The 72,089-nt window shown below is 43.9% G+C and overlaps 1 protein-coding gene across 13 annotated transcripts; it reads left to right on the plus strand.

Annotated features, from left to right (window-relative positions):
• The first annotated feature begins 18,711 nt into the window (after positions 1-18,711).
• SEMA6D (semaphorin 6D) lies at positions 18,712-46,635 on the plus strand. 13 transcript variants are annotated; one of them, XM_065733891.1, is made up of 19 exons: positions 18,712-18,889; positions 34,069-34,231; positions 34,609-34,720; positions 35,305-35,365; positions 35,486-35,548; positions 35,630-35,731; positions 35,948-36,038; positions 36,338-36,457; positions 36,924-37,012; positions 37,570-37,787; positions 37,896-38,027; positions 38,244-38,399; positions 38,488-38,661; positions 39,368-39,508; positions 39,614-39,691; positions 40,515-40,606; positions 40,958-41,014; positions 42,813-42,980; positions 45,115-46,635. In XM_065733891.1, exons 2-19 carry the CDS (start codon positions 34,123-34,125, stop codon positions 46,416-46,418), a joined length of 3,267 nt encoding a protein of 1,088 aa, XP_065589963.1. In that variant the 5' UTR covers positions 18,712-18,889; positions 34,069-34,122; the 3' UTR covers positions 46,419-46,635. The 13 variants fall into 13 exon arrangements, with proteins under 13 accessions (XP_065589963.1, XP_065589962.1, XP_065589954.1 ...); XM_065733882.1 differs by having other exon boundaries at positions 18,824-18,889; positions 40,545-40,606; XM_065733890.1 differs by having other exon boundaries at positions 39,368-39,691.
• Positions 46,636-72,089: the final 25,454 nt, after the last annotated feature.

Raw genomic sequence — 72,089 nt, forward strand, 5'->3', positions numbered from 1 at the left:
TCTTTTGCCCTTATTCCTTGACGAGAGCTACGAAGATGATAAAGAGCATGGAACACCTGTCTTATGAGGAAAGGCTGAGAGACCTGGGTCTGTCCAGCCTTGAAAAGAGAAGACTCAGAGGGGAACTGATCCACATCCATAAATATCTAAGGAGCAGGAGGCAAAGGGACAAGGCTGGACTCTTCTCTGCAGTGTGCGCTGATAGGATGAGGGAAATGGCCACAAAGTGAAGCATAGGAATTTTCACACAAATGTGCGTAAGAACTTCATCACAGTGCAGTGACGGAGCACCGGCACAGGCTGCACAGAGAGGTGGAGTCTCTTTTTCTGGAGATGTTCGAGGCCCACCTGGACACCTACCTGTGCAACCTGGGCTAGGGAGCTGCTTTGGCAGGGGGGTTGGACTTGATGATCTCTAGAGGTCCCTTCCAACCCCTACAGTTCTGTGACTCTGTGGCTCATTTTGTCTACTTGTAGCAATTCTATTCATATTTCATCTGCTATCACTGTTTAAGAAAAAAGTAGTTGGGGATTAAAACATGGAAAGAAGATGCAGAAGTAGACAACAGTGCTGCAAAGGATACACAAACTAAACTTAGTCTGCCTCCTCTTTAGAGACTATGGAAAGAGGGCCAAAAGGAGTCCCAGAAGAGCAAGGAGCCTTTAGCGTATTCTTCAGATTTCTCCCACAGATAATTTGGAAGAAATACAGTGTACTTTTGTATGCCCCGAAAGTAAAATTACAACCAGCTGATGGAACAATCTCAGCAGCAGCAATGAGAGTCAACTCAGAAAGGCAGGGTTTGTTGCCAAATAACACAGATTGTTTATAATGAATATAAACAATTACACTGCTGACCAGATTCCCACTACACTTCCATCTGCAGAATATACAAAATACTGCTCTGGCACTGATCTCCCAAATATTTGCCGTGTATTGAGCATTTTCACTAAATGAAATACAGGGCAAATGCAATGAAGAGAACCCACACCACATTGTTCCAATTCCCCAGCAGTTTTAATTCTGCACCTTTATTTTTTATCTTTCATACTATAACCTTACATAAGTAAAATGGTTCTTGATCCATCACGATCTCTCCCTAATTCTCTGATTCTATATTTTTGTTGTTTTCTCATATAATAATTTTAACACTGAGGATGGACAGGAAGACAAGGGGAGATATTGGGAGGTGATAATCACTTTGCAGTTTCCTTTCCCATACCAGTGCAGTGTTTTTTCTTACTTCTTTCTCTGTCACATACATTTTGATGACCTGTCTTCCCAGAACTGAGATCATATGCAGTTGAAGGTAGTTTAAACAAAGGTGTTTTTTGTTCTTGTTTTTTTTTAAAGCAGCATCTACCCAAGTTGACTGACCCAAGCAGAAACTTAAGAGGTTTCTGGCATACTGCACAATTAAAACCCTCCTTCAGGACAGTACTGACAAAACAGAAATATTCACAACAGACTAGAGAAGAATCTTGCAAAAGATCCTTCCAGTGGTCTAGTGATAGAAATATATTATATACAATGTTAACACAAAAAAATTGCAAGAAAATGTCCACAAATTATCATTTCAATGGGCTCTGAACTTCAAACTGTGCATTCAGCTCAGCAATTTCATTAGAGCAGAATAACTTTGCTTCCATACGAAGAGCAGTCACAGTGCTAATTCTGAAGTAACAAATTGTTCTTTTATTTCAAAATGTATTAGTACTAGAGGAAAAAAAATAAGTAACTGAAACAAGAAAAGATGGCCTTTCCAAATGTTGTCCATAGAGGAGAAGGTGAAGACGATGGCCCATGCACTGCAGCTTTCTGTTGCCATCAAAGGAATGTGTTTTGTTGGCAGGAGATAAGTTGCTTTAGTTAATACTGTTATTAGTAGTTTGTTATTACTGGAGCCAAAGTCAAACTCTGCACATCCCAGTCTGGAGCACAGCTTCCATCAGCTGCTGTGGATTTCAGTACCGCGATTCCTGAATCCTGTGACCCTGTCAGTAGGTGCCATTCCACACAATATCAACTAGTTATTACTTATGTTTAAATTGAGTTTATTGTATTTCAAATTGTGATTACTGCCTCTTGTCCTTGGGCACCAGTAAAAGAGCCTGGTTCTGTTTTCTTTACATCCCTCCATCAGGCAATTTATACACACTGCTAAGAACCCCCTGAGTCTTCTCAAGACTGAACAGTCCCAGCTCTCTCCTTGCCTGACAGATGCTCCGAGACCTTAATCATCTTCCTGCCCCACTGACAGACTCAGTCTAATACATCTACGTTTTCCTTGCACTGGAAAGCACAACACTGGACACAGCACTGATGTCTTGGCAGCAAAATGCGACAGCAAACTGCTGTGTCCTTATTCTGAATGCCCACACAGGTCCACAGATCTTGCTTTTTTTCTTTAGCAAGCTGCTCTTATCTCCAGCATGTTTTTCTCACAAGATACAAGAATTGCTGTAGTACAGTTATGCAAAAGATCAGCTTTTTCCCATGGTCTCCTCATACAACTCTTGTCAAATTTACCACAAGCATTAGGAAGGTATCTGATTGTTGAGTTCTGGATAAAAACTCTGTCTGTCTTTCTGGAAAGTTATATTTCTGATGAAGCCCCATCATCTCACAGTTACTCTCTCCCTACCCACTCGCACCAACCATCCTACTATGGCTGGCTACAGCCAATGACGGGCCTGAAGTTCTCACTTTTAATATTAATGAGGTTTCCCAGCTTTCAGTTTTATTGTTGTGCACCTACGAAAGCAGATGATGTTGACTTCAGCTTAATCCAAAACAGGACTGGGCATGCGATACTATGATTAAAGTTTCAGGGGAAGACTCTTGAAACAATGAACTGTCATACAGTACTGAGTGCCAGACAGTCCATCAGGTTGTTTTCTTGGGTTCCCTGTAAAAGTCTTGGTGGCCTTGGGCAGAGCAAACATGAAACCTGATGATAAAGTACAATGGTTTTGAGTTTGGCCTTGAAAATCTGCAGCTACTACAGCTGTGGGTGCCTTACACTTATTACATCCTGTTTATAAAAAGCCACCACAGAAATGTCACTTTTCTGATTTGGAGCCATTTGCATTAGCCAGATATGTATTTCACAATAACAAAAATGTCTCAGCCAGTTAGAATTCATTTGTCCCCCACCCCAATAAACACTAACCAGCTCACCCATTACTGCCAGTGGTTCAGTCTGCATGTGCTGCTGCCTCCCTCCTGCTATGAATATGCAGATCTCTCCATCCCTGTTAGTTTCTGAAGTACCTCTGCTTTCTGTAGCTGACATTTCTGAGCTGTTTGGGTAACAATACCAGAGCTTATCACTCTCTACTGAGGACAAAGATAACTTTAAAATGTATACAAAAGGAAAAAAAAAATACACAGCAAGTAAAGCTGACTGATGAATTTTGTGCCTCAGCAATGGATTTTTGAAGCCCAGAAAAAGCAGTAAGACACTTACAGATGGGGTGCTGTTGTTTGTAAGCATCGGATCCAGCACTGAGATTGTCCCATGCCAGCCAGCCTGGCAGTGTATCTGTGAGGCTGCAGTTGAGTAGGGCACATTCACAGAAATGAAGTTTCTGGACACAGACTCGTGTTCTCAATGCAGAGGTCGCCTTCGCAGTGTCAGCTGGTGCTGTGCTTTTTGCATTGTTACGTTTTATTTTTAATGGATAGTTTAGGAGGCTGCATTAGATTCCGAAGCTTATGGTCCAAAAAATATGTTTGTGTTACTAAGAAAAACCTGGATCAACAGCTCTTTGTAGGCACATAGGAAGGCTGCATGAGCAGGTTTGTGAAGGGTGTGTACGTGCTGATCTTGCAGAGATTTACATCGAAGTGTAACCTCCCTCTCTCTCAGTAGTACCAGAGAAGTGGCTGTGAGCCCACGACGTTAACAAACCATTACAGCGGTCTGAGATCTATCTGCTCTGCTTTCCCCAGTCACCAGTCCAGTGGCAGAAATTTCCCTGCATATTTCTGCGTCGGAGTGGCCTCCAAGACACCTCCCTGATTTTCCTCTAGGCTGTCATGGATCCAAATCTGCAGTAGGTTTAAATAACTTAAGCAGGTGGCTGCCTGATTTTGCCCACAGGGCACAGGGAAGAAGCACATGATCCCCTCTCCGGTAGAGTTACAGGGCAGGAACGGTTGGCAGAGGGGCAGTAAAAAGCAGCTGGGCCTGGTAATGAGCGTCAGCACACACAGGAGGGGATGTGTGTTCACGCTGACACCTGGTCCCACGCAGCACAGGGCTGGCAGCCTCTGCCCAACCACTACCTCAATGGCTGCCCAGGACAGGTTTGGAAGTGCTGTGGTGTATCTCATCGCAGGACTGGAAGCTCTGGTTTCGGTCAGGAAAACTGCTCAGACCAGTAGTGTTTCCAGTCTACTTCACTGGGCCTTGAGTGTATGTTTGAGGCTTAGCCATCTGCAAATGAGAGGGAGTGTGTCCAGAGAATTTAGCTAAGCCACAGGACTGCAATGAAGCAGCTACCAAAGTGTCACATGGTCTGCTCCATCCAATCCTTGGTGGGACACAGCGTCTGACAAACAGGTGGTAACAAACAGCTTGAGGAAATTGCTGCATCTGCTTTGCTAAATGAGCATGTGTCTGAGCCCTGAATCCATCTTTCAATCAAGCCTTTAGTAGGAAAACATAATTCTGAAAATGGTATTTCTGAATGGGACCCAATAAGGAATAGATGAAAACATAGGTATGGTTTGAGTGGAATCAAAACAAAAAATCAGAATGCTGTAAAAAAAAAAGCCACACAGTACTGAAGGCAATCATAATTGCAACAGTCAATTATGAAACTGTAAAGGGAAGTTTGTAATTGGCCTATCTCCTGTCTAGTTTCACTTGTGAGGTTGAGTCTGTCTTGAACTAGCTACAAAATTGACAGTAAACCAAAGTCAAATCATGGGGAGCCATGGACCCAGTATTTATTTTGCCATCCCTTTCACTGGGCTATGACAAGAAAAATACAATCTTATCTCGTTATTTCCCCCTCAAAATTGATGAGTAATAAAAACTATTATTTAAAACTTGTCAAATGCATTATTTGACAAATATATTCATAAATAGTGTATCTAATTACAAACTGAGTGAGCTCAGAAACTACCTCATCATCTGAGAAGAACTTGAAAATCTCATTTCATCCATTGATGAGTCACTGCCGCCCATTAGCATTAAACTGGCACAAGCAAGACAGAGATGTTTTTATCCCTCACATCATAGTAAGTGCATTTCAGGACTGATGTGGGACATTTACACTTTGTTGGATTTGAGCAAAGACAAAAAAAGGACGTGTGTTTTCAGACAGTGGCTGGTCTGGGGAGATTCTCTACATCTGTGTAAGCTCCCATTCTGGTTTCTCTGCAAGGACTATTCTTTGCACGGGAAGCTGTGGGGGGCCACGGACACAAAGAAAGCTGAATTCCTCCTTTCAGCAATTCCCAGCCAATCTGTAACTACTGAGTTGGGAAAGACCTGCTTAGTACTTTAGGCACCAGAAAAAGAAATTATCATAAGTGAGACCTTACGCAACACCAGCTTTAGTCTTAAGTGGTCAGGTAGCTCCATGCAGACATCCATGCAAAGAGCCTCCAGTAACCCAAAGTGCTTTGCTCAGCAGAGCGCCCTTCCTCCACCCATGAGGACTGCACTGACTGGCACTGAGAAGCTCACTGCACCCTCATCACTCCCTTACCATAGGCCCTGAAACAGCTGAATTCGTTAAAAGAGGGAACAACTTTAAAATCTGTGTTTATTTAACTGTTTTGCTAATAAGCAAAAGCATTAGTTCTGTTACCTGATGGTGTCTTTCAGGTATGGTAGATTCCATCTGGCAAGTGTTACTTCCCTTATGTAGTGTTTGCAACCATGCATTATCCATGCTGAAACTAAATAAACAGATCCAGTCCAGTTCTCCAAGGCTGTAGACCCATATGACTCATAGGCTGTGCATCAGGCTGTAGGAACGGGTCACCCTGCACTGACAGAGGATGTAAACTGTCTATTTGATTTGGTACCATGTACACAGACTCAGACTAGCACATGCTCCTCAGGGAGTCCCCAAGCTGTGGCCAAATTCAGCCTCACCGGGTGCTTCTCCAAAAGAAAAGTTGATCTTTCAGTTCTTTGCTGTCTAAAGTACATTCACTCATGATACACCTTGAATTGCAATCCTCCAATGGTGCTTCTATTATCCATTATCAGTAACAAGGTTATACTTTTATGCTTTTTTGCCATATACTCAGTGATATTTGCGGAGAAGCTGGAAGTATGCTGTACTGGGGAAGCAGAAACTGCTCCAAACTGCACTGCTTTTTCACAGAAATTTCAGCTGAACAATACTTGGCTCTAGGACAAAGGGAAAACAAGGCAGAAAAATGAGATATCTGAAAGAATTGCTTTGGTTGCAGGGTTGAGTGGGAGCACACTACTAAGCCTTGGAAGTTGCTGCACAATGAACATATTGCGTGCTGGATCATTTTCTCCATTTCACAGACTAAGAATACCAGGTCTCAGCTGAAAAAGGAACCTAAGGCTCCCCATTTTGAAGTCAAGGTACATATTCTTTCTTGCTTTCTCCTGAGCATTATTCTGGCTCATCTCTTAATTCACAAGAAGCCATACTATATATTAATAGACAAGTTCGCCTGGGAATTTATTTTGCAGGAGATTTTGTTATTGCCTCATAAACATAGAGCTCCCTTAAATTGTCGTCAAAATACATCACCATAAAATTACTGAAGCAATAAAAGAAAAAACCTAGAACATTGCTATACCAAGTTCTGCTCTAAGTGTTAACGCTATTCTTCCGTTAGATTTGTGGTAGTTGCATCTGGTAGCACTTTTTGCTGATATGTGTAGCCCAAAAGGAGCAATCACACTTTTAGTAAAAGATGATTTAATTTGCATAGGGCTGTGGGCTCCAGTCTAGTAAGGACTGTCTTTACTCTTCTCAGATGCAGCCAGCACTAGCTGCTGATCTTCACCATTTTGCACCTTTGAAAGGCATTTATGTCTAACTAAAGTTGCCATCATTTATGTCTGGGTTAACCAGGGCTCTTGGTCTGGAATTGCTTTCTATGAACATTGATGACAAGCCTGAGCCAACAGCAAACCCAGCTCAGAAGGTGCAGTTAGTCCCCTTCAGGGAGCGGGGGGACATAAATGAGACATCAATGGCTGTGATCTGTGTGGGGTGGATGTGTATGGCTGCATGCTGCTCTGTCTTTGCTGAGGAGCTGTGCTTGGGTTCCCCTGCCTGCCCCACACAGTGCAAGTGGGAGCCCAGTGCTTCTGTGGGACGTGGGGAACCTCGCAGATATGAAACACAAACGGTGTTATGACACAAACACTGCACTTGTCAGTAAACAAGGAGTTGGAAAATGGCAGTACCAAATTAAATGGCAATAAAGCTTTTGTTGTTTCAGTTTTATGTGGATTTTAAGAGAGAATCTGTGATGAAGTGCATTGTGCATGTTCGCGCCCAAATAAGGAGGGAAGCATGGCATATAAATAAGTTTAGCAGTAGACCGCTATCTCTTTTGAATTCTGGCTCACCAGAAGAGTTTTACAGAAATTTGATTACAATTTTACTGCATGGATGATGCTTTTGCTTCTGTTTCGCAGATATCCACCTTTTAAATTTTATTTAATTTGTATTGATTTTTTTCTGCAGTTTCATAAGCAGACATCACACATCTGAGCACACACAGAAATGATTACTTAAGTGACGATTTAAAAATAATGGATGTACATTAGCACATGAATGATTAATTCCTCTTTGTGAGTACAAGCATCCAGGCTATGGCTGAGTAAAATATTGATGGTACGAAGGAAATGAGCTGTTTCTTAATTTGGTTTTGTTCTGGTAATGTGTAACTAATGTTGTTTCCTTCTAGCAGTATGCATTTAGTGACCCTTTTAAATTTTAATACCTAGTGATAGCTAAACTAATAGCTTCATGGGACGTACAAGAGGGGATTTTGAAAAGATGCAGATATGGTTTATGTGCATTAATTTGAGACTCTCTGTAATACATTTAATACGAACAGGTACTACAGAAGAACCTAGCCTCTCTCTATCCAGGAGCTGGCATTTCACTGGAAAGCCAAGGCTTCTTTTTGTACATGACACTGAGGATTTCATTGTCGTATTGGTCTCAGGGGGCTACGGCACAGGAATCCCAGTTCATCAGGGCCTGATGCTCTCATGACGCATCTGAGAGCGTGGGAGTTTGTGACTGTTGTAGGAAATGAGAGTGTGACTGCTCTTAACACCTGATACTTGGGCATGTGTTTACACTAAAGGTAGCGGGACCTGAGCACTAGGATTAACTCTGTGCTGGACTCCTACAGCCTAAGTTAGAGATACCCACACTGTATTTTCTAGCTGCTACCACAGCTGTGGAAGTGCTTCTGGAGTTTTTTGCCAGGATTACATGTTGAAGTGCTTTCCCACACATCTGCTGGGAAATGCCACAGTGAGGAGAAAAGCACAACTCTGGCAGTGCTGCCCACCCTTTCTCTGCAGAGCATGATGGGCCAGGCTCACCCCTCCAAAATGTGAAGCTAGTACCCAGCTGAGCAGAGTAGTATGGGCTCAACTTCAAATAGAAATGTCTAAAATGCTCTGTAGGTATAGCTGGGCAGCAACACGTGTAAGGACATAGGTTATGGTAGAGTGCAGCTACAGGTTTTGACGTTCTCCGGTGGGAATACAACCTTGTTAGTGACATACAGACTGAGTCACTGGCAGTGCCAAGCCATTGTCCATCTGTTGGGATGGCACCTTGCCCACCGACACGGGGACATGCCAGGTTTCAGTTGAAGTAGGTACCTTCTAACAATGGGTTTAGAAAAGCAGCCTGTTAAAGACGGCAACTGACACTGCTTTCTTCAATAGACTATTTTTGGAGGGGGAACACTTGCTGGCAGCAAGTGCAAAGGGCCAAAATCGGCTTCTGTAAGTCAGCTGCAAAAAAAAAATCACATTTGCTACAGTAACAGAAGGTTTGGGCTAAAAAGTAAAGCTATTGCTTCCATTTGGACTTGCTGGCCTCACATGGGTCCATTTATTGTGGCCACTTAATCCCGCTGTACCATAATGCACAGTAGTTTGCAGGTAGCAAAGGAAGAGGAAGAAGAAGAACAGTATATTGCTTTTGAGATGAGAAAGAGTGCTTTTTGTTTAATTTTAAACTGTGATCCTTTGATATTTTCCACTGCTGCGGTGGATATTACATGGTAATCCTGACATAATGTTTTTGTATGTGAGGAAGAGTTTGAGTGTTGGCTCCCCAGAATGACATTTGAAGAATGTCAGGTGACAGCTGAGAGAAAAAAGGGATCTTAAGGCAGTCCCAACAAAAATCATCAGGCTCTCCATCATCAGGTCTTTTTCGAAGTGGTGTGAAGATCCTAGAGAAGACACAGACTTGGCTGTCAGAACTCCCGGAAGGGATGTAGACCAGAAAGCAAGGTAACATGTGCACTTCTCCCTTGTGGCTTTTTGGATACAGGACACCTGGCACGTGGGCAGGATGTAAAACCACACAGCGTTAAGAGCAGCCCAGATGGCCAGCAAACCCAGGAACACATGTACACATAATATCCTGATCCTTCTAGGAAGGATTTTCAATCTAAATTGTCAGCCTGACATCAGCCCCATGACATTAGTGATCCACAGTAGTGATATACGATCCACCTTGCAGACAGCTACTTGTTTAGGACTGTGGTAAGGAGTAATATGGCTTAACATGCCTCTTCTGACATGTCCTGTGCTCATCTGAGCTTCATTCCTGGCAGTGTGATGTGATCATAGAATTATAGAATGGCTTCAATTGGAAGGGACCTTAAGGATCACGTAGTTCAACTCTCCTGCAGTGGGCTGCTTGCCACCACCAGATCAGGCTGCCCAGAGCCCCATCCAGGGCCTGGAATGCTTGCAAATGATGGGTGCATGGCCCATCCTGTCACCTGGCTGAGCACCAGGACAGTGCTTTCTCTCCCCACCATCTTTCCATAACTCCACTCTCTTTGTGGCAAAGCTGTCCTCCCTTTTGGTGCTCTCAGTCCTCAGGCAGTGCAGCAGACTTGTGCCAACAAAACCTCTTTGTGCAGCTGGATCCCCTGTCTGACATATGGAGAATGGTTTTGGATGGTCTGGTTACATGGCGAAGTGAAGACCTCTCCCTCCTTCTCTGGTTCAGATCTGAGCTCTTGGCCTGATGCATGTATGTGGCTAATGATGACAACGAAAGGACCAGCTAGGCATTTTCTGCCAGCATGCAGAGTATATATGAGCAAAACAGTCAGTCATTGAGATTCCTGTGAGCACAGGAAACTATTCAAGCAGCATTTGAAGTCTCAGATAAAATATCCATCTCTTAAATCAGCTTTTGATAGGAAAGCTGAGAATAACCTGTAGTTATCTTTGGCTACTGGACGGTAAAAACATTATTAGCAAATGATTTGTTTTCTATAACATGGCTGCTAAAATCCTGGCGCCTCATTATACAACTAATTAAAAAGAGTCAAAGCTATAAAATGAGCTGGAAAACTGGCTGGAGCCACAAATGCTATTTCTTCCATTGCTTCCCAGATGGAGAATCACTGTTCATGCCCTCCTCTTATCCACAGAGATACAGATGAGAGGAGTTCTGTAGCTAATAGCCACAGCATCTATGACAGCCTCACTGCAGGCAACAGAGGCAATAGAGCGGTGTCTGTGCTTTGCTGAGAACGGAGATGTCATGGCTTACTTTTCTCTTTTGAGCCATATTGTGTAACAGTGCTGGCATTTCGGCATTTCTTCCTGAGCCTATTTTTCCAAGTCAAGGACTGTCCAGAGGATTCAGTAATAACCTGATGATCTGTGGCTGCTTCTTTGTTGTATACTTTTGCTATGTTAATTCTTCAAATATGGGCTGAAAATAGGAGATTTTGTAATATATGTTGGGTGCCATTGTTACATTACATCACCTCAGAGCTGAAGTGCTTTCTGCACTTCTGACCCCACACACACCTCTCTTCTCCTAGACCAAGCCTCCTCCCTGACAGCTCCTTTGCATGACTGTTTGCTGCATGACTTGTCACAGACAATGGTGTTTCCCCAGACTCCGTGGAGCTTTGCATCATTCAAGATTAGTGGGCTGACATGCACAGTCGTGCAAGCAGCTGGCAGACTGTGGTCACTGAAACAACATGGAGATGAAATGGGCATCTATCTCCTTGTCACTTACGGTCACCTCAAAGGTGAAAACTCTCTCATCTTGCGCTTCACAAAGAAAAGTAGTGAGATGTGCCTGAGGTTCAGTAATAGGAGTGGCTCTAGGACATGGTGCACCATCTTAAATGTTGGTGAGGGAGAAGGAGCAGCAGTGACTTGAAATGATCAGAGCCACTTGCACTCACGTCTGCCTCTTAGCTTTCATGATGTGTTATATAGAGACTAACAAGGGCTTTGTCTTGTTTGTACTCACTCACCTTCCGTAAGCGATTGTTTTCTTCTGCAATAACCTGCAAAGCACAGAACAGAGAGGAGTAAATCTTCCATGGATGGCTCTGCTACAACCACTCAGGAGAAAGGACCTCACAGCCCACAGCCAACACCCAAGTGGGAACACCAGGGCTCACCAAAGCTAGAAGTCACTCTTCAAACAAACTGTCATGTTAGTTAAGTCTAAAAGTGTTGGAGAAAAAAAAATTGTAGCGGTACCCACCTATATCCCAAGAACAAAATATTCTAGGTTTGTCAGCTAGCAAGATGTCAGGGGGCAGACACTGAACAGAAACTCAAGTTAGCATGCCAAAGGCAACAGCTTCTGTCATCACTGATGGTGTGTGGGCTGTAGACTTTCTGTATGTGTGACAGAGGTACAAGTAAATAGTTTGATCATCTTTTTTCAAACCTAGGGTGAGAGTCTATGCTCTTTCTGTATAGGAATGCGTCAGAGAAATGTGGCAAGGTTTTATTTCAGAGTTCAAACAGATACAAATTTACAAGCAGTTTGTTTATCTTTCTATCTTTAGTGATTACTGGCGTTAGCTATTTTCTAAGCAACTCCCTACATCAAACATGGAAAATGTCTGTCTGATCCTTTACAACTGTTTTACAGTCACCCAAATGAGGCAGGTTTTTGGCTCCTGAGTCAGGGTTATGCTGGACAGCTGCTTGCTCTGGCAGCCCAAGGAGCCACCTCAGGCTTGCCCAAGGGAGATTCAGGCTGTACTGGATTACATTCTTAGGGTCATATTTAAGGCTTTAATCCGTGGAGTTATATTTGGTGGGACGGCGAAGGAGCAAGGTTTGTGTGCGTCTGCGGACGTGTCTGTGTGAGTCTATACATGCACGCATGCCTAATTGCTTATTTTCTGCAATACTGAAACTTTCATGGCCATCATCAGCTGATACCTGTGGACTCACCTTTGTGTAGGATGTGATTGTTGATGTACGGAGCCAAACTGGTTCATGTTGGGTTTTATGGACTCTGGCATGAGTAATGTGATACTAATCTATAGATAAACGAATCTGCTGGTATTTATAACCAGTAAGCAATTGCCTCACCCACTAACTGCAAGTCTGGGGACGTGACAGTTACAGTAGATAGTACTTTACTGTAGTTCTGAGCTGCTTGAGAACCTGTAGGATTGCCTAAATTTCTAAGGGAATATTTGATTTACCTTAAAGAAAACATCAGCCTTGCCTCTGGTCATTCTTACTGGCAGGGAGCAATGTGTCTTCTGAGCCAGGACATAAAACACTTAAAGCCTGAGCCCAGTGAGTTAAATAAAACAATAAAATTATAATCTGTTCCTATCCTACATTATCTGGTAATTTACACATAAATAACCGTGAAATCATAGCACGTTTTGGGGCCTGTTTCTGTTCTGAAGGTCACTGGGTCTCCATAGGACAAGGGGGATTCATCACACAGAATCAATTACAGGATTAGGTAATCCCCTAAAATGGGATTGAAAAGTGATTTTGTGTAGCAGAAATTGCTATATATAATTATATATGGATAATATTAAGTGTCTTGTCATCTTGTGATTACATACTGTGGGCATAGATTTGTTGCTATTATGTTTTTTCAACCGTCTGTGCCTGGAAAAGGCAGTGCAGAAAAGTGTAGGTAAACACTGCAGATGGTGAATCTGTACTGACTGAGTAGCTGTGTGACAAATGAAATTTTGGAAATTAAAATTGTAGGCTGTGAGGAAGATCACCTATTAATCTTGGAAGCATGCCATTAAATCTAATTACAGTATTTTGTTGATATTACCTTAGATGTTTTAAATGAATTCCCCATCAAACGATCGGTGATGAAATACACCTATCTGAAAAGCTAATCATTGGAAGAAAAGGGAGCTCTCTTGCTCTCAGTGATTGCTGGAGACATTGCAGGGGCTGGGGACCTTGTAGCACTCACCCAGCCAGGACCACGGCAGTGCCCTCACCTGGGCTCCTCCATTCCCAGCTCCCTGCCTGGTACAGCCCAACCCACTCTGGGATGTTTTTTAACAAGGTTATTGTTTTGCAAAGACCAGGAATTAGTCATGTTTTACCACTGCAGGAAAGTGACATGGCCAGAATTGTTGGCCTGAAAGAGTTTGCTTTTCAAAGTGAAGGCTGATGGAGAGCCTACAGGCAGGAAAGACCAGTTTTACAGCATGACTCTGCCCAGGTTTGTTCCCTGCTCGAATCCCTTTTATTATCTTTGACATTCAGTCATCCAGATTTCACTATAAACACATTTCAAGTAATAAAATATGCAAGATATTTCATTACAAGCATTGTGCCTGTGCCTTGCACTTGCTGACACAGGGCTCTCTCTGGCAGCCCCACAGCTGCAGCAGGGCAGGAGCTCCCTGCCTTCACCACCCTGCATCTGTCAGGGCAGAGTTTGCATGAGCCCTGCAGGCTGACCCACAGAGCACCGCCAAAGCAGAAAAAGTTATTCATTTTCCAATTCTCGTATCACTTACTGGCATATCTACTCTGCCTCCCAATGGATATGGTGGAACTGGAGAGAATTTCAGGTGGGCTTTTGCCTAAGTAAGAACTGAGAGCAGCTATTAGATGTATCATGCAGTACTCAGTACCAGGATAGTGCTCGGCATGCTTCATGAGGCAAACTGATGATCGCGGGTGGGCACGGAACTGCAGCGTGCACCAATTTCTTCCACCAGCCAAAAAGATAAATGACAAGAGCAGAAGCATATGCAGATGCTGATGTAGTGCAAAGCCAGGATAAAGTTGCCAAGTTGGGGTGCGCAGCCCATCAGTGCTAGCAGAACATCATCGCTACGCCTCCAAGCTGACAGGCGTTCCACCTGAGGTTTCTACACATCCCCCTAAATGAGGAGGCAGGGTAGAAAGACAGAGAACAGAGAGAACAATGATGTAAAAATTGAGGTTTTGACAATCAGAAATACTTTAAAAACAACTTTAAAAACAACAGTGTGCAAAGAGATGCTGAAAGAAAGTGATAAAATGGTTCTGTGTCTACCTATATTTTACCAAATGCTAATCGCTTCAAAGCACCTCCTATAATTTCCTGAGAGCTGACAAGGGTGGAAGAGGAGGTTTCATGTCATTTGGAAAATATGAGAAAATTATTTTCTTTTCTTTAAGCGTTTGCAGAAATATGCTTGTGTGCTACCTGAACTGGGTACTATTTATGGAGATAAAATTATGACATCTTTTTTCACACTTACCACTTTTACAGAGCCCTTGACTTATAACCAGTTATTTGCCTGTATCAACACAGTGCAGGCCTGTTACATTGGCAATTTGCTGGTTTTAGCCAATTGGTGTAAATCATGAGTGACAGCGTTCTGAAATGTCTCACTTCTGACTTGTGTTGATACTGCTGCAAGCTCAGGACTTGGGCAAGGAAAATGGCTGGCTCCGTTTTCACCTGTATTTCCAATTCAGCCGGGGCTAGGGTGACTAAACAGAGTAGGATCTAAATGCTGTCCAGGCAGATAAAATATCCATCTTCTTGGAATCTAAACCATGGGAGATGGAGGTGAATAAGTGGCCACAAACAGGGCAATAGCTACAGTAAGTGCTTGTGGAGATGGCTGCTAGAGCAGTAGGCATCTGTCTAATGGATGCGAGCGTTACTCCCGTGTAATTCTGCATTGTGCAGGTTAATAGCGGAAGACCAGAACAAGCTACCAGCTTCAGCTGGTGTGGCTTCAGCCTCTTTCTGGTGTGAATATTACTGCTCAAGCTTCATATTTTCCATATTTATGTTCTGAAGTATTCAAAGGATTCTTTAGCAAGCAGCAGAGACAAAAAGCCGGCTTCTTTGGAAATTGTTCCGCATTTATTCACACTACACAGGCCTGCCCTGCCATGTGCAATGGCTCCCCTGATAGTGAGAAGCCACTAAGGCACCAGAGCTGTATGAACACAACGTTTTTGGCTAGTTAATAGAAACCAACATTATCAGGCAGACCGATATTTACCCCTGCAATGGGAGCATTATTCATTGAATAGCATCTTAAACTGTCCAACCAACTTTATACACTCACAATAAATAAATTCTGTTCTCTTTTATTATCAAAATTAATTACAGTCAAGGTAAGTCGTAACACGCTCACTTTGCAGCTTAGATTTAAGGTCAGTGAATATAAAAACTGTGCATATCTGATTCATCAGAAATGAAGTGCCTAATCCATAGTAAATTACCCTGTCCACTGCCATGTGGGGGCAGATGTCTGCGCACAGCGTGCTGCCTTTTGGAGGGAAGGAACAGGAGAGAGGAGGAAAATAGTTAGCTAAAATGTAATGACTCTTACAATATAGCATCATCGCATCCTGCCACTACTGTGATGTGACCATTCTTCTGTAACTGACATTTGCTGTTTTTATTGGAAATGACATAGCTTAAATGAATAGGTCCTCAAAATATAAGTTTCAATTTCATTCAGGAGCCATCGTGCCCGCACTAGTGTGCTGAGTCACCGACTGAGCCACGGCGTGGGCCAAGGGAACCGGGCTGTGCCATCCCGCGTGGTTCACCCTAGGGATGTGCCACATGAGCAGGCTTTCCCAAGCTGCTGCCCTGCACCCTGCACCCTACACTGCCTGGTGACAGGGGATGCTATCAAACGGCTGTGCTTCCCGAGCCCAGCTCAGCCTTGGCTGTGAACCCAATAGAGGAATTCAAGTGGAATGAAATGTCTTCTTTAAGCACACGTTAGTTTTATATTATCTGTGTTTTAATGAAGCGAAATCTCAATTTGTTGTTCTAACAGATGGTGGTTCTTCTATCTATATGTAAATTTTGAATATTCTGCTTACATTTTCAGATTTGCGAACATGAATGTTGCTTAAATCTGTAAAACACTGAGAGGGTGAAAAATCCCTTAGGCAATAGGAATAATCCATAAGATGCACCTCTGAGATGGGGTCGGTGAGCGCCCTCTTTGTTGTTGGGTACCCAGGGACGGTCCGGAGCCGGGGCGGTGCTCAGGCACTGCTGGCTCGGGGCTGGGCTCAGTCCATCCCGTGGTGACTGTGCTGTTAGACTCCACTGATGTGCTTCTTTTACAAATCAATCATTGTAGAGGTAATTAACATTTAAAAGCCAGGTTTCTTTTAATTCCATTAATATATTTGTGACAAGAAATGTGTTGGCAGAATCCAAAGGTTAAGAGTTACAATGAAGAACAAGTTTTAGAATAAATGAAAGTTAAGGCCTAAAATAGGCTGACAATACCCCATTAATCTGCACACTATTGACACAATAGTGCGCTGTTGTGTCAGTGAGGGTTTAAGAAGCTTTGCGGCACATGTAACTGATGGTTTATCATATCAATAGGAGCCTGCATGTATTGGTGCTTAAAAACGTGTGGCTGTACAATTCCCTGCCTGCACCCGCTGTAAGTGCACGTGCTTTAGATCCCCACAGAACGTGGCTGTATCCATGCTGCAAGTTTTGAAACTGGAATAAACCACCATCTTTAATATTTCAGCGTAGATCTGTCTACGCTCAACTATCCCAAAGCGCTGTTCTTCAAACCAAAATCCTTTGTCATACAGCAGTGTGATCCGATTCTCAGCATCACATCACCTGCCTGACTGAAGCAGAGGGGGATTTAAGATGCACTCATCTCACCCCGATGTATGAACACCCCCTGACAGTCCGTGTCTGAGATAGGCAATGGGAGGGACATCCTGCAGGTGAGCTGGTGGGCAGACAGCAGCTCAGCTCCCAGCCTGGGGTGACTGCCCGTGGGCAGGCACAGAGCAGCCCTAGGAGCCAAGCGCTTCTTTTTGGGGTGGTCACATTCATGCTCTGAGCCTTTTTGTCCTCACGTTACAGTCCGATTCCCAACACAGTGAATAGCCTCTGATAGAGGCATTTCACGTGCCATGCAAACGTTCATTCTCATACACGAGGGCTGCATCTGAGGAGAAAATCAAGTCCTTGCACCTTTAACCAGGCAGCAGCTCTTGGGGTGCAACATAGCAGCGCTGTGTTTGCTGCGAGGAAGCCCATAATGATCTCGCCTTTAGCCTGTCACCACTAGAAAACATCAGAGAGAGACAGCCAAGGGACAGACTTGCCAAAAACGTCCTATTCCCATGGCTGTGAGAGATTTTGTTGGCACCATCTCTAAAGAGAATTTACTATGGGCCGCATCCTGGCGCCCTCGCCCAGAGGAGCCGGTTCCCGAGAGGCAGCGCTCCCCCTGCGAGGAGCACACAGACCCGCAGGGTCCGCTGCTGCCCGGTGCCCCGCAGCCCACCGGCCCACAGGGCAGGGGCACGGGGTCAGCCTGTGAGGGACCGGCACGCCTCCTGTTTCTGTTACTTTTACTCCAAATTCTTCTGTTTTCCCATTTAAAGAAAAAAAAAAAAGCGTAGATGATAGAGTTGGGTGAGTAATCCTTTTTCTTTTCTTCTGGGGGCATCCAAAATATTTCGTGGCACTTTAAGCCTTCATTAATTAGCGTTTCACGTTAAAAAAAAAAAAAGAAATAATGAGTGTGTGACAGCTGTTCCCCGGACTTCACGTCTGGGATCCAGCTCTTTGTTTCTGGAAATGATATGGCCATTTCGGACGGGCACTTCAGGATGTCATTTCAAGGACGTTCCCCCCCCACCACCACCACCCGCGAAGTACTCATCTGCAAAACCGAGTCTCATTAGGCTGCAAAATTGCACTGTGAGCGAAGGCTGTAGAAGTAGGAAAGCACAGTCTGGGTCGAGACGCGGAGGTGACCGCGCTCCGGCCGCCCCTCCGCTGCCGGCAACGCCGCTCCCCCGGGGCTGCCCGAGCCGCGGGGTCGGGCGGACGGTGCGCGCCCACGGCGCGGAGCTCCGCGGGGCCGCCCGGGGGCAGCGGTGCGAGCGGGGCGCGTCCGGAGCTGCCCGAGACGGGGGCGGGCGGAGGCGGGGGCCGGGGCGGTGCCGGGGCCGGTACCGGGGTAGGGCCGCCCCCGCCCCCGTACGGCGCTGCTCTGCGCGGGGCTCGGCCGGGGGCCGCCGGGCCGCTCCCCGGGGCGGTGAGGGCTGCGCGGGACGGGGCGACGGGGAGTCGGCTACGGGGCGCGGGCATTGCGCGGAGGCGGAGCCGGGCTGGGCGCGGCGAGGGGCGTGTGAAAACAAACACATTAAAGGGAGGGGAAAAGGGAAGGAAAAAAAAAGAAAGAAGCGGGGAAAAAAAAATAATAATAATAAGGCAGGAGGAGGGCGGGATAGGGGTGGGCTCTGCGCGGCGCGCCGCCTCCGCGTTAGCTGTGCTGCGAGCGGAGCGTCGGGATGGGGCGGCTGGCGGGGGGCAGCGGGTGCGGGAGGCAGCCCCGCCGGCGGGCGGCGGCCCCGGGCAGCGGCAGCGGCAGGTACGGGCACGGGGCGGGGGCACGGCTCTGCTCCCGGCAGGGCGCTGCGGGAGCTCGGCGGGGAGCGGTGATTTACGGGCTCCCGGCAGCTGCCGGGCACTGGGAGGCAGAGGGAGCTGTGCTCCGAGCTCCGCTCTGTTCCGGAGGGAGACAAACCCGAGAGTCGGCTCTGAATTGTCCCCGCTCGAGGCTGGGGGCTGCGCTCCGTCCTCGGCTCCTGGGGAAGCGGCGCTCAGGTGCGGAGCGGGGAAACTTTGTGCGGGAGCGGGCGGTGCTCCGCGGGCTGCGGCCGTGCGGCGGCGGGCGGGCTCCGCGGGAACGCCTGCTTTGTTGTTTGTAAGCGCTGGCTGCAAATTAAAGGTCGCGGCCGTATTTTCAGGTGGATGTTTTACCTGCGCTTTAAGGGTCTTTTTTTGGGGTGTTTTCTTGGTGGCTGCTTTCTTTCTGGTTGTTTTTTGTTTCTTTTTTGGGTGATTTCCATTGCGTTTTGTCTCGTACGCTGGAAAATGCAATTAAGTGTGCTTTAGGCTGACATGTTGAAAATCCTGTCGTTCCGGCGGGTATCCCACTTGTTAGCATGAATGCAGCACCGTGCTGGTCTGCAATTAGTGGCTCTTCCCGTCGTGGAGTTGTTTCTCACTTCAGGTCGGGGTGATGATGGCTGTGGCACAGCATTTCCCCGCGAGGAGCTGAGCAGAGCTCGGCCCGCGCTGTGCAGAGCCATTTGTATTTGGATGTGTGTGCGTGGCTCGGAATACATTGGCTGTTGAACGTAGCAGCGGCTCTGATGGTTCATCATGCTCACATATGTGGTGCGTGCTGTACAGATGGTATTGTGGCTTCTCCGCGTACACACGCACACATTTCTCACGTAACGTGCAGGAATTACAGCAAACTTCCTCTCCAGCGCTGCTCGGGGCTCAGTAAATGAGTGGCATTCTTCCCGTGGTTATTTCCTTTGAGGAAAACGCACCTCTTTCTGGGGGTACCTTCGTCGTGCCCCAAGCTGGTTGTCTTTCTCTCCCAACATTTGTAAATTCACTTAAATATACTTGAGGGAACAGCTTCCCGCTGTCGCTCAGTGCTGCTGTATGGCTCTCACAGACAGATACGGTCACAGAGAGCGTTCCGAGGTTCTCTCCTTCCAAGTCCAACAGGAAGTTCATTGTAAATCCCTGCGATCACTTTTGTGGCAGAAGAGAATAGACTTTTTTTTTTCTCGCTTTATTCACGGCACAAAATTCTTTGCACCTCTAAAGTCTGCTTAAGTCACTATTCAGTAAATTAAGCCGAATGTAATCACGTTTAATGTAGTAAGTGATGGGCACGTTGTGTTGTGTTGGCAGATAACTGTACAAACATTTACTCTGGCTTAGATAAATACAAATTGCCAGTGGAGTGCTCCGGCTTCTTTTCTGTATAACCATGAACTTTAACATTTTGTATATTAAGCAATATAAAGCTCGGTTGTTTTGAAAACAGGAAGAGAAAGTTTGCAGTTGGAATTTATTACTATTCTGAATTATGTAGCTCAGCCTCCAGAAGGGCAGCCAAAAAGCATAACCCGGAGGTCTGAGTTGGTTTGCTTAGCAGGCTGCTCGCTTCCATCTGCATCTTCAGTTATCCTCCCTGCATCCTGTGCTCTGTTGGTACCTGCTCTCATTTATGGTCGAGATGGAATAAAGATAACATCATCTAACTGTGCTTTGTGTGGTGCGGGAGTGTGTGCCAGGAATACAGCCGTGGCCGTGTCACAGCCAGCTGTGTGCCTGCAGCCACGTCTCACACCCTTTTGCTGGGCCACCTGAAGGGCTCTGCTGCTGCAGCCAGGACTTGGATGGAGAATTGTGAGGAGCGCACGCTTAGCTAGGATGCTTAATTACACACGCAATTAATTCTGACTAAATGGGTCTTCGATCTGATCGGTCCTGTTGTGGGAGATATGTGGAGGTGAAGTCGTAGAAGCTCCCATCAGTGCATGTGGTAGGCATTGTAATAACTCATCAGACAGTCCGTCACACGCCAGCTGCAGCTCTTGGTTGTTATGTTTATCTTTTTATTGTTTTAGAAACATTATTGCACTTAGCACAGGATTCAGTGTCCCTTGAAGTGGGGTGAAGACCAGTTAGCCGGGCAGAGCTTCCATAGAAATGTTGAAGGGCTTTGGCTGTGCTTCCTTCTGAAAAGCAGAAATGTGAAGTCAAGTGGAGATCCTGGCTGAATGCGGCTGGTTTTCATCAGGTGTCATATGAGTGACATGACAGGGACCCCTCTTGTTATGGTCTGTCCTTCTAAGACAAAGGAAATGGTTATACGAGCAGCTTCTGAGCTTATGTTGGGCTTAATTATGTTGCACTCTGGTATTTTTCACAGAACACTCTGTGTGTATGCGTTGCTTACTGAATAGAGATGGTGGTTGATGACATATTTGTGTGTTAAACCTACCTATAATTCCAGTTAAGAAAAAACAGATCTCTTTCCATTGGAAAAGGTAGTAATTTGTTCCATAAGTAATTAAGAAAAGATGGAAGGTATATTATTTGCATTGGGTAGTGTAAGTTATTTTCAGTCTTAGCAGCTCTGTAATTAAAACAGTTCAAATGTTGCTTTTCGTCAAAACTGCTGCTAGAACAGATGATGCTTTTTCTTATGCATCAGATAAGCTACTGCAGTTACCGTTAAAATTTGTCTGAACCATTTTATTAAGTTGTTACTTGTTCTGTGAGTAGCTGCCAGCCTTGAGTTCAAAAGAAAGGTTCTCATTTGCTCCCATGTCACATGGAGGAGATGTGCAGCAAAAAAAAAATCATACTATTGCCCTTCTGCCACTGTTTCCAGGATCTCTGTGTGCTGTACCCACTTTTCCTCACTGTGGTGTGACAGTAATTCCTGTGGGCTCAGCTCCTCCAAGCAGGAATGCTGTTGAATGGTCCCACTCAAAGTCAAATGTTGGTGCAACCTCAGAGCTCAGAGCTGCACCACGCATATATAGCATACGAGTTGTGTTGATTTCCCAAACTCTTCTGTGCCTTTCGGCCTTTGTTAAGTAACCCAGATTAGCATTTTAACAACCCTGAAGTGAACTTCTGCCATTATCCCCACTTGGACAGTGCGTGCAGGCCATCCATCATCCTGTCCTTGGCCACAACAGCCTACTGCCTCCACAGCCATTTGGAGCTGCACAGAAACCACCCAACTGTGAACGGCACAGCTGGCTACAGCAATTTTTCCTTCCACGCCACTGGCAGCATTGTCTGGCTATGGTAACTAAAGTTAACACCCAGAACGGGGAGAAGCCGTTTTGTGCCGGCACCCAGGCTCCGTGGGCACAACTGGGCAAGATGGCTGCTGGGCTGGCGAGAGGAGGTGGCCATGGGCTCCTTCTCTCCCGGGCCTGGCACCCAACCTGTTGTGAGAGGGGATGGTGCTCACTCCGAGGGAGCCTGTTGGCTGCACCCATTCCAGCGTGCTGGGCTGCACTGTGAGAGCCACCAGCTGAGGAAACACAACCTGTGGCTGCAGCTTAGCCACGCAAACAGGCAGAGAGCACGGGTAGAAGTGGAGGATTTCAGCTGTGTGTTTCACACATTCTTGGAGAAGCCTTTTTAGTTCCACGACGGAAACCATGTGATTTCACAGGATCCGTGCCCAGACTCTAAGACTTGCTGCAGATGCGTTCTTTGTGTTGTTTTGCAGATCTACAAATGCATTAGGGAAGAAGTTGTAGGATTTGTTGTTTGATGATGACCGGAGCTCTAAGTAGCACGTAACACCTCCTCGTGGCCCTGTGCTAATCTCATATGTGGCGATTTTTGCATAATTGAAGCAAATTGGCTTTGCGTGACTGCCTGTCGTGTGAGCCACAGCTTGCTTGCTAGGAGGGAGCCTTGCTTCAAGAGCAAAGGAGGTCAGGAGGTACTGCCAAGCAGGAGGGGCTGGTGGACATGGGCTGGAAGAGGAGGAGCTCAAGCAAGCAAGTGACATTTGTTCTGTCCAGAATGGTTACAAACCTTGTAAATGAAATCAGTCCCTGGACAGCTTTGATTTATATTCTCACACAGCAGATTGGCCTTGGTCTGCCTGACCTTGGTAACATTACAGAGGTCGCATTTGCACACAGATACTCCTCTTGCAGAAAGGTTTGTTGTTGTTATTTTTATTACCCATTGTGTCCAAGAGCCAAATCCCAGCCTGGGCTTCTAATTGGATAGGCTTCGGACAAACACAGAGTGAAAAGGAGGGACCCTGTTCCCCACCAGTGATGGCTGCAGAGGTGAGCAGCAGATGGGTGCTGTCAGGCAGGGCTGCGAGGAGCTGTCAGCCTGCATATCCAGCAGCTGGGCTGGTGTTGGTGTGGGGCACACATGCTGGCAGGTGTTGGAGGCAAAGAGAGTTTTGATGAGGGATCGTGCTGCAAGCAAGGATTAACTGGCTGGTGCAAGCCAGGGGGCTCCACAGGTGTGTGGGAGCAGACGGAAAGCCAATAGAGCTACTCATCTGGGAAGAGAACTAGCAAGCTATGGGGTCCAGCAGCGCAGCACTAGCTGTCAGTACTGGGAGCAAACCCTCAGCAGAGATGAGAGGTGATCAGCTGGTCACTCAGCTCAGCTATTACTGGGATAATAGGCTTTTCTTAACATGAGCCACATAGTTCATCGCTCTCGTGCCAAATGGGCCTGACAGCTGGGCCTCAGCTCTCCAAGCAGCAGCGAGGTGCTAGCCCACGCCGCCTGCTGGGAGGTGGCAGGTAGGGCTGTAGGGCCTTCCCCCAGCCTCGCCGTGCCGTGGAACTGCAGTCCCACTGTTGTGCTTCCCAGGCACTTCTTTGGGCACTGATGGGGAATGGTGACAGTAGCAGCTCACGGCACCGACAGAAGGTGTTGTTGCTATTTCTGTGTACGTCTGTCATGACAGATGTGCTTTGGGGTCAGAAGAACGTTGTCCTGCTGGTATTTGCAGCCCCTGTTTATATATCCCTCTCCTTGGGCCCCCCTCCCCGTGCTCTGTGTGAACGGTTGTGCATCCATCGGGCCACAGAACAACCCTGGTTTGGGAAGCTGCAGAGAAAATGTGTATTTAACTTGCAGGAGCCTTGGTGTATACTTAAGGCTGCAAGATTAAAATTTTAGATGGTGTTTGAACATTGTCCAGTGTCAGTAAGGAGGCTGTGGCTCTGCCTGGTAGTGAAATGGTGGCTGAAAACAAGACAGGGTTGTGAACGCTCTTGTGTGTGCCCCGCACAGTGCAGCGCCCAGTGTTAAGTGCCAGGGTGCCTAGTGCCGGGTGGCTTAGGGCCACAGTGTCCTACAGAAGCAACTCAAAGCTACCAGGCAGAAGCAGGAGAGGGCCATTTACTTTCAAATGGTTGACCGAGAGCCAGCATTGGCACCCCTTGCAAATATAGCTATATTTGGTGTATTGCCGCCTGGAGACAAGTGCTGAAGGGAAGGGTAAGGATAAGAAGAAAAGCAGTGGTGTGAAAGCTGTCAACAGTGTGCGAACAATGTCCCCAGGTGTCTCATGAAAGGAGTAATAAGGGGTAAAAAATCGTCTTGCGGAGTTGAATGGGTTCTTTCAATTTACAAAGTTCTGCTCTCCGTGGCAGTTTCTTAAACCCAGCACGTGTTTATCAAAGATTAACACCAAGAAGCCGGTAATTTGGTTTTGCTCAGCAAATCACATATCTTCATGAAGTGAGTGCTATGTGGATATTTTTAGCAATGTATAGATTTTTTTTCTTTTCTTAATGGTAACTTCAAACTAAAATAATCAAACCCCATGTTTTGGGGATTAATCTGATTCCCTGCAAGGGTATAGATAGATTTTTTTTGTCCTTTGTACCACAGTGCAGGTTTTACTGTAAGAGTGGATTATGGCTTTTCCTCCTGCTAAAGCATCAGGTTTTCATCCTTGCCAGAGACATAACAAGCACTGCTCATGATTGAACAGTGGTCTTACACGGTGAGCTATGCCAACACAAACCTCAGTGTGCTTGGTGCAGCTGGAGAGAAAAACAGACCTGCAGACGTGTATTGTGTGTGGTTCAGATATGATCACTAAGTCACATTCTTGCACTGGCCCAGTGCTACCAATGATAACACAAGGATTTCAGGAAACACTGCAACTCTACTGGGGATCCTGGGAGGCCAGCATGGAAGGGAGGAGGGGGCATGCTGCAGTCCTGAGCTCTGAAGCCTCAGGACCTTCCTCCCTGATCTGCTGCAGATTTCCTTATGACCTTGATTCAAGCTCCATGAACAGTATACTAGTAATTTAATTTCTTTAACCTCTAAAGCTCTGATTTGTCGCTTACAAGTCCAAGCATTGGAAGTAGAGTGATGGAAATATGGCAGCATGTGTTGCCTTGGGGTTGTACAGTCCAGGCAGAAGATGGGGATGGAGGGCTGGTGCCAGCACTGTGTCCACCGTTCCCTTGGGCTCATGGGAAGTAGGCGGTTCTGTGGGGCTGGGATTTACCTGGAGTGGTACAGTATGGCACAGGGACGTAGCGCAGTGTGGGGCCCAAAGTGGGACAGCCATGGTTGCGTACTGCAGCCTCCAACCTCAAACTGTCAGAGAGGAGCCAGGGAGCAGCAGCAGGGCGATAAGTGACCTGACTGCTTTCATATCTGTTTAATAACTTCTGCTGAAGGTAAGGCAAGAAGTCAAGCTGGCTCAAACCCTGCAGTAATACCTCTGACTTTAAAGTAAAGAAAAGCAAACCAAACCCTCCCCAGTGCCCTGTTGTGACGCTCCCGATGCTCTCGAGCATTGGTGCACAGACCTTTCTCCAGGAGCACCCTGGGTTCATAGCAGCCCCCATGTTTCCTCTCTCTACCCCCACTGCCCATGTCTGTGCATACACTTACAGATGCTCGCTCACAGACTACAAAAGCAGCAAATATAATAATGTGATCCAACTGTTCAGTGCTAGGCTAGAAAGAAGTGTTTTTCTGCCATTATGTGAAAATTTAGCGTGACTGGAACAGAGTCTGCATTTGATTAGGCAATTTAAGAAATGTAAGAGACTTCATACTGTAGGGCAGTTCTGCAAAACAATTGCTCGGAACATGTTCTAAAATTGGTTTGCCTTCACCAGATTTCCATGTGTTTCTGCACGGCATCTCAAATGAAACTATGGAGAGTCACGTGGCAAGGGGCTACATTTTGATATTGTAGTAAACAGAAGCAGCAGTTTAAACAGTTACTCTAAATTCTGAATTGCTTTTGAGAGAACACAAAACTCTCCCTTTATTTACTTTCCAGCCTGGGAAAGACATTTCATAACAGATCCTTTGACTGGTGTTAGTTAATCTTTAATGCTTAACAAGATAATAGTAATCGTAACTTTGAGCTCAGGCTTCCTGTGGTTTTCCATGCCTGCATTTGTACGCAGAATTGATTGTGGCCAGGAAAGTGGCAAAGCACATGCTCTGCATGTACAAAGAGGGAACTGGGTGGCCGGCTACCAGACTTGTCCATGCAGAAAACCCAAGACTGGCTAAAACACACTGTTCACTGGTCTCTAGAGGCAGTATTCCTGTGAGCAGGGCTGGCTGGCTGCTCCAGCATACTGATAATACCGGCGTGGTGCTTCAGATGCTCTGATGTGTTTCTTGCCAGCTGACAGTCTCCCTCTCCTGTCCCATTTTCCAGCAGCCATTTACTTTATCTTTGAAGTGAGCAGTGCAGCTTTGCCCAGCAGCAGCTTGAGTCAGCAGCCCCGTGCCCAGTGAGGTGCATGGGGAGCACTGATGGGAAAAGGAAATGCTTTCTGGAGTGAGGTTGAAGCCAGGGTTGTCTGGGGCATGACCTATTAGCTGGGTATCTTAGGGCCCAGCACTGGAGCTGCTGGGAATGACAGAAGCTTTATGCTGCTGCAGGGCAGCGCACTGTGGCTCTGGCATTACTGTACTCGTGCGCATCAAGGCCGAGACCTTCGTTGTGCCCTCACCTGCACATACTGGTTCCTACCTGTCCCACACTGCCTCTTCAGGTGCTGCCTTAATGGTGCTGAACGGAGTGGCAGCCTTGCTGTGTAAATCACATCAGTGTATGTGCAGAGTGGGTTTTTGCTTCCCTTTCTGCTCTCACCCATGCTTGTGACAATTTCTTAGAGGATGGAATAGGTGATACTTTGGTCTAGGGTTAGGGTTTTCTTTGAGGCTCAGTGGGGTACTTTGCTCCTAACCTGTGTTCAAGCTCATATGTACTAAAAGTAATGAGATCTTTGCAGTCTCCATTTGAGATGTCTCTAGATTTCAGGATAAAAACTCACAATTAAAGATTTCAGACTCAGAAGCACACAGAAAATGCCTGACACCCCTGGCCCAGCTGTGGGCTGGCAGCATACCCTGCATGCTCAGCCTGCTGGGCTGCAGCCGCCTGCCCCAGTGGGATGGCATTGCATTCTGTGCTTTGGGGTTGGAGCTTGTGTTGCCAGTTCTGCCTGCGGACTGGAATTAATGGGGACAGTACTGAGAGTGCAGCTCAAACCCCACCATCCCTCTCCTCTGCACCCTCCCGTGAACACTTTTGTGAATAAATGCAGCATTTACTCAGGCAGACTCAGCTGGGCATAAGCAGTTTGAATTGATAGAACACGAGGCCTGCTGAAGTGGTGAATCCAGAGCAGGGCATGAGCTGAAGTGCCTGCGCTTTATCGCCTGTGGCTCAACCCCAGCAGACTATCTAGGGAGCGTGTGCTTGCAGGAGTTCTGCACAACAGACAGCGGATCTGACCGTAGATATGAGCTGAAATCAAAGATTGTTTGCAGCTGGAGGACTTTTGTATCACCCTGGTAAAGGAAGGTAGTTAACATTCAACTCTCAAAAATTAACTTAAAATAAACATAATTGAAGCAATCACTTATGGTTTGCTCAGCATTTTATTTCCTTTCCTGCTGAAACTACCTTGCATTCAAGTAAATTTTTAATCGCAAGAGAATTTAGCCCTCAACATGCACCTAATCAGCCACTAAGCATTTGCATCATTAAAAGTCACCCTATCCATTTTGCAAGTGTTGTCAGCTTGTTCAGAGAAGAGGGGTGTGCTTTCTGTAATGTTAAAAGCCTGCAAACAACTGAAGTGTAACCAGAAATGCCATAAGCCAATTAAGATGAAAGCTGTGATGCTCAGTGGTAGGGTTTCATTGCTAAATATTAAACTGTTTTTTTCTTTTTCCTTAGACATAGATCAAGAGGTGTTAATGCAGAAATCCTTAAAAGAAGTCAAGTGTTATCTTAAAATAACAGACTTGCTATTTGCACTTTTGCGCTCAATTAATGTCATGACTCCAAACATCCTAAATTTTTTCTTCAGAGCTGCAGATGTTAAGATTGTTGTTAGGAGCGGTATGGATGGCTGCAGAGCACGGGTTGCAAGCTGAGCACACCTTTGTAGGACAGAAACACTTTTTTCTTATCTGTTTACTTTTACATAACAATGCTGTAAGTCTTTAAAGGGACTTCAGTAATAATTTTATTGTGCTTCTGTTGTCAGAACCGTAAATATTTTCCTGTGTTATTTGATAATTAGCTGTAGCAATTTGTCACCAAGCTCCACAATATGGATTTACCACATCATAGCAAATCTCTGAGATTTAAATGTACATTAAATCTCTGAGTCAAGAAGTGCCTGCAGGACATTACTGAAGTCAGCCTTCATTAACAGAAACACGTTTACAAGAGAACACATCTGAAAAAACAAGTTGCAATTGCATCGTTAGAAAACTGTTGCGTAGATATGACCTGAAATGGGAGAACGTTCTGCTTCTCACATACCTTCAACTACATACTTACACAACTGTATACTGACACAGATTCATAGGGCAGTTGTTGCATTTTATGTAGATAACTGTCTGGCATGTAAACAAAAGAGAATTTGACACAGACATAGAGTCTAAAAATAGAGAAATGACAAAGAATTTTTCTCCCCTTTTCTGTAAAGTTCAAGCCATGTGACCCTGGGCCGTGTTGGTTGTGTATTTGGGCTCAGATCATACGAAATTGCTGCTTTTTGCTGTCCTAATGGCTAACACGCTCTGGCCTGCGAGGCCCTCGGGCAGCAGCGCTGCGGGTGCTGCAGGCCCTGCCCTGCTGAGGGAATGATGCATCCATGGTGCCCGAGCGTGCATTTGTACAGAGGGCACAAGGCACCACGGAAGGCCTGCGCCGTGGTTGTGTGTTTTATGCTAAGTATTTCATCTTCCAAACAGATGGACTCTCTTGACAAGTTCAGCAAGAGCCTGCCTGCCTTTCCTTACTGCTGCTGGTGAGGGCAGGGTACCAGCACAGTACCTTGAGCTGCCTCCTCCCACCTGGCAGCAGGTCCTGGTAGCAGTGAACCACCTGCAGAACCTTGCTCCCATCAGCGTGAATCCCTCCCTGCCAGCACTTCTGTTAGCCTGGTGAGGCCCAGAATCTGAACCTGGCCCTTTGCAGCATGTGTTTCTCAGCGCATGAGCGATCTGCACGTCAGAAGATAAGCCCTGAGCCTATAGTATTATTTTAACCTAAGTAGTCTTTGGGGTACAAAAAGGCTGGGGAAAGAGGTGATGAAGACTAGTAGGTTCCCATTCAGAGGCTGACTTAACTATTACTTGCTTACAAGAGGAACTGTCTGTGACTTGCTCTCACCTGGCTCACAGTGCTCTCATTTTTGGTCAGAAAGATTTCACTGATGTGAGAAACTTCCTGAGCACCTGTGAGCAGGCAGTAGTGAAGGACTTCTCTTTCACTTCTGTCTTATCGACAGAGTGGTTTCATGCTCAAACTTGCAGAGGTCCCATGTCAGAAGGGCACTGGTTCATGCCCTGATTGGTGCCAGCAGGGAGCCGCTCACACAGGGTAAGGACCACAGAACAGTGGGGATTTCCTGCTTAGTCAGTGCCCGCAGCCCCGTGGGACTGAGGGAAGCCACATCTCCAAACGTGACTGAGCTCACGGAGCAGCTGTGCCTGGCACTCAGCATTGCTGCTAGCACGTGGCTCCGGGTGCCAAGGAGGTGCTCCATCTCACCTGGGAGCCTGGTTCCAGCCTGGGGTGGGTGGGAAGGGAAGCAGTGCGGTCATTGAAGCCTCTTTGTGTTATGTGTCTGTTTTTCGGCTCATTTCTTATTGCAACCCTATTCTCTTTTGCCTCACCAACCTCTCCCAAAGTAACTTTCAAGATACATTTTCCATTCTGACCTATCTCAGACTTCTGCCTGGATTTGCCATACCACGCTCCCATCTGTGCTTAGCATTTTGCGAAATGTTTATTGTGTTAAGGAGACTTATAATTTTGTTTTGAGCAAATAGAAGATATTGCATCAGTCTGGGTTGAAGCTATTTTGTGCCGCTTCTCTCCAGCTGGCTGAGTGCCCTTTCCCTTCCCCCTCCTCCTACGTGGCAGCACACGCAGAGCTGACTGATGGAGTGTCACCCGCGCCTTGTCAGAGGCTGCAGAGATTAATGGGCAGGGAACAGCGGCCTCTTCCCCTTCATGTGTGATTGTTTGAAGGAAGGGCTCATATTTTAGCAGAAGCGATACCCTCCTCCTCTGGGTTCCCCAGTCAGAGTTGAAGGATGGGTCTCCTATCTGAGATTGAAGGGTGCCAGGCACAGTCTGTAGGTATCTGGGTGCACTGCTGGCCTTCCTCTTACCCACCGGCGCTCAGCCTGAAGCTCATTTCACTCAGGCTGCTCCCTCTGCACCAACATGGGCTTGTGCCAGCAGCTAACATCACTGCCTCTGTTCCTTCGTATTTGCAGACATGATGAGCGGTGGCGCAGAGCAGATGCCGGAAGGTCTCTGATCTGTTCCTTGCTTTCCTCCCTGGGTTCCAGTAGCCAGCTCTCACATGCTGCGAGGAGGGTGATGCTTGCAACCCAGAGCAGCTCTGGTGCTATGAATGCTTTGCTTGCTTGTTGGCCTGGCTCACAAATTCAGCTTTGGTCTGCACCTCGATTGCCCAGCTGCAGAATAGCAGCATGGTAATTTCCAAAAGATTGCGTTTGCCATGAATTATTTCCCAGCATTTCTAAAATTTATAAGGGAAATTAATTAAAGACTGGTTGGAATCCTGGCTGGGGAAAAAAGGTCAGACCCAGAATATGATTGTTTGCTACATTTTCTTGAGTGCAGACATTGCCAGCATTTCATAATTATCTGTTCTAGTCCAAAGAGATACTTGTTATTTGTCCACAGCAGTGGCTTCCATAATAGGTTTGAATGAAACAAGAATTATGTCTTTCACACCAGCATATCTGTGCGTACCAGAAGCATACACCTGGCTGTTAGAAAGCCCTGCTCCAAGGGCTCGATGGAGCCCGCTTTTCTGCTTATCCACAGAACATCTGTTCTTCAAGCTTATTCCTTTTGCAGTGGTTCTGATCTCAAGTTGGTGTCCAGCCAGCTAAGAGGTGTATTTAAGGGCCTCTTAAAGCAGGTGCCTTTGTGCCTCCGCATGTTAGAAATCAGGGTGCTATTCATTTTCTGGTAATATTTTAACAAGCAGAACATTTAAACCTGTGCTGACCTGACTGGATATGGGCTGCTGACCCCATCCAGTTCTGTACATAAGTTTTCCCACCTCTTCTGTGTTCTCAGCATTCATATCTGGTGTATATTCAGTTGTTGTTTTTTCTTGAGGAATCCATAAATGCGGGTTTGTTTCTGTTCTGGATGTAGTCTCTAGGGAAACACATCCTGTGGTTTTACATTTACAAAAGTTTGCCCTGTTTTCTGGCTAGTACAAATTGGGATTACAGCGTACTGAACTGTGACCTTAACTGACAGAACAGTCCCTCTCTTCATGTACCTGGCGTTTTGGTTATTTCCTTCTTGGTTCTGTGACAGTGGTATTTTAAGGTCATGGCTATAGTGATCCATACACAGCAAATTGCCCTTTTGTTCTCGACCACCTTCTGAGTCCAGAACACAGTATTTGCTTTTGTAAAGGAAATGACATGCAAGTTCCAAATTTGTTGACCCATTGAATTCTTCCTTGATGTGATGCTGGGAGGAAATAAACTCTTCCTAATATATGCCCATGCTAGCAGAAGTTGTACAACTTCCAGGCTGTGCACTTTGCAGCCGGGATGAGGCCTCTTTGAGTCATGATGTGCAGCCATGAACATGTTCTATGCTAACCAAAGTTTCCATGGCTGAGAGACCACCTTGCCCCTTCCCCGCTTGTATTCGCAATTCTCTAAGAAAGCCAGGCTTCAGGGAGGGCTGTACTCAGCACTGCATTGATGTTCCTGCCCACCATGTGCCACTGAAGTGCCTGCCTCTCCTCTCCCTGGGACAGCAGTGGGGCGGATATTTGGAGTCAGGTCCAAAAAAAGGACTGTGTAACCATTAATGATTTGTTATTGTGTCTGAGAGCCACTGTGCTGCAGGACTTTGCTGAAATGTGCTTTCACAAGAAAGAACTAATTTGACTAACTTTATTAATTCCAGTTTGTTTTAAGTTTGCTCATTAGTAATTTAACGCAAGATGCTTCAGCTGGAGAGGCCATGTCAGGACAAGGAGGAGCAGAGGGAAAGTGCCAGGAATCATTAGTGTTTATTAACCACTGCACTCATCAATCTTGAGTGAGAGCACAGCCTATCCGTTCTGGACGGGTGGACAGGGATACAGGAATATCATTAACAGGCGAAAATGCTCCTTTTGAGGTCAGTCCGTGACGGCCAGGCGTTCAGGCAACACCCACAGCCACACTCCCCTCACCAAACAGCATTTACACTTCGGCTGGGCTCAGTCTGACCTGAACTCACAGAGCTCGGCAGCTCTGTGGATGGAAGGAGCCTTGCCCCTAGCCAGCTGTAGGATTAATTAACAAATACAGTTTTCTCAACCCAAGTAAACATTACTAAAAGGTTAAGTGTTGTTATGAAGGGGTTTTTTAATTGCTTTTCAAATTATTAAATGATTAATACTTAAGTGCCTTGCTGGATCAGGTCTGGCACTTTGTGCTGGCAGCAGATACATCTCACAGCAATTTTTGAAACAGTAAAATTGAAAGGCTTTTTTTTTTTTCTGTTTAGAGAACACATTTAATAACTGATTCCAGCAACTGTGTGGCATTGGAGTGGTGACTCAAAGCTCTGACCTGTGAATCGGGGCTGAGTGAATGCTTCCAAAAGGTTGGAGGAGGGAATAGTACTCCATTTGCCAGGTTTCTAATGAGAAATATAACCCCTGCCCAGACCACTTGTGGTTGTTACAGATCGCATTACACTTTGAGATGTTTTCTTGCATCCTACCCAAATTGCAACTTGAGTAGTTGAGTTCTGCTCGCTAAAATATCTCTGCAATTTAATTGGTGAAGCAATGTTTCCATTCCCCGCTTAAAAACTTTGCTGTATACCACTGTGCTGCTATCACTATATGTGATGTGTAATATATAGAGCACACACCAAGCAAGCAGAAAGCAAACAAAGCAAACCCTGAAGGCTGCTGGTAAGTTGCAAGCTTGTGGTGGTAGCAGTTGGAAGTGAAGAAGGCAGGATCTTAGGCAGAGTGTACAGCACCGTGTCTCTGCCACATGTGCAAATCATGATGCTGTTGCACTACCAAGGCAGCGTTCGTATGTTTACAGTGCACGTGTGTGAACCACAGCACGAGGCGTCTGGTCCTGGACATAACGGCTGCTGCTACAAGTCTGTTAGGCTCAGCACTGTGATGTCACAGCCTGGAAACAAGCAATACTGTTAAAACGGAGTGGACGTTCAGACAGATGGCACGTGTCGTGACTTCTTGTGGATAAGATTTAGGTATTTTATGGGGAAAGGGTTTTATTGGATGACATTCGGTGATAGAGGGGATGGAAAGAGATTGCAGTTTAATTAAAACTCTAATCCGAAGTTTGACAATTTTTCTTGCCAGTTCAGCAGCCTGCATGTTCTGTTTATTATTCCTGTGAATTAAATGGGCTGGCAATCATCAGCTTCTTTGGAAATGCCTGTAAATCCACCTAAAAATTAGCAAGCACCCATATGTTTCGGAGTAGCTTTGAGCAGGGCTATGGCACGCAGCATTTTTTCACCAGCGCGTGTACAGGAGCCTCTCCTAGGCACCAGCTCAGTCCGTTGAGGCCAGTGCTCACGTGCAGAGGAGGTGAACCGTTTGCGGTGTGAGTGAATGCGCGCCCGCGCTGCTGAGATCTCCCTGGTGCGTTCCTGTTTTCTAGGTAGTTAAACGGTGTCGGTGTCGCCTCGAAGGTAGCGCCCATCGTTCCCCAGCCATGAGGCTTCCTCTGCTGTGTGCCTCTGTGATGCTAATGAGCCTGTCCCAGTGCCGAGCTGTCAGCTTTCCTGAAGATGAGGATCCTATTAACATTGTTGACTACCACTGTAAGTAATCTGCAAATGGTGCCAGCCACTAGGGGAAGGGTTGTAACGCTTGCCTTTTTTCTTTTTTTTTTTTTAATCTCTGAGAAGTTAAATAAAAAGATCTGTTTCTTTTCAAGTTGAAATGTGTTTACTGGCTTTGTATCTTTAATAGAACACTTAATCATTTTCTTAAAAAAGCAATCAGAAATACAGCAATAACTTCAGGAAAAAGAACATTTGCTGACATTAGCCATCTTTTTTTCATTTATATTCAAGACATTACTCAAGGAATTTAGTTTAAACCCTTCTACACCTAGTATATACAGCTAATCAATGCCATATATTGATTCTTTAGCTCTATAATCCTGAGTGATGGTCTAGCCCACTTTTACTTGCAGATTCAAGGCAATATCCAGTATTTAGAGGACGCCCTTCAGGCAATGAATCTCAGCACAGACTGGACTTCCAACTGATGCTGAAAATTCGAGACACACTTTATATCGCTGGCAGGTAATTTTCCTTCAGTCAGTTCATTAGATTAAAATTCTTTTCTCTTCTTGTTTTGCATTAATGTGTAAAATTCATTTAGAAAAATCTGCAGAATATGATAAAAATTAGAACTGGGAGAGGACTTCCCAGAGAAATACACCATATCTATGACCAGTGCATGGAAATTGGATTTGAAGGCTGCAGTTTCTGTATTTTCACTAAAACCAGCGATCAAATACTCTTTTCCCTCTAAGGTATTACTGCCCTGATAAAAACCTCTCCTGATTATTTTAACCTTGGATTGATGTATCAGGGATGCAGGAAATGAGTATGAAACACTTGCATGTTTAGAGTCTGGATTAGTTTTCACCATAACGGAAAGGCAGAGTAAGGAATAACTGGACAGCAAGTGCTATATAAGGACCACACCAACAAGAGCCACCACCACCCAGTGCTGCCCACGTCCAAGCCTCTCCCATTTGTGTTGCACACAGAAAAATCGATAAGCATTTCATAAAAACTTCTTGTCTAACAAAATAGGTTTATCACAGATAAGTCTAATCAGTTAATGAATTGACTTGTGTTTTTTTACTGTTTGCAAATAGGGATCAAGTTTACACTGTAGACTTAAATGAAGTTCCAGAATCAGAAGTTACTCCAAGCAGGGTGAGTTGATAAAAAAAAGTGGCAAGGGAGGGCTGGTTTTTCTGTTTTCCTTTTTTGTTTGTTTTTAAGGCTTTTTGTGAAAAGAAAATGAAATTGTCTTTTCTGGTTTGATTTGATCAGAAATTAACATGGAAGTCAAGGCAGCAGGACAGAGAGAACTGTGCTATGAAAGGAAAACATAAAGTAAGTTTATCCATGCGTTGTCATATACAGATGTGAACTTATATTGAGATATGTGATTAATACATTTTCATCTCTTTTCAGGATGAATGCCATAACTTCATTAAAGTCTTCGTTCCAAGAAATGACGAGATGGTGTTTGTCTGTGGAACAAATGCATTTAATCCTATGTGCAGATACTATCGGGTAAGAGTACTGAATATGTCATTAATGTGTTACTGGTTTTACTTGCACCAATTATACTGTAGCAAATACAGCCAGTGTGACTGGACAATGTTTCAAGGTGAAATAAAACCAGACAGAAGCCAATTTGCCAAATGAAGTTTCATGGAAAGACAATGTTATGTTTTTATGCCAGTATACAAAATAGAAATGACAGTGCCACCCATTTTTCTTCTCTAGCTGAGTACGTTAGAGTATGATGGGGAGGAAATTAGTGGCTTGGCAAGATGCCCATTTGATGCCAGACAAACCAATGTCGCCCTCTTTGCTGGTAAGAACTTTTGCTTGTAATGAGTCTAAATGATTAATGACACTAAAGGAGCCAGGGAGCTTTTAAAGGAAGCACAGGAAAGCTAAAGGTGTCAAGGTGCCTCTGCTCTTAAATTTTTTAAAGAGCCTCCAAAGAATTAGAAGCTGACCTGCTAATAAATAGGTTAGATCAATTTGGGGAAGAATGGCAATAAAAAAAAAAGAAAAGGGGATTGGGGGGGGGGGAGGGGGACACACAGACCAGTCAGAATTCTGGTTATTAAAGGCATCTTAATACTACATTTTCAATTTCTGTTTTAGATGGAAAATTGTATTCAGCAACAGTAGCAGATTTCCTGGCAAGTGATGCTGTTATTTATCGCAGCATGGGAGATGGATCTGCCCTAAGAACAATAAAGTATGATTCCAAATGGATAAAAGGTAATCTGGGGGAGTATCTTCCCATGTACACAGTGAATGTCATTTCAGCAGCACAGAGGTCAGGTTATTCACAGCCAGTGCGCTTTACACACGTGCCACAACATCAGCAAACATGCAGCTTTCAGTGTAGCATGATCACAGTAAGAAAGCACCTAATGACCAATAAAGCAATTTTATTTTTTTTGTTAAATGCATTAATTAAATACATATTGCACTCTGCAATAACGAAATACCTGAGCTGAAATGCAATTCCTTTGAGGCTACTTTATAGTCTATTAGCCAGCACTAAAACCTTAAGGTTCATTTATACTCCAGTGCTCTCCTATTTGGACAACCTAAAGTATCTGGAGGGATGGAATCAATGTTAGCTGATATGGACCTGTGGGACAAGCCACACAGTGCAGCCAGTGTTGTATGCTGATGGAACAGTTTGTTCAAGTAACTTTCTCCTTGCTCTTTATTACAGACCCACACTTTCTCCATGCCATAGAATACGGGAACTACGTGTATTTCTTCTTTCGAGAAATTGCTGTAGAGCACAATAACTTAGGCAAGGTGGGTATCCTTCCAGCAAGCTCTCATTAGCCATGAGCCTTGGCATTCCTCCTGCCTTGCAGTTAGAGCTCTGTGCAGGTATCTTTCGGTGTAGCTGTTGCCTTAACACTTGCAACAGTTAATGGAATATTTGAGGGTTTTTTTTTTCATGCTTATAAAAGGAACAAAAGAACACAAAAGAAGAGTTTCAAAGAAGTTTCTCTAATGTCTGTAGATATTGAATAATTCAGTCATACTGCTGCACAGCATAATGCTAATGCCTCACCATGGAAGGATATTCTATAATAAATTATTAACTTCTTTACACGTGGTTAATTAAAGTCTTTAAATCTCACTAACAATATGTTTTTGAATGGAAAAAAAGGGTGGGAACAACCTGTCAGAGTGGCATTTGCTTGGCGATGCACTAAGATGCCTGTGCTAAATGCAGCTAAGCATTGTTTGCTTTCTTCCTGTTAAAATTATCTGCAGTGTTTTATTAACAGCTCAGAAACAAGCACTTTTGCCCTTGAATCTCTCATGCCTTCCTTCCTTTTCCTTTTTTCTGCCCTTCACAGGCTGTGTATTCCCGTGTGGCACGCATATGCAAAAATGACATGGGGGGCTCCCAAAGAGTCCTGGAAAAACACTGGACATCCTTTCTGAAAGCTCGACTCAACTGCTCCGTTCCTGGGGATTCGTTCTTCTACTTTGATGTTCTACAGTCTGTCACAGACATAATAGAAATCAATGGAATCCCCACGGTTGTCGGTGTATTCACTACGCAGCTTAACAGGTGAGAGATGAGCAACTTTACATCCAAGGTAGTTCTCTGGTTCTCTCCTGCACTGAGATTGGTGCTATTGTAGGCTGAGTTTTTGCAACTCTTTTTCTTATTTTACAGCATCCCAGGTTCAGCAGTGTGTGCTTTCAGCATGGATGACATTGAAAAGGTCTTCAAAGGTAGATTTAAAGAACAAAAAACTCCTGACTCTGTTTGGACAGCTGTACCTGAAGACAAGGTACCAAAGCCAAGGTAAAAAGTTTTTCCTCATGGCACTATAACATTGTCCTTGTAAAGAGCTACTTTAAATCAGCTGCTCTCTTGAGTGTTGTATTGGGTTAAAAAAAAAAAAAGAAAAAAAACAAGCAGAGCTTTACACTTCAACCATAAGGATGCTCATTAGCAGGCTGCCTTCTCTCATTAACTAAAATACCAAGAGGGGAAAAAACAATGTTGTTCTCCTTTCAGACCTGGCTGCTGTGCAAAACATGGCCTAGCAGAGGCTTACAAAACCTCCATTGATTTCCCAGACGAAACATTGTCCTTCATCAAATCTCATCCTTTGATGGATTCAGCTGTTCCCTCAATCATTGAGGAGCCTTGGTTTACCAAAACACGTGTCAGGTATGATGCCATTCAAAAAATAAAGCACGTTAGAAGGAAAACAAGAAAACATGCTGTTTGTTAATGCTATGTCCTTTGTCCTTGATAGATACAGATTGACAGCAATTGCTGTAGACCATGCTGCTGGACCACACCAGAACTACACAGTCATATTTGTTGGCTCTGAAGCAGGAGTAGTACTTAAAATCTTGGCAAAGACCAGACCTTCCTCTTTGAATGACAGTGTATTACTGGAAGAGATTGAAGCATATAATCATGCAAAGTAAGTATTACGAGAACACCTAAAATATGTAGCTTTTTATCTAGTTTGGTACCAAGCTAAACAAAAATGGTAGTGAACCAAAACTGATTCATTAATGCCAACATCATTGCTTATTTGTCTCTCATGTTGAATAACCTGAAAATATTTGGTTATTTGCCATTTTGCTTGGGTTGAGTGAACCTCCTAATTCCACTGTAGTGACGTCAGTGATACAGTCTTAATTCTTTCACAAATACACTTCTTCCTGAATATCAAACATGAGAACAATCTGATGCTGTTAAAAAGAAATGATGAGAGCTTATCTGGAGTGTTTCTCAACAGTAACCAATAACATATAAACTATATCTAATCACTGTAAACTTGTTTATTCTGGAGCAAAGAATTTGGGAGTGGAAGCATTCCAATTAGACTGGCACCCAGTTAGAACTCTTGTTCTGCTCTGTTGGCATATTTATGCCAACTGTGAGAACAAAAAAAATAAGTTGTTGGGTTTTTTTTTTCCCTATACGTGTTCAAAATAGTCACCTGGCTGTAAATAAGGGCCAGAAACGAGTGTCTGATAACCCGTAGGTCTGTTTGCAAATCACTTAGTAAGTCTCATTTCATTATCTTTGTGAACAATAATAAATAAAAAGTTTTCAGTGTAAACTCTGACCAAAGGTCGACAGTTGTAAAACAATGGCTTCCTATTATTTTTGCTGACCAGGTGTAATGCTGAGAGCGAGGAAGACAGAAGAGTCATTTCCCTTCAGCTGGATAGAGACCATCACGCTCTGTTTGTGGCATTCTCCAGCTGTGTCATTAGAATTCCTCTGAGCCGGTGTGAGCGTCACGGGTCATGTAAAAAGTACGGCCCCGTTCCTGAACTCCCCCTTAAAGGAAGGGTGCCAGCATCTCTAGGGAAGGAAGTAAAAAAAAAAAGCATGATTTTTTGGTGTTTTTCTCTTGAAAGGGCGTGTATTGCTTCAAGGGATCCATACTGTGGCTGGTTAGACCATGAGGTGTGTGGGAGAGTGCCACCAGACATGCCGTAAGTACTACTTTTCACATTAGGCCAACATCTCTACTACATGTTTATAGACTACATGGGGCTGTATCCTGTGCCTGCTTCACTGCACTTTATTAATAAAGCTCCATTTTTCCTTGAGCTGTTTTTTCCTGGGTACTGTAAGCGAAAAGAGAACAGAATGCTTAAGTCTGACCTAATTATGCAATGTCTATGTGAAGACTTCCTTTCAGTGGGAGTTTTACTGTGTGTGAGGACAAGTAGACCTGTAGGATGAGATGCTGGAAGCAGGAAGTCAACACATTGCTGCATGAAAGCTGCGCAGTTCAGACAGGACAGTGCACACCGTCTCCTCCCAGGCATGCTCAGTCAACTGCAAATGGGAAAACACAGGTCTCAGACTGGGAGAAAGAGTTAGTTAAGATTTTGCCTCTACTCTGAAGCTAGAGTGACATATATACATATCAAAAGCTTTTTTGCACAAATCAAGTGTGTAATATAGAGTGTATCTTAATAAGATGCCTTTGTAGCAGGCCAGCAAACTTCAGCCAGAATAATTGCATAATGAGTTGTACCCAAAACGAAGAGTACACCCAATGTAGAAAATCTAGTGAGGTTGCTATGAAGAAAAAAAAAAAAGACTTTTTTCAGTTTCCTGACATAAGCATGTATATATACAGTGTTAAAGCCTGGATATAATTAACTTGTATATTTTGTAAACCATTTTTTTTCAGTCGTACACTATAGCTTTTGCCTCTCTAAGGTGACAGAATGAGTATGATTCAATTTGTTGCTTCCTGAAAAAAAAAATCACCATTTGTTTCCCTATTAATACTGTTAATTGCAGGTTCTCTTTGTTTGTTTCATACAACCACAGCACTGGAGGATATGTTCAAGATGTAGAGTATGGCAACACAACACAGCTTGGGGACTGCCACGGTAAGACACAGCCGTTGCTTTTCATTTGTAATGTCTCAGCAATAGTGTGTGGCCACACTTCACTGTAGATGTTAAATTTCTGATGAGCTTTTCAGTAACATGAACGTATCACCTGGTGTAACTGTGAATGTTCACAAAGCTGAAGTTTTTTGGTTCTGTGTGGCAGAATTTTGTCTTTCTTCTCCTTCACCAATTTGCAGCTATTTGGAGTCTACAGGAAAGTATTGAAGAATTTATTTATTTTTAAAAAGCAGTAATATTTTAGTTTTTATTTTCCTTCACTCAGGTCTGAGATCTTTTGCTTTCTTTTTGTTACTTTTTACTGATTACTTGTTCCTTTAATTCTTTTAGAAATTTTGCCTACTACAGCTACACCAGATTACAAAATATTTGGCGACCCAACATCTGGTTAGTTTTTTTTAATTTTTTGAATTGATGACCTTTACTTTCCTTCAGTTCAGCATTTTCAGCCCTTTTTTCCTTCCTTTTGCACAGTTGGCAGTCCTTCATTTTTGTGCTTTTACTCATGTTCCCACTGATGGTAAAGATAGTGAGATTCTTCTCACTCAGCACTTCACCCTGTGTAGTCGCATGTTAACAGCTCATTATTTATTGAGACATCTTTTATTAAAGAGCCTGATTAACATAGATGACATCTTCACTGCACGAAAGTCCACTAAGCTTTACTCTGTATCCCCAGCCATGCATTTGTGAATGCCCCTGTTGGTCATCTCTAGTAGATGAATGACAGAATTTCATCATCTTCCTCCTTACCTCTCCTTTTCTCCTTCCTTCTTTCCCAGCAAGCTTTTGGCACAAATACACATTTTCTAAAATGTGTATTTCATATATTTTTAAACTGTTTTAAGTAGTTTGTGCTAATGGAAAAAAATATAACATCACAAATTGTCTAGCTGAATGAGGAGTTGTGTAGACAGAGGTGGCTTAGAAAACTTTATGCATTATTGCCAAATGGATTTTCACATCCTTTTCACCCTCAGTGATTTTTTCTAACAGTTTTCACTGTCAGCCCTCGGTGTGTTCCAGGAGTCAGAACCCAGTGCTCCTCTGTTGAACTCAAAAGCAGAACCTTGTTGTTGACTTCAACGGGAGCAACACTGAGCCCTGATTTTCCAGTGCTTGCTCCTGGAACTTGGTCTGTTTTCAAATCAAGGGCGCATTCCTGACTGGCAGTAATGAAAATAATGTTTGTATGTTTAATTTGTTGAAGTGCAACAAATTATTTTTGTTTTAGTTTCTGATGGTATTTCTGTAGCTTGAAGTAAAGTCTGAGACAAATAGTTTCTGTGTATACATATATACCCATAATGTAACTTAGAGGTCCAATTAGGAAAACAAAACAAAACTGTCTTATTTGGAAATGCTACCTTGCTTGCATTAGTGGTTATCAAGTTAATTTTCAATGTGGTATTTTATATTAGATAAAATTGAACCTGTTTTTCAAGTCCTGAATGAGCGCGCTATTGGAGTACTGTCAGATTTTGAGCCACAGACATTTGTGCCTAGACCTAATAGGACAGTGAACACAAAATACTTGAGTGTGCAAAGTAGACTTTGGATTGTAAACCCAATTTGTTTCCTCCTCGTGCATTTTCACATAGGCGATAGTGATTGTGTTCAGTAAGTGTACTACAAAGAAGCCAAGATCTATACAATACTGTTCCTTAGGAGCCATTACAAAATAGAGGTTAAAAACATTCCTTTCATCGTCCCCTCAAGAAATGGCTTATTCAACAGTTCCTGGTGTACTGTAACAGCACTAATGGAGCCGATCTGGTTTCTCAGGAGTAACCTGTAGTAAGCATGTATCTTTCTAAGTAATTTTTTTTTAAGATGTGTAGAAGGTAATGGAATATGTTGTCTCCAGTGAACAATATAGCAATTAAGTAGAGTAAGTTCTGCTTTTCATCTCCACCAGTGGCTTACGTTAACTTTTGCATTGCTTTCATGTTTGACTTCTCTGGCTTTTTTGGCTAGCAGCTGTTGATGTTTTAATGTATTTTTGTCATACTTAAAAGTTTTGAACCAATTGATTTTAATCAGCCCTCTACTTCCGTGGGCTGCATTTCGCTCTGTCAAGTAACCTCCCGTTAAAAGCTGGCTGCAGCTATAGCTTAGATATACCGTGAAACAGTGAGGAAAGCTGACTGTAATACACATTAATAAAATCTGTTTGCCACCACAGACATGAAGTTCTCCTCAGCTTCCATTACCACAGTGGCAAGTATCCCAGTTATATCACCTAGAGTGATTGGTTCCTGGAAACCTAAAGTGACTGGCTCTCGGAAATTTGTAGTTCAAGATGACCCAAACACTTCTGATTATTCTGATCCATTATCAGGTGTCCCAAAGGGTAAGGCCTTACCAGGGAATACATTGCAGCTGAATGGAAACCTGATAGTCTCAGCATTTTATAAGGTTTAAATGTAACAGCCGTGATTGTTGGGCTATATTTTATACCCATTTCCTGTGAATGTGCAGACAGTGCAATCATGGTTCTCATACCTATTTATCCAGTGTACAAAGTGCTGCTTAGAGCTTATAATGGGGAAATGCAGATAAGCTCAGCCTCTCATTCTCGGGGTGCTCCAAAGCTCCCATTATAATCAGTGAAAGCATTAAAAAGAAATGAAAGACTTACCTGCACCTCCAGTGGTTGTTTTCAAATGAGATTAGTTTGGAAAAGACAGTCCTTGTGAATGCTTGCTTACAAGAGCTCGATTTTCTTGTTTTGCCTTTGTTTTTGGTTTTTTTCTTGGGGGGTGGAGGGAGTAGGGGAGGAACCAATGCAAAACTCAGCTCCATGCTTTAAATGGGGCACATCCCAAACTCCTTCTGCCTGCAGCACTTTTGTGAGAATGTGGTCAGATCTGAGTAAGGATATACTGAATTTTTATTCTGTGGATAAGAGGATCCAATTACAAATGATCTCAGTACATGGAGACACAGACACAGTTTTTAATCTGAACACAGAAAGAAACATGTACAGCATGTAATTCATCTTTCTGTAGCTGTTCTTTCGGCTAAGTGAACCTTTGATTAGGTTCTTACAGCAACAAAGATTTCAATTCAGCAGGACTATTGCAGTCAATCAAAGACTCAAGAAGCTTCCAACCTCTAAAGAAAACTTAAAAGAAGTCTACGTCAGTACACAGAAAAGCAGGGTGACAGCATGTTTGCACAATTCTGTATTCTGAAAAATCTCTCTAGCCAAAAAACATCTCTGTTTTTATTACCATTCACCAAAACATATCAGGTTTCCTATCAGCCATTACAGCAGTGCATTTGTCATTTTAATTTGTTGCAGTTATTTTCCATTTTGCTTTCAGGTTTTTTTTGTTATCATTTGCTCTTGGTTCTGAATCACATTTTGTGTCATAGCTATTAGTGAACTTTTTACTCATACTCCTTCTTCTGCGCAGTACCATTAAAACCTATAACCCTGAAAGTTAACAATGTTCAAAGGCCTTGCCTCTAACACAAAGTGAATCTGTAGCTTTGGTCTTGCTCTTTCGCTTGAATGTCCTTTGGGATAGTTAACAGAATTACTTTGATTAAGAACTAACGTTGTCTTAGCTGCAAGATGTCTGTGGTTGCTTTAAAAAAATCTCAAGAAGCAAAGGGAGCTGGTTAATACGTGAATCACAAACTAATCCAATATTCAACTTTGTCTAAACAAAAAGTTTTCTAAATCTTAATACTGTGTAGTAACTTAACCTTGCAAGGTGTGTTTTTTTTTGTTGGGTTTTTTTTCTATATTATGCAAATATTTATGTTCATTATTGACTACAAATAGGAAAGGAAAAGTTGTGTTTTAATGGAATGCTGTAATCTTTAACTTAAAAAATGGTATGCTTCCCTAATCAGACTGTGCCACTCCAAGGCTAGCGAGCTGTGGATGGATTAGTTTATAAGTTTTGCACCATATTATAGCGACGTGGTTTTAACAATGCAGTATGTACGTTATACAGTTCTACATAACATTTGCATAGTTCTGTCTCTCTTTTGATACTGATTTATGAGTTGGGCAGAAAATTGAGAGAGAAATCCATCTATGAGTTATTAATTGCTGTCTGGCCCAGTAGCACCTTCTAACCTCAATTTTCCAGCAGAAATCGTTAATGTTAATAGCACTCAGGCCTCCTGTTTGTAAGCCTTGAAGGAAATTTGGGGACAGGCTAAACAGATAGCATACAGCGTACAGCTGAACGTAATGTGAGGAGCAAAGCTGTGACAAGCATCAGAGCTTGTCCAAAGGAAGTGGACAGTCTAAATTGAGCTGATCAATACTAACTCAGTCCTTTTTATTTAGAAAATTATTAGCATTCAGAAGTGCTGTGGATTGCAGAGCTGCCCACTGTTTGTGTGTACAGAACACCCAAAAACTTAAGGACGCTGCTGTCCTTCTCTAAGGCAGGCTAACTACTTCTGAAATAGATCAGTTTTAAGTATGTGTAAATTTATGATACACTGCATGTCTTTTGCAGGTGTGAGGTGGGAAGTGCAATCAGGAGAGTCCAACCAAATGGTACACATGAATGTCCTAATCACTTGTGTCTTTGCTGCTTTTGTCCTGGGAGCCTTTATTGCAGGAGTGGCCGTGTACTGTTATCGGGACGTGTTTGTACGGAAATCCAGAAAAATACACAAAGATGCAGAGTCTGCTCAGTCTTGTACTGACTCCAGTGGGAGCTTTGCTAAACTGAATGGGCTTTTTGATAGTCCCGTCAAGGAATATCAACAAAACATTGATTCACCGAAACTCTACACCAACCTGTTGACAAGCAGAAAGGAATTGCCGCCGAATGGTGATATGAAGTCCATGATGATGGACCACAGGGGCCAGCCTCCAGAATTAGCTGCACTTCCCACTCCTGAATCCACACCGGTACTTCAACAAAAGACTCTGCAAGCCATGAAAAGTCAGTCGGACAAAGCACACACTAACCTCAATGCTTCACGAAAGGAAACCCCTCTAAAAAGCCCTCAGTTTTTTCCTTCCAGTCCTCCGCCCCACTCTCCTCTGAGTCATGGACAAATACCTAGTGCTATCGTTCTTCCCAATGCTACTCATGACTACGATACATCTTTCTCAAATTCGAATGCGCACAAGGCAGACAAAAAGATGCAACATATTGATCATCCACTTACAAAACCATCCAGCAAAAGAGATCACAGAAGGTCTGTTGATTCCAGGAACACCCTGAATGATTTTCTGAAACACTTAAATGAAGCTACTAGTAATCCCAAAGCAATTATGGGAGATATTCAAGTGGCCCACCAGACTTTAATGTTGGATTCAATGGGAAATATGTCTGAGATCCCACCTAAAGTTCCCAACAGGGAGGCATCTTTATACTCTCCACCATCGACTCTTCCGAGAAACAGCCCCACAAAACGGGTGGATGTTCCCACCACACCTGCAGTACCAATGACCTCTTTGGAAAGGCAGAGAGGATATCACAAAAATTCTTCACAAAGGCATTCAATATCTGCCCTTCCTAAAAACTTAAACTCACCAAATGGTGTTTTGTTATCCAGACAGCCCAGTATTAATCGGGGGGGTTATGTGACTCCCACAGCAGGCACAAAGATGGACTACATGCAAGGAACACCTGTCAGTGTTCACCTCCAGCCTTCCTTGTCCAGGCAAAGCAGTTACACAAGCAACGGCACACTTCCTCGTACAGGAATAAAGAGGACACCCTCCTTAAAACCTGATGTGCCACCAAAACCCTCATTCGTTCCTCAAACAACATCAGTCAGACCACTGAACAAATACAGTTACTAGGACGTGTCTGTCCTAAAAAAGGAGTGTGGTATTGACCCATACAGGTTGTGAGAAGATGTTGTGGTAGACACATAAGACAGAGACTTGTTTGTAATTAAAGAGAACCAAGTGGCCAAAGAAACTGTCTTTTCTTTATTTCAGCAACATCTGTGTCTTGCCGCAGGTAGCTATAGCAAGACTTTGTGTACTTGCTAAGAGCAAATGAAAACAAAGGAAAGTGCTGGTCATTACATTTCTTTTGTTTGGAGCTAAGGAGACATGTAGCACAATGGGGTGGGGGGCTACTTTACTGTTCTGAATAGCTAAAAAAAAAAAAAAGTTCTTGGGAAAAGAAATCTGTAAGCAAATACTTGAAAATGGGTTCCATTTTAGACTGCCATTAAGCGTGGTCCTTCCCATTAAATGTGAACATTTTAATATGTATGCATTCACCTTGCCTCTTGCACAAATGTCAGAAAATGGTAATGTCTCAATGAATATCTGGGTTAATGATCAATTTGCTGGAATTCAGTCTCTGGCCCAACTGTAGCATTTACTTTATTTTTATTTCTTTTTTTTTTTTTTCTCCTTGTGTGTGGCATTTTGTTTGTGCCACAGATAAAGCTGTGCGTGTGCGTGGATGTGTGTGTGTACTGTACACACTAGGATGTACTTAGATTCCCATTGCATCTTTTATGCTATGGAACTGTTTACATTGAGCATGACTGAACAAACAGATGACTCTGCCTGCTGCAGCCCATGGGGCTCAGGTTGGTGGCAGCTGAGGAAGAGCTGCGCTGTGCCGCCATCCTTCTGAACGACAGCCTTGATGAACTAGTCACCCAGCAAAAGAGTGCAGACATCTTTAATTCTTCACAACTCTGTTATGCTGCTATTGATTCAGAGCTGTACATTTCAAACCTAAGTCATTTGGGCTGGAATGGGGGAGTTCTGCTGTGTTTCCACAGTGCCTCCATCCAATACCTGGCCACTGTGAACCTGAGTCCCTGTACTTCTCACTGAGGGCAGCTACTAACAATTCATTTGGCAAAGGCCTTCGTAACTGGAGAAGGGTACACTTTTGTTGCATTTAAAGATGCCCTGTAGTCTGATAGTCTTGTCAGTAATAAAAAAACAGAGAGAGAAAGAAACATTAATTGGCCTGGCAGAAGCAGTCTGTGAAAACCAACAGTAGTGCAATCAATTTGTTTTTGTTGTGTAATGTAAGGTTGGTTTTTTTGTTTTGTTTTGTTTTGTTTTTCCAAAGTCATGCAGGTAATGACAATATTCTGTAAATATTATGTGTGAGTTTACCTGAATCTGTGCATTTTGTGCCTTATTCATGCAAATGATAAAAGTACTAAAAAAAAAAAAAAATCTGTCAAGTGTTCTCACTATAGCACATATCTCCTGAGTGCCAGTTGCAAAGCCTCTCAACAGCACCCCAAAAAAGAAAAAAAAAAAAAAAAAAAAGATAATAAGCAAGGATAATTAATGATAACTAAAGGCAGCCTACAATCCAAGAAGACAGCAGCATTAAATCACCTTGCCATGATAAACATTCCACTGCAGCTCTCCGAAGGATCAAACAGTTATAATGTGAAATCAAATGAGGTTTCTAGGGTAATGGAACACCTGCTGAAGTTGTGTAAGCTATTTAGTAGGTTTTACAGTATCCACTTGCAGCTGATGTTCAACACAGATGGCTATTTTAGCTTGCAAACTACACACACTACCACATTGTTTATTGAACATAACTATAGAAATAACCGTGGCAGAGGAATATTCATGAATTAGCAGGACAAATAACTGCAATGGGTTTCAGAGACGGAGGAGATTTATGTTATGTGTTCGTAGGGGAGAAAAGGTTAGTCACTGAAAACTGGATCTCTTTTACAGAACAAAGAATAAAGGACAGAAGTAGTCATTTTTTCTTGTAAGGCTGTAAGGGACATTTATTTCCTGAGACCTCTGGATCCAAAAAATCAATGATCTCTTCCTAAACACTTCTGTCTTGCAACTAAAACACTACAGATTAATAACATAAAAATGTACTCGGTTGTCAAAAGACAAAAACTGATCTGAATTCACTCTACAATTATTAATTAATAAAGACTTGTGTGAAATCGAAAGATAAATGTATGTGAACCCTGATAACCTCCTGTAACATTGTGCTGCCTTGTAGATGGTAATGTGAGTTCTCTCAGTATTTATGTTGAAATTTCTAACATTCAACCTAGTCTTTATTCTGTTAATTTAATAATAAAAGATGCTTTATCCATTTGTGCAAAGGTAAACGCAGATTGTATCTTTTTTAATGGTACGGCATAAAAAAGTAACCCTTAAATGAAGCTGCTCTATACTATAGAGTACTTTAACATGTATAGATATCTTGTAAACTTGTATTGTGGATGTGTAAATAATACGTTCTTTGGGTTTTTAACACCGCATGTAAAGTGAAAATAAAATATTCCAATGTACCAATGTCTAACTTCATTGCTCTTAAGGTGAGTTTTAGGTGCACCGTTGGAATTTTAATAGAAAGAAATCTGCTTGCCTTTGATAGGAACACAGAGAGACATCCCCTCCTCAGCATCACAGGGCACCAGCCAGCGTGCAGCAGGTGGTGGCGACACACACAGGTGTGCTCCTGTTCTCAGTGCATGCCCACATGCATGATCTTGAGGTTCTGCAGACAACTGTTGGCGTCCTGAGAGAAATAAAGAACATCAGAATAACTGGCAGCATCGTGCAGGCAGGGCAGCCACACCCACCAGATGCATTCACTTTGAAAACTACATCCTAGAGCTCCATACAAAGCATCCACCGGAGCTTCATCCAAGCTGAGCTCTGCTACCTATCAGCCTCTTAAGAGTCTGAAATAGCCGACTTCAGGCAATTACAGAAAGGTTTGAAACAGGTTGGCTCCTTCCTCCTGAAACATAGGCTACAAAAAGACAAAGATCATTCTTGGCAAAATTAATCACAGCTCTACTCATAGCAGGACATTCCTAAGTACGTGGTAATGCTTGATAGCTGAAATTCACCTTTCGGGCAGACAATAAAGCCCAACAGGAAGATGCATGCTCTACATGCCGATAGCACACACAATTTTAAAATAATCGGGGTCGTTCAGTTTCACCATAGAAATACGGAATATTCTTTTAATTAAAATCTGATTTTAGATAATGGATAAAAATGATTTCTTATGAGATTATGGTGTCACAGTATTAATCATCTGAAATTACTGTGCGTGTCAGAACAATACAATGACACCTGGCTGCATCTTACTGGGAAGTAAATATTAAAGAGAAACATAGTGATAAAAAAAAAAAACCCTAACAAAAAAAATGCAATGTATATTTTTCTAGTGCAGAAGCAAATATTTCTTCTTATTAATGCGCTTTTCATGTAACATCTTCATATACAAAATGCAGAGCCAAGCACATATTGCTCATTTGTTGTAAGCCCATTTGTTGTATGCCCTTTCTACTGCAACAGCACCTACGGCAGGAAGGTGTCAGCCAGGGTGGGCAGAGGTGTTCTCTGAGGAGGGGCAGTGCCTTTTGAAGTGCCCCCACCTGTGTGATTATCAGCCTTCGAGGGCTGGGATAGGAGACATTACAGTGCCACACGAAGAGCCCATCTAGGACACAGAGAATGGAGAACAGTTGTTTGTATGGTGCCCATTGAAGCAGCCCTCACACCACACGTGAGGTGGTGACTGGGCAGGTCAGGCAGTGTAGTACACCATGCTGTGCTACCCAGCAGGCACATCCACACAGGCACATATGGCAAAGCATTACTCACAGGGCACGGGTCCTGCTCCCGGAGCACCGGAGTCCTCTCAGACTTCCCTTGTCTTTTTGCAGCCAATCAAAACATAAATAATTTTCAGCAGCATGCAGGCAAGTGCAAAAGACAAAACATTACAAAAAAACCACTGCTGGCACATAGTAGCAAGGTGATGATGGCAAGAAAACCAATTTGTAAGGCTGTAAGTAGCTATCTGTATGACTCTGCTGCCGGCACAAACCTACGGCCTTTTAAATTGGGGTCTTAAAGTAATCAGTGCAGTTACAAAATCCAGGATGCCTCTGTCTTAGTGCCGTCTTGCTAATGGCTCACTCTGTGACCCCAGGAAGATTATGCGGGGCTTAGTCAGTGTAATGGAGCCTGGGAAGGCAGTGCTCTGCTGGAGTAGGCGCAGTTGTTCTGTTGCTAATGCTCTCCACTTACAGAGGTTTTATTATTTTTCCTTCTCCTTTTGCAATTCTGAGCACTAGCAAGGATATCTTGCAGGTAAATAAAGGGAAGGAGAAGTCTCTTCCCGTCTGGGAAAGGTTAGAGTTGGCAGGAGCGGGGAGGAGCTGGCATTTCTCCAGGCACCTATTAATTTCATGGATAGGAAAATGTTTTTTAAAAATTGATCAGGACAAAATACCGCCATAAATGCAGCATCTGGACTTCAGCTGGGAAGTGCAGGCTTCTCATATAAAAAGCAGTACCAGGAGACCCACCTACCAAGACTGCATTTGTTGTTCAAATGTCATCGTAGCACAGTGTGAAAGAACAAGAAACCAAAGGATTTTGGAGAAAAAAAGTATTAAATATTTAAGTAGGTTCAGCTCTGAGAGCTATAGATGCTCATGTCTTTATTCAGTCATACTAAAATGCAGCTGGTGTGAGGGCCTGACTCTGCACCAGCCGCTGCTGTTTGCCTGCAAATGTTTTGTAGACACATTGCACTGGCCAGACACACATCTGAAATTATCATCTATCCTGAACTCTCAACCAAGAAAGCATTTCTGCTCTGCCTGAAATGAAATTTATTGGAAGCTCTGACTTTATGAGTGCATACTGAATTCATCCGATGACCTGATTTATGGTCTGCTTTCTTGGAGACTTGAACTAAATCCAAGCAGCAAAAGCTGCTGACCAGAGGGTGCCCACCTTTAGGTAACATTTGAGAATTCCTTGGGCCCCAGCAGGGACGGTGAGACCTCTGTGCCAGACTGGTGCCTCCGTCCTCCGCCTCAGCCAGACAGAGATAGCTCCTGTGAGGCTCCAGCTGCTGAAATACTGCAGGGGAATTAAAGAAGAAAATCTACCATATCTACCACATGAATAGGCTGTCCTGGTCATTGGCATGAATGGTCCCATCTATCAACAAAAAAGAAGCTTACTACAGAAAAAACCTGAATGGCAAATAAGGAAATAAATACTCCCTCCCCCACATATCTCTGCCCGTGTTATGTGAATCACAGGTTGCTTTTCCAAGGATGAGTCCCTCTGACTTGAAAGAAAATGAGCAAAGAATGCCAGTTTTCTATAAACTCTCTTCTGTAGGATCATACCTGGCTGTAAAAGCTGTTGGGTAACTTTTTCCAGTAGCTGACCTTGCCATTGGCAAAGGCAGACCATGAGCTAACTGGTTTGCTTCTGTAGCTGTCTGATGGCCGTTAGCATGTGTCTATTCCTGCACAAAAATGGGCAGCTGCCTAGTAAGAGAAAAAAGGTGGCAACTGGCTTTTAATGTGGGTCACTTTAAGAGCAGCCTTATTTCTCCACTCTTTGATTTACTGGTCCCACATGAGGAAAAAAAAAAAATCAAAAGTAGACCGGAGCAGATGAATCATAAAAGCAATGCACACGCTAGCTGTGCTTCCCTTTCTGTGCAATGAATATCCATGTGATTACTCTGATTTCCTCTGGAATACATATTGGTCAATTAACAGCTTGAGATTTTTTTTTTGTTATGGACTAATGACAAATTTTTATAATCAGGCCATGCTGTATAACCATGAATGGCTATTAGTCACAGGTTATTCTGCCTGGCCAACCATTAGGTGAGCGAGAAGCGCTTCCAATATTAATGCCGTGTGTGAGAATTGATTTCTGTGAAGGCTTGTGCCTGCAGCTCTGACATTCAGTCCCTGCCACTGCTAGCACGGGTGAAATACTGACTCCATCGAAGGCGATGGCAAAGCTGCATGGGGCCAGACCTTCACCCTCAATCACTTAGACATCCCCAGGAAGCAAACGGTAAAGTGGGAGCAAGGCCACAGCAAAATGGGTGCACATCTGCAGGAATGCATTTTCTGTAAAAGGACAGGACCCTCTTAGCAGGGGTTGCACTTGATCTCCAGAGGTCCCTTCCAACCCCTACAGCTCTGTGATTCTTTGACAAAATCCCATCGCCAGCTCAGGCCATGTGTGTTGGATAAGGAGACAAGAGCTTCAGAGTAAGAAAAATGCTGATGGCGAATGGCCTGCTTCTGCTTTTCACAGGGAGTTCCAGCAAGTCCTGCAACAGGAGCTGGGCAAGCTCACTGAGGCCAGCAGACTTCTTGCACATGCAGGGATGGCGACATCCCTGGACCACAGTGTGTGGTTGTATGGTCTTCCTGGTGCTGAATTTGCTGGGAAAGTCCATCAGGTATTACACCGAACCATGGCATTAGGCTCCAGACATTGAGCTCTCGGGCACATCAAGCTCCCTGAGCACACTGACACCAGCTGTGGGGAGCAGATCGTGGTAATGGAGGCAGAAGCAGACATTTTATGGGATTTTTCACTTCCATTTGTAACAGCCCAGGTAAGGAGAAAATACCAAAATCTGCTGAAGGAAATCTACTCAGTGATTCAGGAAATCACTGAGCATCACTGAGAACCAGGGCTGAAATACAGTAAAAATGATTACTCATCCTTAAAATCCATCCTAGGAGAGCTTTCAGATTAAGCAGATCTTCTTGCACAAAGGTGAAGGCTTCTTTCCCCCAGACTAAGACGAGTTTGCATAGCCAACTACTGTTTTTATTGCAGCACTTACTTCTCTCTGACAGACATAGAGTGCAAATCTCAAACAGTCCTTTGCTGCTCAGATCCTGGAGGATGTGGGCAGATCCTAACGCACAACGCATCACTGTCCTTTCATCTGAGGTGACATCGCAACCACGGAGAGCAGCACGCTGCGAGGAAGTCACACACTATTTCAGAGCTGCTTCATTACTGGATGGGTAGTTCAGAAAGCACTTGCAAGTGAAATCTTACTGCATGTGATATGTTCCATATTACAAGCAACCCTTGCTGGTTCCTGCTGCTTCAGTTAAGCTGCAGCACTTGGTAAAAGGCTGGATTTCCTCCCTCACAGGAACGATGCTTTCAGCCAGAATTTCTCCCCATCATCTGAGGTAGGAGACGGCCCATGAAAGGCTCTAACTGCATAAGGTATTCCAAACCAGGAGACACGGAGTATCACATAGGACACTAAGCAAGATCAGTTGCCAAAAATACGTTTTTTGTCACATTTCAGAGTACAACCACTTAGAAACCTGTCATCTCCATTTGATGGGGGAGGAGTAAATATCTGCCCTGAAACTGGTTGACAGAATGGACAGTTTTATGATGTTGGCTTCTAACAATAACTTGCACAAGTGCCACACAGTTAACAGTGTCAGCAGTTTCTATCTAAATCCAATACTGCATTTTTTATAGTCCTCCGTGTGCTCTCTAAAACAGTTCCACTTGTCCTGCCCAGGCTCGTAACTAACCTGTCTTGAAGCCTCATTTTGATATTTTACTGCTCATTTGTTTTTCATAAACTCCTGCCAACGAAGCCTTCTCCCCTCTCTGCTGCTCCCTTCAATATTTTAGCCACACTCCTCTCTGCTTCACATCCAAGGTCAATCCAGGGGCAGAGGAGCCCAAATCCAAACAGTTTGCCTTCCTTATGCCACCTGATCTGGCCTCCAAGCCCATTAGAATGAATGACAAGAGATTTCCTTGGGGATGGTTTTATTAGCTCTTCCCAATCTATCATGGGCTCCTCCATCCCACTGATGTCACTTGGGTGCTCAGAGTTACAAATATGAACGTTTCCACCAGATAACCATCTAACACCCATAAATAGTTTGGCCATAGTAGGGTCAGGCAGAGCAGTGGGAAGAAAGGCCCACACTGAACCAGGAATATAGAAGCAAGTCCTGGAAAACCAGTAGCAACCGGCGTGAGATACATGCCTGAATACCACTCGTACCTCTGAAAATCCTCTCAGCTGTTAGGTGCATTTAATCCTCGCTCTGTTCAGACGTTAACAAAGACACCAGCTGGGATATGTAGGCACAGGGAAGAACCATGGCACCCCCAGACAGCATGCCCCTAATTCCAACCTGAAGACACTACAAACGCCAGCAAGATAAAACCTTGTGATGAAGACAGGGTTCCAACGAATTACCACAAACCTTCAAGTCCACGGTACCTGATGTAAGTATTTCTGAACTCCTCAAAGTTGCAGAATCTGTTTTCATCCGGGGATATATTTTTCAAGTTGGACTGCTTTGCTGCTCTGGCTACTGTTTTAAAATGAAGCAATTCTGGAATATTGATCACAGAACTGCAGGGGTTGGAAGGGACCTCTGGGGATCGTAGAGTCTGAACCCCTGCTACAGCAGGTTCCCTACAGCAGGTCACACAGGTCAGTGCCCAGATAGTGCTTGAATATCTCCATAGAAGGAAACTCCACCACCTCTCTGGGCAGCCGGGGCCAGTGCTCTCCCACTGTAACGCTACAATGTTATGGAAAGTAAAGCAATAGTAGCAGGGTAGTACAATCTCAGACTACAGCAAATGAGAACAAGCCAAAATGCAGCAGCTGTGGATGCAGAAGAAAATGAAGAGAAACTGATTTCCTTCAGAAGGCCTCCAAGTATGCACGGATCTCCAGCAAGAACCCTTTGCCTCCACTGCCAACCCTCAAAAGAGGTCTGAGAACCCGTGGATCCTGGCTCCACACCTCCCAGTCACTCATGTGCTCCCCTGGGTTGGCCCTGCCTTCCCACCAGGTGCTCCATCACTGCTTCAAACTGTGACAGCATTTCCACGACACTCACTCCCATGGCAAAGCTCCTAGTCATGTTTGCATGGAACTTAAGTCACTGTGGATTATTTTTTCCCCAAGATATTACAGAAGTTGGTACGAAATGCACCAGCCTGAACTCAGTTTCTGTCTAATTTAATAAATTTATGTGAGCCAATCAGAAATATATAAATATTTTTTTAAATTAACCCTGAAGGTTAAATGAAAGTTTACTAAAATTGGAACATGTTAAATGAATAATTTCTCTTGGCCTCTTTCAGGAAGCCTCAACCCAATAACCAGTTGAGCTGCAGAGATCAATAAGGTCTTTCAATTCTATGAGTAGAAGGCATACATAAAAAGTTGGTAACAAACGTGATAGACTGGAGAAGCTATTACATCCTTTTATGCTGGGTTTTTTTGACACTAAATCTATCTGCTAAAAATTCTTGAGAAAAGGTTACTGCCCATACACTAATGTTGCCAAATGGAACAATTTGTTAGTATTGCTTGAGAAGATTTCCTGGCACTTGGCCATAAATACAAGTCTTGTGTGTTAAATCCTCATTATAGAAGAAACCAGAGTTTTAATCGTGAAACCAATAATAGCTTCAGAAACCAAACACTGCTGGGCCTTCCCATCCCATAAACAGACAAAGCACGTTATCGTTCCCTAGACTATAAAATCCCGTTTCAGAATCTGCCCCTTCCTCATTAAGGAGGCTCCCAGTCCAGCAGCTCACCAGCTACAGCACACACAGCCCACAGCCCTGGGCCACTTTCACCAGAACACATGTCCCCAGAGCCACCATCTTATTTCCATCAATCACTTACACCAAATGCGCAGACTCCTAGCAAAGAGGAGAGAGTTTGCAATGACAGAGCACCTGCAGCAGCACACTGGAGTTGAGCTGCACCAGTCCCAGAGGAGCAGCAAGCAGCTGTACAGCCATTGCAGGACTCACCACTGAGAAGAGCTCCAAGTCACAGCATCCCTTCCATGGATTTAAGTCCTCAGAGAGAAGAATCTCGCCTTATTCCCATGATATTTCTGCAGAAGAGAAATCACCTGGTAAATGACATCTGGTCATGTCAGGGATTTACCAGCAGCAGTTGGGTTCTCAGAGCTTCCTTGGTGGCCCCATTTTGTTCTTGTTAAGTGAACAAGACTGGCATGCAGAAAAGCGCTCCAAGTGAAGCGCTTTATATTAGGTGCCCGACTGAAATAAGCATTTCAATTACATTCATTAAGGAAGTTATTACTTGTTAATTGAATAGCAACAGACTGCTAAGGATCACTTATTGAGGTCTAATAAGTATGTAAGAGCAAATTCTACTCTTCATGTAATTCCATCAGCAATAAACTAGAGTAATTAGCTTCTTACTAACAAACTTCAATTGTGGGGAATGTTGAGGCAGATAATTGGCACTTAGGAAGATACCTATAGTAAGTTAGTGCTGTATCAATTAGCATGCTTACTAAATGTCAGTTTAAACTCCGAACAAATAATTGATACCAACGTGTGATGGGTTAGTTGGCTGAATGCTATTTAAATGCTTAACCTGTCATATTCAGAGAAAACAAAACAAGTCCTCTGAGCGTGCTATTCCAAAGCACTCACTGCCTTACCCAAAAGTGACTCAGAAAGCTCACAGCAGCTCTGGGATCAGCACCTTCTGCAGGGGCCAGTATGTATGAGATACCTTCCTATGGCACTTGGGCTCCATAACCAACCTGGGCTGATGGAAAGAGGCGAACATCAGTGATTGTCTGGTGAAAACAAGTAGCAGCAGACCTTCATGTCTGTAATTTTATCACAGCTCTGCGTCCTTCTCCAAATATTTTCCAGATGTTCTGGAAAGGCACTGCCTCTCTGTTTGAAATGGAAATGCCTCTGCTTTCTGACTCGATGTGCAGTTCCGCTGCCAGAAATAAAGTATTTTGCAGTGGCACAGAGCATATGAAGGACTTCAGTTTGTATGCAGACCTTGAGCCCTTGCTCCCATCAGAGACCTTGCATGCAGCAGTTGAAGGGGAAGGAAAGAGACCCACACTGCAGGGAGGACATCAGCCCTCGGTGGCAGAGGGGATGGATGGGAGCTGCAGTGCAGGTGTCTGGAGTGGGGCAGAGGCACATATGAGGTGAGATGCTGCCAGAGTAGAATGAAGGTAGGAGAAGGAAAGGCAAGCGAGAATCCCAGGCAGGATGTGCTGAGATGTGGGGCAGACAGGAGGGAAGCAGGGAGCACACAGAGCCAGGGTCTGGGAGCCTGCGAGAGGAGAGCTGGGAGGCAGGAAGCTGCTGGCAGGGCAATGCTTGTCATTTTAAGGGTCTCTCTGCAAATCAATTTTAGAAACTTCTATTTTAAAACAGATTCTCCCCTCCCCCATCTCCACACAAACAAATACACACGGATCCATCATGTGGAAATACTTCAGACTCATCTATTTAAAAAAATTGACAGCATATCCCTGTCAGCTAGGAGTGTGATTTTTTTTCAGCTATGCCAGCAAAAGTCCTAATGTAGACACAGCTGTAATATGAGCAAAAGGGGAGGAAAAAAGTTTATTTTTGCCAATACAGCTTCTTTTGCTCAGGCAGAGTGATACAAGCTATATTTTTTGCTGGCTTTTTCCTACTGTAAGCTTCTGCAGAGTGACTGCACTGTCACAGCAGCCTTGCCTGAATAACTAGGGTGGAAAAGTGTCCACAAGGCCTTAAATTGTGCTGGAGAAAGGACAGCGCCCAGCACTGTGAAATCCTGTTAGTGCCTGGAGTAGTAGGTATGGGTGCAATCCAGCTACGTAATAATAATGAATTCTCAACTTTTTCCAAGCCCCAGAAGAATGACAGCCGAATCCTTCTCACCCCCAGCCTTTCAAACAGGCAGCTCCAACCCACTGCAGTGTTACGGATAATCAATGTCTGCTCAGAGTAAATCATATCTCAAAATTTAGAGCTGGCTCCTCGTCCCCAGAAGCCTCAGGAAGTTGAGAAGTGTGGGAAGGACTTTTCTGTTCTGAATGAATGGGAAAAAAATCAAATATTTGGGGGAAAGGCAGTCTCAAATAATAAATAATGCAGAAACTCCAATATACCTTTTAAAGCTTCAGTGCCCTTATAATTTAATGTTTAAATGCTATGCTGTTCCTTTGGAAGCCTTTTCTATCTCACTGCTGATGATGGTCTGTCTTCTCAGACACTTGAATAATGTCTCTCTTCCTCTTCTAACATCTTCCTTGACTACCCCTCATGCATAGTAATGCTAATAATCGTGCAGCTTTCGGTGACATTTTTCTTCCTTTAAATGAATGCCTGTTTTTTTATGCAGGGCTGCTCTGCTCAGTGCCTCGCCTCCTGCACACCTCCTTCCCTGCACACAGCATACCTGTGTTCATACAGATGTCTATTTACTGCTGCCCATTATGAGCTGTTCATGTTCCATTTAGCAGTATGCAGAAGAATCAAGCTAATTGATTACTTATATTGTATAAATCGTAGCAAAGCACTAATGATGCAGTTGAGATGAGCTTGCTATTATGATGAATACTGCACAAAGATATACGTAAGCATAATCCCACCTGAAAGAACTTTATCATTTTCATCATTAAATAGGGACCTTTTGCATCTGAAATGGACTCATACCCAGCAGTGACACAGCGGATAACGTTATGTGCAGTCATGCAGAGGACACATTTCGTACGACCTGATCAGCACAAAGTTTTACAGTTCTTTCCTCAGAGATGAATTCAAATTCTATCAATCACCTCCTAAGTATAATAATGTAAATACAGACAATAGATAAGTAACAAAATCATTTGTCAAGGAGAAATAGGAAATTCATCTCAGGTCCTGAATGAAGGAAGGACAAAAAATGCAAATAGAATCCAAGATTTGACTGTTAGTCCAGTCCTCTCACCAGCAGGGAACACACAAATGTGCTTTGTGCTTCTAAGTTATTTTTAAGCACCTTCACAGCCATCATTAAATGTTAAAAGGATCTTGTATCTTTGGGAGAGGGCGCAGTTGAAGATCCTGGCTGTTTCCAGAGCTTCCTGAAATAGAAATCCTCACGTGTAAATGGCCAATATAGAATTTCAAATGCGTTTTGTATAAATAATTCTGGTAGGAACCCTGGACTAAAATCATTCTGATGGCTCTGATACAAGTGCACAGTTGGTCTGTGAACATGCAGCCATTGCAAAGAGCAATCACACACATCCGAGCACTATTCCAGCAGTAGCTAACAAAGAAACCATCATCACCATACCAGCCCATCCAGGGCCCCCTTCCCTATCCACCCAGTTCTTCTGCTGCACTTTGTATTGCCACTGTAAAATACAGAGATAATTTTTCTGTTTAAATACAGTCTCAAAATAAAATCACATCCTACCTTCTCAGGAACAGTCACACGCTATTAAACATAAAAAGCAAATTATAAGTAAGAGCTTAAAATAAAGGTGGAACACACAGACATCTTCAGAACTTTGAACATGATTACAGCAAATGCCATCGTTCGCTTTTCCTTTGAATTGATGTTAACAAGTACAGCATTTTGCTTGTCTTTGTTTTCTGGGGAAACATAAATACTGCATAAAATGCATCTCCTTGCCAGCTAAGATTTGTCTACAGGATGGCAGCTTGTTCTAACTATGTTTATACTTGCAAAGAGTTGAAAGCTCGATGGTTGAGCAGGAACAGTTTGGGATGCTATACATGTGAAACGTGCTGTTCGTTAAGTACTTGAGAAAACTTAGACTGTCTCAGATTGCTCGAGGTTCTGCAGCACAGCTCAGCAGAATGCAGCTCCAACAAGAACTGCACAAAACACCCGAAATGCCATCACAGCTAACACGCTAATATAAGCAGCAGCTTCCAAAGGGACTTAGAGCCACCTCTCCTTGGTAAGGAAAGGCTGTGGCAGACACCTAGCAAGAGGTTTCTAAAAGCACCCAAGTCTATCCAAGGACATCACCAAGGCAGTCCAACAACATCCTGCTCAGGGCTTCCAGTTGTTCCAGCTCCCCTAACTGTGCCCACAGAAGCACCTCTCGCTCAGGGGCCGAGCAGCTGCTCACCACCCTGCAGACCCCTTCAGCAGTGCCCCAGACCTTGGTGCTGCAACACCATCCTTCCCAGTGCTGAGCTCCCAGTAGCACCTTCCTGGTGCAGGCTTGATGTACACCAGAAAATATGCTGATATTGCTGTGGCCACACAAATAGTCTGGGGTAGATTTTGTGCAAAATTTCAAGATGCATCTGCATGCCAGCACAGCTGTGGTGCGAGGTGTGCTTTGTGCACAGCAAACATTGAGTGAGACTGCAGGGGAAGTCTCACAGCATTGTGTGCAGCTTAGTGAGGACAGAAAAAAAGCCCCGTCCTTATCTCCCACCAGGAAAATGTAAGGACTTCTGCCGATCCAACACGAGTTATCTAAAGTTAACGGTTTCAATCTGTCTGTGATGGGCTCGTTCCCTCTCCAGGGCTGCAAGCTGGCTGGAGACCCACTGCAAGGACCTACGGACTGAATGGAAACCAGAATGGTTTCCAGTGTTTTTGTGTAAGCCCGGCTTATGAAAGAAATGAGAGTACAAGATCAAAACAAATCTCTCAGCCAGTCCAAAGATGAAATGACCTGGGTGTTTCTGTTTTGCCTGAACGTCCCAACTCTGATTTCTAATTTCTTGTACATGCAAAACAAGAAGATGATAAGTCTAAGAGTGGTTATACAGCCTGGCTAGTACAAACTGCACTTTGCGTTATAGATTAGCAAATGAAATATTAGCATCAAGTAACTCCGTGCAGTGCACAACATCTGGGAAAGAGTCATAGAGCAATTTTCATTATTTTTATAGGAGAGAACTGCAAATGGCAGAAGGTAGAAAGGGGAATTCTAACAGATTGTACATTGTCAGGGACTCTCTTTCCAGCTGTAGCAAACCTGATAATAAAACCCACAATCACCTCAGAGCTCAAACATCAGCAGAAACAAGACAGCCCCTGTGGAGAACTTCCATGCATGATAGGCTTTAAAAATTGCAGCTCCCTACAGGTAAGAAACAGTCTGGGTGCTTTGGAGAAAGCCTGAAAACATCTGAAGGATCAAGGCGTAGCCTTAAGTGAGAGGTTTCTTTTTTTTTTTTTGTTTCCTTGGGGGAGGTTTTCCTGGTGCAATGCATGAAATAAAATAGAAAGCAAACACTTTACTTATGAGAAAAGGAAAAGGATATCCTCGATAAGCATATATTCTGAGGATAATAAAGCAGAGATGATTAGAAAGCAAAAACAAAGGAGACAGGACGAATTCTAGGGACAAAATGTTCTTGACTGGCTGTGGAGAAAAAAAAATAAATCGAGAGCTGCAAAACAGCAGCCCCTGTTATTTGCAAACACGTACCAAGGAGGCTGAGAATAGATCCAATGACAGCTGCAGCCTAATTGATAGGAGACTCGCCTAACAGGTTGTCAGACTGCTGCGTGGCTTCGGTCCAGGCCACGTTGCTGGAGGCGCAATGTTAGAAACACTGACAAACGTTTACTAAAAATAAATAAAAAATATTCCAGGGCAAAGGGAATTATGGCTCCAAGTGACTACTTGCAAAATTGCGTTAGATCTCTAGGAAAGAGGAAAATAAGCGGCAGAACATGTGAGAGTCCCCCCAGGGCCCACAGGACAGACGCAGGCAGGCTGCCAAGGCACTCCAGGATTGTGCTGCCTGTCAGGAGCACTGGCTCTGGGTGTACTGAGAGCAGACCTCCACAGAAGCAACAAAAATAACCACCACATCAGCAAAGAGCACAATCAAGAGAGCTGACTAGCTGCGGAAGAAAATTGTATTTGATCTATAGAGATGGATTTGTTTAATGGTAGGAAGGAAACTGCAGAGGCGAGTCTGTGAACTCTTCTGTTACCCGCCAGGAAAAGGATGTAGGACTTCCTTGTCCAGTGGGGACAGCAAGCACTGCAAGAGACTTGAAAGTGGCTTAGGTACAGCCCTCTGCCCATCCCATGCAATGCACACTGCTACAGTCTCACACGCAGTCTCCTTTGAAAACATTCAGCTCCACACAAGGACAGAAGGCTTGGAAGAACCTTTGGTCGTGAGCTCCCACGTCAGCAGCGCATCCAAGCAAGCTGCAGAGCCAACAGGAGAATGAGAGAACGTGAAAGCAGAGGGTGGGGGGTGGAAAAAAAAGAGAAACCGTATGGGTGAAAGTCTGTTAGGAGTAGGATGGCTGCTCTCTTTGAAGGAGATCCAACCTTGGTAAAGCTGGGACTCTATGTGGGCGGCAAACAATCTTCTGTGGGTAACCTGACATTTTAAGCAGCACCTGGGGCAGAGCTGTTCCTGTGCATGTGTGCACAGTTAGGCCTTGAGCTGTGGGTATACAGTTCCTCTGGACTTACTAGCATCATTACAGACAAGCAAGGAGAGCAGAGCAGAAGAAAACAGTGTTGGCTGACCAGTTTGCTCTCCAGCTCTCCTCACTGACTTGGGGTTACAGTGCTTGGTATCTCTTGGTCAACTTCTGGTTACTAATGAAAACGATCATCAAATTAACACCTTTGGAATTAATTCCCCAGATTACTTCATTAATTCTTATGGCAGGGAGCTTCAGAAAGCACCTTCTTCATGTGGCTGCATCAGTATATTCATTTCTGTCTCTGAGAACGACTGAAGAAATTGTGAAATGCCTACAAACAGTGTTCTGCAGAAATAAGCAAGTGGCTTAACATAATATCCCGTAAACCTCGCTGTCTTTGCATACTACAAAATAAATGCAAAGTGAAACACGGAATCGTTTGTTCCCCTCTCCTTTACAGCAAAGTGACATCAGGTCTTTATGATCCCTGATTTAAAACTCAGAGGGCACTTTTTTTGTTCCACATCACCATGCAGAGGTACACTGGGCTACCATGAAAATTAATGGAGCAGCCACATGACTAACAACCCTCCGGAGCACTTTCAATATATGCTTCTCAGCACTTAGCAAACCCGTGGGCAGACTCAGCTACAGGAGAACGAGACAGTTATTCACCAGCCAGGAGCCTCTGGATGAGGGGAGCTCACTGTGGCCAGTGGTGCTGCTGCACAAGAGCGAGATGCTATGAGGAATGGGTTTCAGAAGCAGCAGTCTCAGAAATCCCAGCCGGCTCGGCACAATCCGCCACTGAAGAGCAGCTATTAGCAGACACTTCTTCATTAGGCTGGCTCTGCAACACAGTTTCCAGTATGGGTAATAGGGAATACAAATAAGAAATTCAGAGCAAGGATCATGAAACACAAAGTTTCCAATAAAGAGAGCCAAAATTCTCAAGAGGCTTCTGCTTGGTGGATGCGTGTGTACTCTTAAAAATATCCAGCTCACGCATGCAGACATACCGTAAGTCTTTCAGATAATTACCGTAGGAGGTGAGCCTATTTCCAAGCTTTATCACCAAGCATCTCTGGATTATGCACATTTTGAGAGCATCAAATTAGGAAAATTAAATCACTTAGAACTCTGTTACACATTCACAGCTCACGATCTGGCTTAAAATATTAGTTACATTGCCTCCTGTAATATAAACTCAAGTCCTGGACTGCAAGAAGTGTAAAGCCCTGCTCAAGGTTTGCCTTCTGCTTCATAAGGCCTGGAACTCAATATTGGTTCAAGGTGCTCAGGGAGAGAATGGGCTATAGACAGAAACACTGTTGTTGTGTCGTGTGCAAAAATAAACTCTCTGAAGGGCATCATGCATTGCATTACTGCAACAGTCTGTGCTTGCATTGGAAACCAAGGGTCTCAATCTTTCACAGTAAAACTTTTATCCCCTTGTAAAAGGCTACATGCAACACTGTGTGAAATTTAGAAGCACAAACCCTTTATTGTCTTTAATAGAAACAGAATCAAGCTCTATAACCAGTTTATATATAAGGCAGACATGCTCCTTTGCAATGTGTTTTTGTAACTTCCCTAGACCTTATAAAGCATTAATCTGCTTTGAATTCACAACACTGTTTCTTAAACAGTGGACTTTCACCCCAGAAGCTAAGGACTCTGGAACACTGACCTCCTGCATCCAGCAATTTTGATCACGAGTTTGCATCCCAGAAGTGCAGGTCAGGTTTAGATCAAGCTCAGTATATGTGCACATAGTGGGAGTGAGGAGTTATTTTCTAGGGCACATGAGTCAAATGTTCCATGCTGATAGAGAAAATGGTATGGTTACAGAATGTAAAGGAGTAGCTGCTTCTTTACAGCCAGCCCACTTCAGCAGAAACCTCTGCAGGAAATAATGTAGAATCGCTTTCTTACCGAGCAAACCGCTGGATGATCTTGCTTAGTGACAGGGAGAAGGAGATGGGAGGTAGCAGAGCACAGGAATATTCAATTGTAGTTTGGGGCTTTACAATAAAAACAACTTTCTGCTTTTAAGTGGAACAAACTATGGTTAGCTCATTTCCCCAGACAAGAAAATAGGTATTTCTGAAATGTCATAAATTATTTATAAATTGCGTGTGTCATCCCAAGAAGCCCAGCTAGCCACAGTGTTCAAAATTCAGAACAGGGCTGAGAATACCAGAATGAGATCCAAAGACCCCCACACCAAACTACCACAGGAAACATCAGCAAAAAGCCCATCTGAAACTTCATCCCCTGTTGGTGCATAAGTCCTGGGCGAAGGCCACAGGCAGTTGCAGAGCAGGGCTTCTGCACCCCAAATGGTATAGCAACATTCTGTGTGGGTACTTGAACTTTTAAGCACTTAACTGGGGTCCAGTCATGCAGCAATCAAATGGCATTTGGTCTGTCTTTCAGGTAAAAATAAGTTGTCCCTTCCCTGGTTGTAGTATTTTGGTTTATAATTCATCTCTAACTCAAATTCAAGAAATTTGAGTGTCAGTTATAATTACGCAAGGCTGATATAGAGCAGGCACTGGGACCACAGGTCAAGGCCATCTGTTGGCCATTCCCAATGCTGTTGAAACAGAATTACTCAAGAACATCTTTACAATGTGAGAACTGCAATCACCAGCTATGTTCCTTTAGCACAGTCACACTTTCCTTCTGCTACAATGTTAAAATTAATCTCTGTGGGATACTACCCAGGAGAAAACTGAAAAGACCTCCCCAGAACCAGTCCATCATCCTCACCAAGTATATTACCAACATTAAAAACAAATCACAGCACAGATGACAACAACAGCAACAACCTCAAAGCAACTCCTCACTATGAAAACTCCGCACAACCCTTCTTAACTCAAGTGACTGCTGTGGGGAGGTAATACTTGATTACACCAATTGTTCATGTTAAATAACAGTTTCAAGCACTACGTGGAGCTTAATGACATTAGAGTCAGAAAGTGGCAGAGCAGAGCACCCCTACCATGTTCTACATCACCAGTATGATGCTCTACCTCTGTCCTTTAACATAAATTCCTCTCAGTTCTCATTAAAGTAAACTAGCTGCACAAACAAGCCAAAATCAGATCCCCACTCACCATGGTAACATTTCTAAGTATACACGCTTCATTCCACCAAAGAGGAAGAAGCTCTGTACAACCAAGGACACCAAAAGAAGAGCCCCAGGTTGCGTCCCCAGCTGCCAGGCAGCCCATCCAGCAAGTCAAAAAGGCAGCTCTGCTCACACTGCTCTTATACCATGGCAGCGGCCTCACAGGAGATACTGGGCAGTGCTGCACATCTACAGTCCTATATGAAATGAACAGAAGGTGTAGATTTTCTGTCAATATTTTGGCACCATCTGTAGGGCTGAAGTCAAAGAGCTTTTGTTTGGCTGCCATTCACCACTCCCCAGTTAGCGTTTCTGCTAATCATGTGAATTAACAGTTGTTTTGTCAAAAAGCCTTTTTAACTCCCTGTCAATTTAAATAAAGACCTTGTTAATTCTCAAATCCATAGAAAATAGGCAGGTCCCATGTTACAGTGGAAATTTTTATACTTAACTGCTAGCAGGAAGTGATGCTTCTGACTCTTACTGTTCAAAATGGTCAGTGAGGAACTACCTGACTCACAGCTACTGCAAAAACAGGGATTACAGGCTGGTTGCAAAATTTTGCCTAAAACTTTGTGAGCAGACAGATGCACCCTTTCTGACACCCCACCCCAGTCCAGCTTACACCCACACTTGTAAGCCCTTGGGAGGAAGGTCCAGGCTGGATGACTTGAAGAAGAGAACTCAAGGCAAACCTCTAAGAGAGGAGCAGTTAACACCCCCAGAACCCTCTTCCCAGCAGGGTCATCACAAAGAGGAATAGCCAAAGTGTCAGTAAAGAAAAGAAAACCAAGAAACTGATGTCCCTTCTTCATGGCTTTAGCAAAGTGCTTTGCCCTTGAGTGGTTTTCATTCCCCATTGGTAAACAAGGGCCAACAAGGAGAAAACACTACGTGATAACCCAGTGAGCAAGCAAGTCATTTTACAGGTGTCCTATGAACAAAACTGTACTGCAACATACTCACTTTAACATATACATTTTAATTTTGCTTCAATTTTTTTTTCTGTCTACAATACAATCGTGGATCAACACTTTGACACATGAATGCATTCCATCACTCTAGATTACACTGGTACCTTGCTATATGTGGTATGACAGCTTAGTCATTACTCTCTGAAAATAATGACTATATTTTCAAAAAAGACTCCCCAAAAGTAAAATGAAAAATTATTATTGAAGCGATTTTCTCTGCGTGTGTCAATTCACTTAATCCTGTGTAAAATTCAGCAAGCCTTAATCCTTCTGCTTATTTCCAATTCAGCAATATCACCCTTTTAGTTATTGCATTTGCTCTTAATAGAAATTTTCTCTTGTGGATCATTTATATTCAAGAGACTATTCAGGTCAACCAGTGCAAATATTTTTGGATCACTCACGATGTCATCATCCAGAATCACATTTACTCTATTCCCCCCTCCCCCCATTTGCAATGTGAATTTACAAGGTGTGGGATGCTGAAAAGCGCTCTTGTTCTCATTCATCTCATATTTAACTGAAGAAGCAAAGCAGAACATAAATTAAGTCTGATTTGCATGAAATTCTGCATTCTGTATCCTGGCCTTGAACAAAAGCAGACATTCTTTGAGTTCTGCCATGTCTTGCTTCTGTGCTTAATTTTTCTCCTTGGTTCCTTCCGTTGAACTAAAGTAATAAGTTTTCCATCACTTCATATCTACCACTTTACCTGGCCACTCACCCTCCCCTAACAATAGTGCTTGCCTTCTATCAGCAGGTGATGCATTTTGTCTATCTGTGCTTACAACCCTTAACAACCGAATCCAATCTAACCTGTTGAAAAACCCCCAGAAAGAGGGAAAAGAGGGAAATACAACCTCGATTCTGGCTTCCCAGCTGAGAGCAGCACTGCATTTATATTTTGCAGCTCCTGGTTAAGCAAAGGACACTGTGCTGCTTTGCTCACAGCTGCACTTTGATCCCCCAGGCTGAGCAGTGCTTTGCTCAGCTGCTTCCAAACTCCGCTGCAGAGATAGCCCCAGACAAGCCTCTCTCCAGGAATCAGCCAAGTGAGAGATCAAAGCCAGAAAATTGCCCTTGTTTCCAACGCTCCTCCTGCATTTAACACTTTCCACGCTTCCCTCCAGGCACTGCAAGGCCTCCTCTGCTGCTCCCAGCACAACGTGGAGCCCCAAGTGCTGCTGCTGGGAGAGGCAGCACCGAGCAGGCCCCAGGACACGGCTGTGTGCCAAGTTATAGGAAATTAGGCCCCTTGTTTCTCTTACAAGAGACAAAGGAAATGAAAGACGAGCTTGAAGCAAGGCCCTGCGTACCCCCCTATTCTTTATCCATCCCCTTCCAGACGTTATTTACAGCCGTGCTGGAAGTGCTGGAGCCTGCCTTTAGTGCTCACTGAAGAAGGCAGTGGGAACCCTTCCAACCACTCTGTGGCCTTGCTGAAAACTGCTGAGGTTTGGTTTGCACTCCTTTAAGGTTGCAGTGAGAGTACGAGTGCTGGGACACAAGCTAAACTGAAACTGCTGTTAGAAGCAGTGGGGGGAAGCAAACTATTCTCGAAGCCGAGAAAATAATAATAATAAACCTTCCCAATAAGTTTTTATATATATATATTATTATTTTTGACTTTAAAGAGCAGCTGCAGTTGGAGTGGTGCCAACAATGCAGACTCACTCAGCTGACACAAGCTGAGCATCACAATAGCTTCACGTATTGATGGGTTAAAGACCTGAAGAGTTGGAGAGCAGGCAATACTTCCCTTTCCAGCTCTTTAACCCTCAAAATTCTGTTTCATTTTAAGATTCCTGGTTTAGGGATACGTGGGTCCAAGCGTGGGCCAAGAATCTCAGGTCTAATCCCAGCACAGCCAGCTTAGCTCTTCATTTCATACAGACAGATGACTTGAGCACCACACAAATTCATCGAGCACGGGCTGTTCAGACAGAGCATAAAAATTGGAGCAAATGGCTTTATAGAATTTTTCTAAGTGTAGCAATTTACTATTGCAGACCTGGGTTAGAAACTCCCTTTCTCCCTGTCCTGTTGTAACACACTGGATGAAATGGCTGCCATTACTGCCAAATGAAAAATGTCAGTGACCTATCAGGAAGGAAACAGCTGTATAAAGGTAAAATGAGATCAGATAATCACTAATGTCTACAAGCTTCAGATAAAAGCAACACACAGAAGAATATAACTTGCTTAAATAACATGATTATGATTAAAAATACACCTTTTTACCTGGCACTGATATTCAGATGGACAAAGCATATTCAGAGGCAGACTGGACTTTGTAGGTCCATGTTTTCATTTAAAGAAAGCCTTCCCAAGATCGAGTGTCCTGATTCCAGAGCTCTTAGTTGCTGGTACCACTGCTGCATTGGTATGAGCAAGAATTGTCAAAAACAGCCCTACAGGAGGAGCAGCACCACAAGCTCTGCACGAGGTAAGGGATGTAGCAGCAGAGAGGGTGCAGGAGGACACTCATTTTGTCACTCCAAACAAGGGTAGAGAGACAAGGCGCTGTGCTGTCACCCAAAGCCTCCTAGCAAAGGAGGTATTGCTAGTACAAGTGCTGCTGATCTAATGTGGGCTTCACTAAAAGGTTTGATACATGTTTTCTTGCTGCAGTCAGACAAACAGGAACAGGACTTCCTTTATCATTTCCTTTGCTTGGAAGATGGTACAGGAATTTCAGATGCTCTTTCCTGATATGTGCGAAGAAAAGAGACAAGGAAAAGGATATCTAGAAAGCTGGTAAATGTGCAGTAAGAGAAAACAAGCAATAGAAAAAGAAAGCAGATATCCAGGCAACAGAAGATTAAGTGGTACAAACCTGAAAAAACGATGGTTTTCCAGTTCAGTAAACTGAATCAGTTACTGTAAGAGACACTGAAAGGGGAGTGGAAATGTGTTTTAAAACAGTTCTCTATGAGTGACACATGCAATGCAAGGTCCTAAAGGAAGAGTGTCTTCTACAAGTGGCATCATTTCCTGATACCCAAAGAACTGGCAGAGCTCTGCTGGGTAGGGCAGCACAGAAGCAAGGAGATTAGGAAAGGCAGCATGAAGCAAAAGGGTGGGAGGGAGGAGAAGGGAAGGAGATGGATGAGGAAGAGAATATTGTTTTGTAGCACAACACAGTACATTTTTGGGTCACAGCCAGCCTCTGAATGCATCTTAAACTCTTATTTCCCATTTGCTCCCAGCTGGATGGGTAATTGCCTGACTACAGAATTATATTCATCACTTTCATGCCTACAGCCTCTCATACCAGCACAAGAAGTGCTTTTAGACAAAGCTATGTCTCACTATAGGCTACAAGAAGAGCACAGGACCCCCTTCCCTTCATGAATATGAGATCAGTCCTTAAGAAAAGCACAGGAAGCAACAGGAATTCCCAAGGATTGATGCGGTAAGATATTCCTCTGGTTTCAGGCATATATATTGTATTCCTTCCCCAGGCCTTCCTGACACAGCCTGATTTATTAGCCTTAGTCAGCATTCTGTTTTAGAGAACTGCCAGAAAAGTGCAGTGGGATGAAACATCTGGGAAATTTGCTCAAATCCTATTATGAAATAACTTCAAGTTTCAAGGAAAAGCAAACAAGTCATTGTCTTTAAAAAGTGATTCACTTTGCTGTCAGAAAACACTGGCAATCAGCAGTATGCATTAGTTCTTTTTTCAGGTCTGTCAAGGGAGAGCAACTCCAATTGTGAAGCACTCTGGACCAGGTGGAAGATCATATGAACCGCTGCTAGTTTAGTCAAATTCTACTTGTTTACCAGCGTCCACTGTCTAACTGCCATGCAACAATATTTGCTTATATTTCATACCACCCTGAGGAAGTACAGTGAGCGTGGGACACAGCAGGCTTGCATCTGTCCCACAAGTTAGGGTGCTGCAGGGACTCTGAGCTCATGGAGTGGTACCTCAAGGGGGATTCCTAAAGCAGTTCAGCATTATGTCCTGTAGAAGTAACCAAATGAGAAAATGCTCAATGTGGTGGTAAACAGACCTGTCCCATCCAGCTGCAGTCAAGAAGAGGAGGAACTTACAGCGCTATTATATTTCTCCATGTTGTCTTCACACTTACACAAACGCATTGGCGTCAAACACTCATGTCACCCATCCATGTAGGGTAGGGAACAGAGGCCACTACTTCTGTCTCTAGATTGGATCAACACCTACAGAGAAATTGCTCTTCATTTCTACATGTGAATTCCAGCCCTCCCCAATCACTTGGGCTGTTTGTGGTGAGCAGTGAACGCCCCCCACAAAAGGACTCTTCAGCAGTAGTTCAATTTCTGCAGAAGGCCATTCCTCTCTTACCATCAGGAGCTTTAATAAGTGAATGTGCTGTAGGAAAAGAATCTATCGGTAGATCAAACTACAGCTCTTGACTGTATTCATCCACAGGGGATATTTTTTAATTGGTGAGGAGCCCTTACAGAGCCACCTGACTTTCATATATACCTGTGGTGCACGGCATATGTGAGACAGATTTAGCTAGGAAAAGACAGATCAAAAGACAGTGAACACATTATAGATCATTACAGGAAACAACTGCACTAAGAACTAAACCATCTATCTGTAAAGGAGTAAATGCATGCATTTAGGGCAGGTAATGCACTGAATTATGGCATAGGAAGGAATATGCTTATCTGTGCAATCCACACGACACTCTGTCTGCAGTCAGCACATTCCTATGTGTACTGGCATGAGCCATTTGAAACTGATTTTCCATTTGTGCCAGTTCTCATGTTACACCGTGCCAGGCTGTTGGAGCTTGGACACTGAATGAGGCAAATCCCTGCCACCCTGTTTGGCTCAGGGTGATTTCGGGACAAGATAAAGCACTGGGAGTAAAACCAGATAAGACATAAAATGAAAAAACAAAGCAATTAGATATGTCGTCAGAGCTGGAATTCTCTGTGAATGCAAGGTACAAAAGAAGAAGGTTTGAAAGTGCTGCAGACAGTAACATACCTACCAAAAGGATAACAACTGTCAGAGCAGGGGGCTCTTCAGGCCAGGGCTAGTCCTGAAGAGGTTGACACTTTTTGCAGTTCTCAGTTAATCTGTGTAAAGAAGTCTGAGCAGAAAGAAGCAATATGGAGACAGGAGCAAAGCCACAATCACAAAAGATTTAAACATCACAGAGATTTTTGAAGCAAAATCTGCAGAAGAGATTTCTGGCAACAGAGAGAGCTTTTGGATCACCTCCTACTAAGGCACCAGTCTCAGTGTGGTGGGTGCTTCTGAGAATGCCATCTGAACCTGCCAAGAAGGGGAAGTCAGTCAATCCAGAACCAATGGGGAATTGTAGGCAGGTGAGCGAGTATAAACAATGTGA

The sequence above is a fragment of the Cyrtonyx montezumae genome, unplaced genomic scaffold, assembly GCF_038088225.1.
Source record: "Cyrtonyx montezumae isolate F1298 unplaced genomic scaffold, pur_monq_1.0 scaffold_17, whole genome shotgun sequence".
NCBI lineage: Eukaryota > Metazoa > Chordata > Aves > Galliformes > Odontophoridae > Cyrtonyx > Cyrtonyx montezumae.

What these genes read in the sequence shown, in the direction of transcription:
- SEMA6D (XM_065733890.1), top strand. Translation starts at nt 34,123, where the DNA reads ATGAGGCTTCCTCTGCTGTGTGCCTCTGTGATGCTAATGAGCCTGTCC. An exon ending in CAATGTCGCCCTCTTTGCTG is followed by an intron (nt 36,039 to 36,337) that starts GTAAGAACTTTT and finishes TTTCTGTTTTAG; the next exon opens with ATGGAAAATTGTATTCAGCA. An exon ending in TTCACTACGCAGCTTAACAG is followed by an intron (nt 37,788 to 37,895) that starts GTGAGAGATGAG and finishes CTTATTTTACAG; the next exon opens with CATCCCAGGTTCAGCAGTGT.